Below are 69,821 nucleotides of genomic sequence, written 5' to 3'. Positions count from 1 at the left end.
GTATTTTTGAGATTCATTCATGTTGCACTGTGCTATTTTTAGCTTGTTCATTCTGCTTGTGGTATAGAATCTCACACCCAGATATATTGATTTTGTTTATTCCTTCAGCTGTTGATAGACACCAGGCTTCTTTCGAGTTTTTGGCTATTGCAAATAATGCTGCTGTAATACTCTGGTGCATATCTTTTGGTGAGCATACATGCATTTTCTTACAAGAATTAGCCTAGGAGTAGAATTGCTGGGTCATACGGTATGCCTATATGGTATGCCTATGCTCAGCTTAATTGTTGTCAAAAATATTTCCAAAGTGATTGTACCAATTTACACCCCTATCAGAAGTATATGAGTATTCTAACCGCTCCCAGTTCTCACCTTCCCTCTTCTGCCCTCCCCATTTCCTTTCTATTTTAGTTATTCCAATGGGAGTGTAATAGTATCACATCATGCTTTTTAATCTGTGTTTCCCTGATGAAGAATGAAATTGAACACTTTTTGTAAGTCTGTTGACCATTTACTATTCTCTTTTGTAAAGTGCATGTCAGCCTTTTATCCATTTTTTCGAGTTGTTCTTCCTTTCCTGGTTGATTTGTAGAAACCCCTTCAGTGTTGCAGAGGTAAGACTTTGTCAGATGTATGTACTGCCAATTATTTTCTCTCACCACGTGGCTTGACTTTTTAATCCCTCAACGGTGTTTTTTTAGTGAGCAAAATTTTTCCTTCTTAATGTCATCCAATTTTCCATTTTTTCTCATTTTTTATTTCATTCATTTATTGATTCATTCATCTATTTTATTCATTTTGTACTTTTCCTTCTATGAACTTTTGGGTCCTGTTTAAAAGTGTTGCCTATCTGAAGTTCATGAAGTTCTCGAATAGCTATTATTTAACTCTTGATATTCAGATCTATAATCCCTGTGAAATTGCTCTTCGTCCATGGTGTTCAAGTACGGGTCAGAATATTGTATTCTACATGGGTATACAACTGACCCAGCCCCATTTATTGAAAAAACAATTCCTAAAACTGCAGTGACACCTTTGTCATAAATTGTTACACAGTTAACGTTTGGGTCTTTTTCTGGACTCTATTCAGCTCTTTGGGCAGTTTATTCTTATACCAATACTGCACTGGCTTAATTACTGTCCTTTTAGGAAAAAACAATGATACACAAAAATGTAAGACATTCAGTGTTGCCCCACAAGATTATCTTGACGAATGCTGGTCCTTTGCATTTCCACATACGTTTTAAGAAGAGTTTGGCAATTTTCTGAAAATATTTTCTGAGATTTTGATTGAGATTTCATTAGATAGATCAATTTTAAGATAATTTATATCTTTAAATTATTTGTCTCCCAAATCATGAATATAGTATGTATCTCCATTTATTTAGATAGTCAGTTTTTCTCAGGGATGGTCTGTTGTTTTAACTGTCGGTGTCTTGCACAATTTTATTAGATGCATTTCTAAATATTTAATGCGATTTGATACTACTGTAAGTTGCATTGTGTTTTTACTTTCACTTTCTATTTGCTTGCTCCTGATACTTAGAAATGAGGTTGGTTTTTGTATAATGACCTCATATTCAGCAACCGTAGTTTCAATGTTGATAAAGTCACTTGTAAATTTTAGCAATTTGTAGATTCATTTAGATTTTCTATATACTTGACCATTTTTCTTTCTTAAGACATAGCCTTATGCCTTTTATTTCTTGTCTTGACGTACTGCACTAGGATGGACCTCCAGCATCCAATTTTGAGAGTTTTGTTAATTTTCTCACCCATATTTATTTTCTACGTAATTGATCTGTTGTTTTGCTTTTACATATATTACTTCCTTTCTAGTATGGTACTTTGGTTTGATTCACTATTTCGTTTCTAGTTTCTTGGGATGGAAGCTTAGATCTTCGGTTTTCAGCATCCAAGATTGTTTAACACCACCAGCGTTACTCATTTATATTACCTTCTTCATCTCCAACAGCACTTGGCTTTACAATCCTTTAAATGGCCCTTAGTTTGTCTAAGATCAGTGTGACACATTTATAAGTTAATAGGAGGTAAAAGAGCAAAGATTCAAATCCATCCTGTCTTACTCCCAAGTCCATCATCTTCCTTCTCATATAGAGTTGATTCTATAATCCTTTAGATAGAAGAAAGAGATCACAGGGAAGCAGAGATAGAAGAAAGGAACAGTGTTCGAGGCATCCTTCCTGCGAAACACAAAGCAGCTTCGGGAGGAGACAGGAGGTGAGGGGTCCAGCAGAGCTGCGTGCAGGCGCGTCCTAAGTCTGTGACCTCCGAGGAGTCTTTCTGCCTCTGCGGCCACTGTGTCCTCATCTGTAACACAGGAAGCAAGGACTCGCCATTCCTCAGGCTGCTTTCCATTCTAACAGCAGAGTCTCAAAGAGGAAACAATGATCAATAATACTAAATGTTACAGAACAGTTAAAAAAATACAGTGTACAAATGGGCAATGCACTTTTTTAAATCAAGTAATCATTGTATTGCTGAAAATAGGAGCCAAATTACAACCATTTTTAAATCAGATGGTTTTTATGTCTTTATCAAGTGGATGGAGAACTCTGTGCAGAAACACATGTTGCATGGCATAGCACAGTTAAGAAAAGTCACAGCAGGGGTCAGAAGCATAGACCTCGTCAGCCTGAGAGCCACACTGGGTTTCCTGGGTCCCCTTTTTCACTGCTCGAGAGCCACAGATGTAAGACAGGGTCGATCAAGAAAGATTACAACAAAAAGTGAAAACTTAAGTTCATTAATCTGGTTTCCAACATCAAAAGAGTACCTGGAAAGAATCTGTATTAAAAAAGTCTAAGATAAGCCACATCTTATCCAGACAAGACAAACTTCAATATGACAAGTCGTCACACAAAGATGATTCATCAGACAGTTGTGACAAAACCCCCTCAGTGACCTGGGCTTTTCATCTATGACATTTTAGGGGCAAATACAAATTAAACGTAAGCGTTTACTGCTCCCTGTTGAAAGTAAGGGAAAAGGCTTCCCTCCCCTCCTTCTTCTTAAAGCATTTACCTTGGAAAATTTTTCATGTTAAGTGCATTCTCCTCTCTTTGAAACATGTCTACACATCCTTTCGAAAACAAGATAGATCTTCTGTCAGTTTCATGAGCAGGACTCTCTCTCAGGCACCTTATCTTTGACAGGTAGCATCAAGGCATGCAGCTCCCCAATCTCCCAGTTTCCGTGGGAGGGTAGAAACCCAGCTGCAGTGAATACCTTGCTCCAGATTCAAAACTACCTCTTTTTGGGGAGTGGATATAGCTTGGTGGTAGAGTGCATGCTTAGCATGCATGAGGTCCAGGGTTCAATCCCCAGCACTTGCATTAAAAAGCACTAAAGCTACATACATCCTGCCATAAAGAGAGTAGACATGGGTTTTTCCTCTGGAGAAAGTTAATCAGCCAACCTAGATGGTGACTCCATTATCACGGTAAACTCACAGTGAACTCTGTGTGACTGCCGAGTGCGCAGACTTGAGGACTAGTTGTGCCTTTCTTTGAATCTGAAAGACAAGCCCGTGGTGGGTTGTGTCTGTCTGGCTGTATCAGGAGATGAGGCTTCTTTGTCTCACAATTTCTTGGCAGATGGTCTGTGACACACATCACATTCTTATTCAATAATGCTTATTCAACAATAGAAGTGTTTCCTCTCTCTGCTACCTTTGTGGAGAGGGTTTCTGGGTCTGAAGATAGTTTTGTTTTGATTTATATTTGCCAGATGCATTTCAGGGTTGAATCTAAAACTCAACCATCTAAGACTTGAGAGCATATTCCAAGACACAGAACCTCCCTGCCAGCCTAGACTCTTTCGACATCTGTTTCCAACAAGTTAAGAGGATCACTGGCTGGATGTGGATTGTCCTGGGAGGAGCGAGACAGTGCTCACAAGACCCAAACTCCCCAGAGGCTTTCAGGGGAAGGATCTCAAAGACAGGGTGAGGGAGGGGCTGTGGGGCGTGTGACCAGCTCATGGCCGTTCTACTGACGGCTGGGTGGGGAGGTCATCAGGAGGCAGCACCATCAACCTTTTGGTTCCAACCGGTCTGGGGTCTCTGCGCTGGTGGCCAGCATGAGGTTAACTCCTTCCACCCCATGCGGGTCCTCGTATCTGCGAAACAGCTCAAAAGACATGACTCAGAATCCTACCTACAGCCCTGAGGAGGCTCTAAAGGCCCTGGACTTAGTTTGATGGCTAAACTATCATTGTTTTGTCTTGTTTCACTGTTTTCCTTCTCTCTGCACTGTCTCCCTTCTGATTAGATGTTTTCTTTGGAAGCCTAGGAGACTAAAGTTTTTCTGAGGACAAGAAGCAGGCGAAGGACATGGAGCGGGGAGGTCTGTTCTGGGAGGGCCCCGTGGGGTCCTGAGAGGAGTGGATGGCTGCAGGGAGCTCTTTCATCCCACACAGGGGACCACTGGAGCCCAGTCATGGTTCTCCTATAAGATCACAGCTGATGGCGAATTATCATCTGATCTGGAGGCTGAATCACATTTCTGGAGTTCCGTGCCTGGGTAGTACCTGGAACAGCAACTTTAGAATTCTCTTTTTCACTTCACCTGACTTCGCTGGAGTGGCCTTTGTCTCCTGAAGGGGTGATGAGAGCGCGGGGGTGGAGGCGGTAACAGCGCTGCCCCTGTCAGTACTGCAGGCAAGTGATCATCACAGCCCGCGGACGGCTCCTCAGCCCACGTCATAAAGCAACATGTCTTAAAAGTCTTTAACAACAAAGTCAACTAGTATGAACAGGACCAGAGGTAGCTCTTCCGTTTTCCCGGCAGGTGCTGTCACCTGTTTTACATGACGTGGCCAGCGCTGATCTGACGGACAGAAGGCCTTCAAGTACTGTGTTCAGCGCTGTGCTTCCCCTGCACTAACCGGTGAGCGGTGAGGTGCATCTCCCCCCGGCACAAAGACGATTTTTATGCAGTGAAAAAAGAAACTGATATCTGGGAACTTGCTAAATTTGGGGGGAAAATCATTTATTTTAGCACTTCCAAATATAAAAGAAAATATAAATACTTAAAGAAAATGCCCAAAGCCTGATGTACATAAAGTACATTTTGAACCTTGTGTCATGCACAACGCTGACCACCTAAGAGAGAGCAAAATAGGGCCCTTACATAATGATCCACGTTGACTCCAGCCTGGGAGGCTGAGTTTAAATTTCATGGGATCAGACCCTCAGTTTAGCCAAAACAAACAAACAAACAAAAACGGTTCACAAAACTTAACACAAAATGATTTGGAATATGTATTTTCCTAAATAACCTTAATTTCAAGATTTTGGCTTTTTTATACTCAAACTTGCAATATGAAAATGCAAGCAGGTAGTTTAAAAAAAACAACTAGAAAACAGCAAAAACAAACTTATGAGATACTCACTTCTATTTGTAAGTGAGGATTAATAAATGAGGTTCTGAGGTTTGAACTAGGTGTCCTGAAGTTGTAATAGTCCTGGTTCATTTGAAGCATTTAACACTTTTCCATCTAATACAGCATTTATGACATAAAGGGGTTTAAAAAGCGCTGCTGCTGACGTTATAGTTAAAGCGGCCGTGTCTGGTTTATACAAGATAACTTGTTCATTGATGAGCTCCAGTGATTGCTCTGTATTTTGAGATTGACATTCTTTTGTTTATTACTCCTAACTTTATTATAATTAAATTAATTTTCCCTTTTGGACAAAGAGGTACTCTTCAGGCAGTATGACTGAGTGAGTAGGTGTGAGTTTGACTAATTTCATACTCAAGATCTGTAACAATTATCTTCAAAAGTTCCAGAAAGTTTGAAGCAAAAGCTTTTGACTCTCCGAATTATTGTGGAGTTTCCTTAAGTAGATGGACTATGTACTTGACATATTCATTGTTCAATAAAAGACAAGCATTGGGTGCACTTACGTCCTCGACAGCGGATCGGGCCAGGATTTCTCAGGTTTGCACCATCAGCATTGCGCTTGGATAACTGTTGTGAGGGCCGGTCCTGAGCATGGGCCCACGTTCGACAGCGTTCCCGGCTTCTTCCCACTAGAAGCCAGGAAGACTTCCCCGTTGTAACAACCAGGAGTGTCTCCAGGGAGTGTCAGCTGTCCTGGGGGGAGGGTAGGGGTGGGAGGGTAAATTTGCCCCCAGTTGATAGCCCTGTATCGGGCATTAGGAATTTTAAAAAGTAAACGAGACACAGTAGTGCAGGGCACTCGCTGCCACCTGGCACTGGTTCACAGCTGCTTTCAGTTCACGTAGGACTTTTTTTTTTTAATTGGAGTACACTCAGTTACAACGTGTCAGGCATGCATATACATACACATATTTGTTTTCATATTCTTTTTCATTAAAGGTTATTACAATATACTGACTATAGTTTCCTGTGCTATATAGAAGAAATTTTTTATCTATTTTTATATATAGTGACTAACATTTGCAAATCTCAAACTCCCAGATTTATCCCTTCCCATCCGCTTTCACCAGTAACCATAAGATTGTTTACTATGACAGCCAGTCTATTTGTTTTGTAGATGAGTTCATTAGTGTCCTCTTTTTTTCCTTTTCCTTTTTTTTTTTAGATTCCACATATGAGTGATATCATATAGTATTTTTCTTTCTCTTTCTGGTTTACTTCACTTAGAATGATGATCTCTAGGTTCATCCATGTTGCTGTAAATAGCATTATTTCATTCTTTTTTGTGGCTGAGTAGTATTCCGTTGTATAAATACACAGCAGCTTCTTTATCCAGACATCTGTCGATGGACACTTAGGTTGCTTCCATGTCTTGGCTACTGAGTACTATGAACATTGGGGTGCACGTATCTTTTTGAATTAGGGTTCCCTCTGGATATATGCCCCAGCGTGTGGAGAAAAGGGAGCCCTCCTACACTGCTGGTGGGAACGCAGTTTGGTGCAGCCATTATGGAAAACAGCACGGGGATTCCTCAAAAAACTAAAAGCTTTACCATATGACCCAGCCATCACGTAGGTCTTGATGGCAGTCTTCCCCTTCTGCTTCTGCAGCTCTGAAGCACAGTCCTGAGGGAGGTGGGGAAGGATGCTGCGTCACCAGGGCAGAGCGGATGGAGGGCTGCACACGTGTGCACAAAACAGGCACACGAATGGTCCCTGGACTGCTCTCGGGTCCATGGAAAATCTCCATCTCTGACGCACATGACAGCTGAAATTGGTATCTTTTCAAGGGAGAAAGAATAGGCTTTGTGTCCTCCAAAGTGACTCTCAGCGAGGCAGGGCATTTACATGGGTCCCCGCTGCTCTCCGGCTGCGGGAGCCCGGCGCGGGGGCTGCTCTGGGCGGCTGCGCCCCGCCCGGCGCCCCCCGGAAGACGCCCCCCAGCGCGGGCACCGGGCAGGGGCGCTCCTGCGGGGCTGCTGGCCTGCAGCCGCAGGTGCAGCCGTGAGTTTACAGCCTCATGGCATGTTTGTAACTTAGTCCCTCGCAGACCTGAGCTCCTCGCGCCCGCCCGCCGCCCGCAGCCCCGGCGGAGGCGTCTCCCGCCCAGAGCCCAGTGCGGTCGGAGAAGCAGTGAGCGGGAGGCACAGCCTGTGCCTGGGAGACAGGCCTTCCCTCCGAAGGGCCGCTCCGGGCGCTGCTCTGCGCTTGCGGGCGGAGCCCAGGTCCCCGCAGGCCCTGCCCGCCCCGCAGCAGGCGGCCTCCTGCCCCGCGGGCCGGGCCCTCCGAGCCGCTCGCTTTCCTCCTGGGTTTTGACAGCGGAGATTTAGCTACCCCTGAAAAAGGAAAGCGCTCCGGGAGTTAGCCTTTCCCGCAGAACTCTCCCGGTGCTGAGGCCTTGCGGGCAGACGTCGCTCCCGCCGACCGGGCCCTCCCGCCGTTCCCCGCTCCGGCGGCTGCCTCGCTGCGGGGGCGCCCTCCCTGGGCGGGGGGCGTGCGGGGCAGCGCCCGGCCCGCACCCTCCAGACCCGGCGGCGACCCCCGCCCCAGGGTGACAGCCGAGACTGCCCCAGACGCTGCCGCGTGTCCCCTGGGGTGACAGTGACACTGCCCCTGGCTAGAGCCGCTGGCTTAGCGTCGCACGGGCAAGTGTCTGTCGTTCCGTTGTGCGCTGTCGCTGTAGGGATGCTGTACATTCACCGCCGGAAACAACAGTGGCCTCAAAAATCAGATGGCTTCTCTTTTCCCCAAAAGAAACCCCCTCCTTTTAACTTTCAGATTTAGATTCCACTGATTATCCGTATTTCAAAGGCCAGGGTCACTGATTTTATTTTCCCAAGGAAAGGGAAACTCTTGGAGACTTAATTTCTCAGTTTGGCCGAATGTCTTGATGGAGAAGAAATGGAGAGGAACGCACTCCGCAGGAAGCAGTGGCGTTTCATTTTTCGTGAGTGGTTTAAGCCACAAGCGGATGTCTTTCAAAGCCGTGAGGAGCACGCCAGTTCTCTCTGGCAGCTACACCCCCTCACGCCTGATCCTCGCGTGTTTCCCGACCAGGTCCGCAACCTCTGCGTCGCTGCGTGTCCAGGCGAAAGCCGGGCTGTGAGATGAGGCTGTCAATCATTCATTCGTGACTGAATAACAGGGAACCAAGTGCCTTAGGATTTTAGTAAGGAAATACTGCCAGATCAACCACCGACAAATTAGACCACGTAGGACTCCTCAAAATTCAGCCGGTTAGTGTGGTCTTTATACCACTAGTACATTAGGTTCATTTGAAATAATACTTTTCAATATTTTCACTGCGTCACGCCGCAGTGAACTCAAGGCGAGCGGTCGGTAAGCGACACTATGTCTAAGTGAAGCAAATGGGATTTTAATTCTTTGAAAACCTTGCCCTTAAAGCACGTGATATCTTAAAAAAAAAAAAGGATTTTTAACCAAGTGCATTTTGATTTTATACAACCTGTAGGGGGACAGTGGTAGAGCGTGTGTTTAGCATGCACGGGGTCCTGGGTTCAGTCCCCAGTACCCCCATTCAAAAAAAAAATCAAAACAAAACTGTAGAAATTCATGTGTATTCAGTACAAATGAATACTTTCTGATTTAATTCAAGTAAGGATCTAAAATAGAGCCTACTTATTGCACTTTATAAGCATTATCTTTGACACATAATGTTTAAATAAGGGCCATTTGCTGTAATCCATAAGAAGCACCACGGCAGAAAGCAGAGGGGTTAATACGTCACAAGTAGAATCATCACAAAAATGGACAAATAAAAAAATCAAAGGAAACAGTTACACTTAAAAATGCAGTGATACTTGGGATTTGCAGATACTAACCACTGTATATAAAATAGATGAACAACCAGGACCTACTGTAGAGCACAGGGGACTTTAGTCAATACCTTGTAGTCAGCTAGAATGAAAAAGAATAGGAAAGGGAGCATATGTATGTATAACTGAATCACTACGCTGTACAGCAGAAACTAACCCAACATTGTAAATCCTCTATCCTTCCACTAAAAAATAAAATGATATTTTTACATTGATAGTTTTGTACTTCAGAGGACACCTTTTCCTGGCATTCTTTTTTTTTATTGAAGTATATAGTCAGTTTACAATGCTGTGTAGAGGACACTTTTGTTAATACACAATGGAGCATTTTTATTTTTTTAAGTTAAATAGTAAGATCCCAGTGAACAACAAGCAGATAGTTTTAAATTATTGTTACTGTTATCAGGAGCAGGGTGGGTAGAGAATATGAATTTTGACACGTGGTGGGCGAAGCAAAGTCAGACAGGGGTTTCTGAGTAGCGCTGGAAAGGTTCTTCAGAGCAGTGCAGAAGTAAATGTTTGTCTCTGGAAAACCTCTCATACTGTGCAGATTCCGAGAGGAGAGCAAGCTCGCGTCCAGGCATCGTATAACTGGCCCCTGTAATGGAGGGACTGTATTGCCTCTGGGGTGCCAAACGTGGACAGAAACAGCCGACCCGTGACAGCGGAGTTCAAGGCTCATGAACACACGGTGCTTTAACCAACTGTCTTTGGAGTAACCGTGGAGGGGCAAGGGCTCATCTCTAATTGGGGTGTCAGTCCTGAGGCAGAGTGCCATCCATGTGAATGCTTTTGACTTAGCTTGGGATCTGGACCAGAGTACGTCACAAAGGATGTGGAGAGAGGTGTCAAAAGAAGAAACTCACCCGAAGGACCAGGAGCAAGAAAACTGCATGAATTGCTTCTGACTACAATTCGCATTAATAATCAGGTAAGAATAAATGGAAACTGGTACAGAAAAACGTTGTTGTTAAATTTTTGGACTACGGGTGGAGAGCAGACATGTGTTTATGCTTGGATTAAACTGCTTCACAAGCTAGATGTGTATTCCACAGGAAAGGCTCCCTGCCTCTAGTAATTTTTTTTAGCATTATGTGGTTGAATGCTCAAAGAGTTGTTTGAAGCATCATTTTCAGATGGTAAAATGGTGGGTCCAACTACTAATACTTTCAGACAAAATACTGACGCTTCAAGTAGGAAAATTCTGTAAAACAACGTAATTGGAAATAGCTTATTAGTTAGATACGTTGTTTTCATATACATTATCTCAGTACTAACGTGGCTTGTCAGTCGATGCTGTCCTGTCTCACGGCTCTAAGCAAAGAGCGACATCATCCGATTTACAATTTTCTAATCTCCTCTAACTGCTCTGCAGATAGTGTGTCACAGAGAATCCAGAATGGAAGTGAGGGAATCGAGTTGGATGCCGTTGCCATGGTAACATGGGAAATGATGGCTGGAAATGAGGACAGGAAGACTGAGGCTGAGGGAAATGGACAGGCTGCAAATATAGTTTTGATGGAGGATTGACAGGACATGACGTCACCGTTTCCAACATGGTGGTGAGGATGAGGTGGGGTGAGATTTGAAAGCTGACAGGTTCAAAATTGGAAGGCTCTTTGTACTAAACCCAGAAGTCCATTTCTAGGTACTGTAATACTGGCACCAAAGGAAACGTCAAAACTAGAAGGACTTGTTGGTAAATTGGGTGACATAAATTTTTGAATTAAAGGAGAGTTTTGATACTGAAACTGGGTAATAGGGTGAATTCCAAGGCTGAACAAAAATAAACTGGTTTTGAATCATTTCACAGCAGCTAGGAGGCCTCTCTAATGGTGGTTCCCTAACTCCTCTCCCTTTCCACCCACCCCCTCAACCAACTTTGGAAAAATACCACCCACGACCAATTTTGAAACAATCAGACGCTTCCTTTTTTCAGCCCCTCCTTGTAGACCAGGGTTGCAAGGTGGACTTGTAATTTCCAACAAGAGGCGAGTGGAAACATGCTTCTGCCACACGGGCTTCCAGAAAGGGTGCTCCTTACCTGATAGGAGAAAGTCAGAGGGTGAGAGGAGCTCGCGCTCCCGCCCTCTTCTTTCCCTCCCTCTTCCTTAAATGCCCCTTTGCTTTCTCCCCAAGCCCTTGATGTGGGAGCTGGGAACCGTCTGGGCTAGCGATGTGTTTAGCTGTCTCTCCTCAAGCTGTTGCTCTGCCGTTCTCCTTGCTTGGATGGACAGAATGCGAGTGGACGTGAGGCGTCATATCTGGGTGGCGGCATTAACAAGTCCTGCAGAGTTACAAAATACCAACCCCAAAATTTGAGAAATCAACTCCAGACTTCTTGTTATGAAAGCAACAAGTATCTTCATACTTGAAACGACAGTTAGTAGTGTGTTCTGTTATAAATTAATCCTTGCTGATAGGTGGTACATCCAAGTGACAGTTTCAGTAAAAAAAAATATATATATATATAAATGGAGAGCAGATAAGCCATGCATAGTGTTGTATGGGTCCAACATAACAGAAACTTTAATTGATAGTGTATGATGGGATAAACTAGATTTTTTTTCAGTTATTCTTCACTTAGAATCTCTTTTCAGTAAACAAAGGAACTTAGTGTCATGGATTTGGGTTTGCCAAGCAGACAAACTTAATCCCCAAATCTGCTCCTCTCTGTTTTAGCTTTGTGACTATTGGCAAAGCTGCCTGACCTTTCTGTGGTTACCTAAAGTTGTGAGCACTGAATGAGACAGTCCATGTACACTACGCAGTGCACGGGCTTGGGATGTGGTGAGCAGGTGGTAAAGTCTCTGAGCATCAGATCCCTTATGATAAATCCACAGGCCTCCTATGAGAATCAGACGATATAATACATATCGAATGTCTAGCAGAGAGAATAGTCTTAATAAATGTCCAACACTTCACCTCTAGAGCAATAACCGTGGCTAATTTATGATGAGACCATTAATAGACGCTTAGCCAGAACTGTTTTCATATGTAATATCTGGTGGAAATAAAGTATAGAGTCCAGTAAAGTGTTCATTTTTATTAAATGGTGAAATAACTTGAAACAAGAATCTACTTGGTTTGAAGTTCTTTGAGTTCAGGAATTGAGCCCAAAAATAAGGGGGCTATAAAGAACTAGACATTTTGTGTCCAGGGGAATAAACATGTGAGTCAATATCAGATGGAAGAGGAAAACTTTTAGGTGTCCAGGCCAGGTGCTCTGAGAGGCCCTGCGATCTGCCTGCTTAATCTGTGTTGTTACAGCTCAGCAGTTTGCCCTATCCCAGCCAAGTCTCCCTTTGGGTTCTCCCTCTTTAAAATGCTTTCCTGACCCGTGTTCCTGGCCTTGGATCATTAAACCTGTAGCTCTTATAGCCCCAGTTATTGGCAGCTGTGTTTCTAACTACAGTGCACTAACCCAGCCATGGACCTTGAGAACCACCATTTGGTTTAACGATGTGGTTTTGTTGTTCTCTACTCAAGCCTGAAAAGTTCCACAATCATACTTGCTTGGCCCAATAAAGTGTGAGTGCAGGTAATGTGTAACTTCTGGGCGGCGACGTTAAAATCCAGGGTATGTATGATTCACTTAGTTTCTGCCTTTCGCAGGCAGAACCACGGCTGATCTCTGAGTGACTGCAGTGGGCAGGGAGAGAAAAAGCCCTGCCAACCTGCGTAGTGTGTAGTATGAGCAAGAAACACAACTTGGCTCTGCTAAGTTTCTGAGATGCTGAGGCTGTTGGCTCCCACTCCATAACCTACTCTATCCAGACAAAAAACCCCATTTTTTATTTTATTTTTTTTGAAGTGTAGTTGATTTACCATGTTAGTTTCAGGCGGAGAGCAAGGTGATTCAGTTATACACACACATACATATATACGTTTTCTTCTCAGGTTCTTTTCCATTATATGTTATACAAGAAATTGAATATAGTTCCCTATGCTATACAGTAGGTCCTTGTTGTTTGTCTATTTTATGTATAGTGGTGTATATCTGTTAATCTCACATTCGTAATTTATCCCTCCCTCCACCCCACCCCACTCCCAATGAAAGAACTCAGATACCCAGATCAGGACCAACCATCTTGGGAGTGCTCAATAAAATGCCCTACTTGACTCAAGATGTCCAATAACAGAGTATGTTTTTGAAGGTTCAATTGGAGCAGCCATGTTTTAGCCTCATTATTTGATTGATTATGTTCAAGGACAAAACGGAGCTAGCTAGGATTAGCTAGGATTAACTAGTGGAGTAGCTGGGATTCTCCAGAGAAAGACAGACAACCAACAGGGGGTGGGGGGAACTGGCTTACACAGTTACAGAGGCTGAGGAGTCCCTTGACATTTCCACGTGCATCACAAACTTAACATGATTTGATTCTCCCCAACAGCCCTTTTCTCTCCATCATTAACCATGTTAGAAAATTAGACCATTATTTTGGCCAAAAACTTGAGAATACATCTTTACCCCTTCTTTTTCAAATACCCACATTCAATCTGTCAAATCTTATCAGCATCTCCTTTAAAATATTCTGGAACTGAATCATTTGCTTCCACCTCCAGTGTTAACTACCCTTGTCCAAACTGGATTCCACTCTTGACACTTTACAATCAATTTTCTGCAGAGCACCTAATATTATCCTTTAAAATACTAAGTCTCTTATTTTAAACACATCTTTACTAAAAATCCTACAGTAGTTTTCATCACCCTTAGAATGAAATGCAAAGTCCTTCCTTCGTATGAATCTCCTGTTACCTGAGCACCTGGCTCTCTCTCCAGGCTCACCTTCTCAGTCCTATCAGCTGGCTGGAGCCACACTGACCTCCACATGTTCTTTGATGAGCCAGTTAAGTTCCCACCATTGTTCTTAAATTTTCTTATCTCTCTGCCTCAATTGTTCTTCCTTAAGATAGCCTCATGGCTCACCCTTCAGTTCCTTTGGTGTTTCTTCAAACTAATCGCTCCTAGAGGGTCCTGAGAAACCTGTCCGAATCTACACTCTATTCTACTGTGATTTCTATCCCCTACCCTGCTCTGGGTTTCTTCACAGTTACAAAAAAAAATGAGACAAAATAGATGAAGCAATGATCTTCAAGGTGTTGGACATCAGGCAACGAAGAAGAGAAATTCCTGAAAGACTGAAGACAGAGGAAGCCCTACGATTGCCTCAGCCCCTTACTTGAATGAGACTCCAATGGATGAGTCAGGACAGAGCATCTCAGGGGGAGCCTCGAAAGCTTCCTGTGTTGAGGAGATGGAACCAAGAATTTGGGGAGCCCAGCACAACTAAAAATGCATTGTAGAAGAATGTTTATTCAAACTTCTTTTTGCTTGTTGCTTTCAAGATTCTTTGTCTTTGATTTTTGACAGTTTTAGCATAATGTGTCTTAGAGAAGATCTCTTTGAGTTTAGTCTGTGGACCCGTGAGCTTCGTGAGTTTGTATTCCAAGTTTCTCCCTACTTTTGGAAGTTCTCAGCCATTGTTTCTTTTAAGAAGCGTTCCACCTCTTTCTCTCACCCTTATTGCTGGGGCAATTCAAGAATGTGTAGATTATTTCTTTTAATGGTATCCCGTAAGTCACATAGGTTTTCTTCCTTTTTTATTTATTTTTTCCCTCCTGGATAATTTCAAAGGATCTGTCTTCAGGTTTCACTAGTTCTTTCTTCTGCTTGGTCCAGTCTGGTGCCAAAGCCATCTACTGAATACTTTGGTTCAGTCATTGTATTCTTCAGCGCCCAAATTTCTACTTGCTTCCTTTTTTGTCTCCCCATCCCCTTAAGGGACTTCTCATTTTGTTCTTGTATTGTTTTCTTGATTCTCTTAAATTATTTATCTGTGTTTGCTTTTTGCTCTCTGAGCAACCTCAGAACAATTGTTTTGATCTTTTTTATCAGGAAAATCATGTATCTCTATTTGGGGGGGAGGATCGGGTTACGAAGGTTTGTGTGTTTCTGTGTTAGTGTCACACTTCCCCCGATGCTCTGTGATCCCTGTAGCCCTGTGTAGGTGTCTGCACACTTGAGGAAGCCGTCATCTCTTCCAGTCTTTAGGGACTGGCTTCAGTAAGGAAAGACCTTCATCTGTGGGTGGGGGATTCACTACAGCATGCTGGGACCCTGGGTCTAATGCTGCAGGGCAAGAAGTGCAAGGGCACATGGTGATTCTGCATCTGGGGTTCGTGATGTCTCAATTGCTCAGGTTGCTGGAGTCCATAACGTCGACAGTTGCATGGTCCTTAGTGAGCACTGCAGGAGACTTCTGAGGTTTCAGAGGCTGTTGGGTTCTTAGGAGCATCTCCAGGTCCACCAGCCAGGGACCAGGGCAGACAGCAGGGGCAGCTTGAATGGTGGTAGACACATATTCAGCTGCAGGTTGGCTGCAGGGGCCTGTGTAGTGACAAGGACTGGTTGCAGACACATATTCTGTTGAAGGCCAGGGCCAGTAGCAATGGCCATGGTCAACTGCAGGGCACCCGGTCAGCTGTGGGGCTTCACTGTCAGTGTGTACTCCCGTGGCTGCTGGAGCCCACACAGTGTAAACCAGTAACAGGAGCAGGGGCAGGGCCATGCAAATGCACAGATGGGTGGGTTAGCTGCGAGTAAGCCAAGCAGTGCATGTCAGTGTCAAGAGACAGGACTGGATCTGGGCCCACAAGCAGCTGAGGGGCCCTGGCTGTCAGTGTGTGCTACTGCGGCTGCAGGGTCTCATAATAGGTACACGATGGCATGGAGGCCTGTGATGGGAGTCAGGCCAGTGGCATGCAGGTGAAGTGGAGGGTGAGCCCACAGCATGCACACAACAGTGATGGTCAGCTGCCGTGGTCTGGATGGTGTCTGGCACCTGCGCAGCTGCAGAGGTCAGGGATGGCTGCCAGTGTGGATCCTGGGCTCCCATGGGGGCTGGAGTGTAGCGAGGGGAAGTGGAGAGATTTTCAAGCTGCTGGCATCTGCACAGATGAAACTATAGCAAGAAAACTTCAGTGCTGGAGTCTACAGGCAGTCCACGGTGGCTGTGCGGGCCTTTGGCTTCTTCGGCCGCAAAACCTGCTGGGATTCCCTGCAGAGTCTGACGCTGGGAGCCATGGCCCCTCCCACCATGTGCTAGTACTGTTGCCACTGCCCTTTTCCTTGTGCCAAGCTGTCTCTAGTCATCTCAGCTCTGCTGGTCTCTGGGTAGGGTGAATGCAAAGCGGGTTCTTCATTCATTCCCAACCCTAAAAGGCTTGGGAAGCTGACTTGCCACCCGTTTCTTCCTCTCCTGGCAAGGGGAACTCTTTTGAGTTGGGGAGTTCCCTCTTAGCTCTGAGCAGTTTCGGCCTGGGGGATGGGGGAACACAAGCAAAATGAAGCGGCTCTTCCTTCCCTTTTTGTATGGCTATTCTGAGACTTTTTTGTTTCACTGTGTTCCCAGTTTCTTAAGTGGACTCTTGAGCTATCCCAGGGTTATTTTTGTGATGGACAGCTGCCTAATTGTTGATTTTTGTTGAGGAACAGAGGCTGGGGTCTCCTACTCTGTCATTTTGGTGACATCACTACCTAATATGCATTTAATTGGAGTCCCCAGAGAGGAGTGAGCAGACAAAAAATTTAAGGGAACAATGGATGAAAAATTTTCAAGCTTGATGAAAACTATAAACCCACATGGATACAAGAAGTTCCAAAAAACCCTCAAAACATGAGAAGTATAGCAGGAACATCATAATCAGGTTTCTCAAAACTAGTAGTAAAGAGAAAGTATTGAAAACATCAAGAAAAAAAGTAATGTACATACAGAAAACCAGTGATAAGGATGACAACAAATTTCCCACTGAAAACAATAAAGGTGAGAAAAAGCACATTTGAAATGCTGAAATTTAAAAAAGAAAACTGTCTAGAATTCTATATGCAGTAAAAATATCTTTCAAAATTAAAAGTAAAAGACTTTTTCAGAAATTTAAAAGCTGATGAATTCATCAGCAACAGATCTTTTTACTGAAAAAAAGTTAGAGGAAGTACTTCAGCAGAAAGAAAATATTAATGCATGAAAATATTAATCTACAAAAAGGAACGAAGACCACCAACAATGGTAACTAGGTAGGTAAATGTATAAAATTTTTCCTTATTATTTATTTAAATTTATCTAGAAGATAAGTAACTATTTGAACAAAATTAACAAAGTACTGTTGGATTTTTGACATACGTAAAAGTAAAATGTATGTAACAAAACCACACAGGGCAGGAGAGGGTAAGTAAAAATATACTATTGTAAAGCTCTGACACTACACATAAAGTGATAATCATTTGAAAGTAAACTAATGAACTAAATAGGTACACTACCAACCCTAAGTAATTACAAATCAAAGTGTGACAGCTAATAAATCAACAAAGATACAACAAAAACAAAACAAAAATGCTCAAAGAAAGACCAAAAAAGGGAACAAAGAACAAATGAGACAAATAGAAAGCAAATAGCAAAATGATAGATTTCAGTCTAACTAAATTAACAACCACATTAAATGTAAATGGTTCAAACAAACCACTTAAAAGGCAAAGATTCATATTGGATATAAAAATAAGACATGATTATATATTACCTATAAGAAATGATGTGTAAGTAGAAATAGTTTTAAAATGGAATGGAAGAAAGTAGATCAGAATAAGAAATATTATTGGAGGTAAAAATGATTAACTTATTATACTGAAGGGGTGAATTATTAAAGAGAATATAACAATCCTAAATATCTATGCACTTGATCACAGAGCCTCAAAATGCATACAACAGAAACTGATGGAATCACAACAAGAAACAAATATACAACTATAGTTAAATGTTTCAATACTCCTCTGTCAATAAGTGATAGAACAAGCAGGCAAACTATTATTAAGTATTTAGAATACTTGTGCAATACTATCAAGCAAACTGACCTAACTGATACTCCATCTAACAATAGCAGGTTATGCGCATGAGACACTTATCAAAACAAATCTCAATAAATTTAAAAGATTCAAGTCTTATAAAATGTTTTCTGACAACAATGAAATTAAATTAGAATCAATAACAGAAATATCTTTGGAAAATCCCTAGATATTTGGAAACTAAGTAATACACTTATGAATAATTTATAATTCAAAAAAGGAAATAGGAAAATTATAAAGTATTTTGAAATTAAAATGGATTATGATGCATTTGAATAAAAATTAAAACCAGTATATTAAAAATTTGGGGATTCCTCAAAAGCAATATGTAGGTGAATTTGTATTACCAAACACATATTTTTTTAAAAAATTTCTTCATACCTAAACTTTAGGAAACTTAAAAAAGAACAGCAATTGAAACTCAAAGTAGGCAGAAGAACTTTTAAAAGATTAGAGCTGAAATTACTGAAATAGGAAACAGACAAAATAATAGAGAAAATCAATGAAACCAAGAACTCATTCTTTGAGAAGATCAATAAAATTAATAAAGCACAAAATTTCAATATCATAAATGAAAGAGTTGACATCACTACAGAATTTATGGGTATTAAGAATATAATAAGGAGATACTATGCAAAGCTTTATGCCTATAAATTAGAAAATTTCAGAAAGATGGACAAATTCTTTGAAAGACACAAATAATCAACTTAAGAAAATATAATCAGAATAGCCCAATATCTATTAAAGAAATCAAATTTGAAGTTAATATTTTTCCTATAAAGGAAAATTCCAGGTCCAGATGTCTTTACTGATGAATTCTACCAAGTATTTTAGAAAGAAATTATACCAATTCTACAAAAACCATTCCAGACAGCTGAAGACGGACTGCTTCTCAACATTTTGTGTTAGGTTAGCAATATCCTAATACTAAATACAGGCAAAGATTTTACACAAAAAGAACTACAGACCAATATTCTTCATGAACATAGGATGCAAAAATAATAGACAAAATTTTAGCCAGCTGAATCTATGCTGAGTTAAATCCCAGAAATACGAGATTGGCTTAATATTTAAAAATCAATCACTCCAGAGACAAGGTGATGAAGATCATGGAATAGGAAGACCCTAAATTCTCCTCCTCCCATGGACACACCAAAATTAGAACAACTTATAGAGCCATCTGTTGGAACAACCTGAAGACTAGCAGGAAAGCTTTTCCACAGTTAAAGACATAAAGAGGGAAACACAATGACCTGCAGTATAGTCGGGATGCCACACGCCCAGGGCAGCAGCAAGCAGGGGGACAACCCTAACTGCAGACGTTCTCCCCAAGGAGCAAGGGATCCAGGTCCCACACTGGGTTCCCAGTCTGAAGCTCCTGCACCAGGAAGACAAGCCCTCAGACCATCTGGCTTTGAAAACCAGCAGGTGTTACTTTGGGAGAGCCAGATAGCTATAGGGAACAGAGACTCCACGTTTAAAGGGCGCTCACGAGATCTCACATGGCCAAGTCCCAGGGCAGAGGCAGCAGATTGACAGGAGTCTGCATCAGACACATTTGCTGATCTGGAGAGCCTTCTGGAGAGTCAGGAAGCAAGTAAGACTCTTCCTGGGGGAAGGGGACAGTGGTGGCAGGCACTCCGGGGAGCTCAGTCTGTGGCGATAACACCAGCGCTGGCAAGCACCATCTGGAGTCTCACTCCAGCCTACTGGTGTTGAAGGCCCAGTCCCACCCTCGCGCAGGTGCACAGCACCCTGTGTCCCCGGGACCATGCGGTCAACCGTGGGGGAAGCCTACCCTGTCTTCCAGCACGCTCACAGCCAACATATGAGGCAGGGCCTGCCAGTCAGCAGGGCCGGGGGCCAGCCCCACCCACCCACAGTGGCCCCACAGTGGCCCCACAGTAGTTGGTCCCAGAACAACAGAAGGGTGCAGGCAGCCCCCATATGAAGTGAGCGTATTGTACACCTGAGACATATGAGATTGTACATCAGCTATATTTCAATGAAAAAAAAAGATCTTCTCCATTGATGCTGAAAATGAACTTGACAAAATTCAACATCTTTTCTGATGAAAATTATCTACAACAGTTGAGAAAGAAAGGAACTTCCTTAACCTAAGAAAAGGCATCAGTGGAAATCCTGCAGCCAGCAAGTTCTTAATGGTGAAAAATAAACACTTTCCCCCTGAGATCAGAAATGAGATTGGATGTCCACGCCCACCACCCCCTTTCATCGTATGAAGGACTCCAAGCACTAAGCACGGAGCAGCCAGACCAAGGCCACCCCGAGCACTAAGAGAGAAGCACGGTTGTCTTCATTGAAGACAACGTGAGCATCTTCATAAAAAACGTGATGGACAGTACACCACTGGGGGAAAAGTTAATTTAGACACGGTGCAGAAGAAGATCAAAATTGCATTTCTGTATAATAGCAGTGAACAATCAGAATCGAAATGCTTAAAAATACTATTTACAATAGCATTTAAAAAATCAATTACTTTGAGATGAATCTGACAAAAGATAGGTATGCTCTATAAACTGAAAGCTGTGAAACATGGCTGAAAGAAATCAAAGGGAATTTAAGCAAATAGGGAGAGGTTCTTGGCTTTTGGTCAGAAAATAAGATTTTTTTTTAATATTGATTTTTCTCAAATTGTTCCATAGATTCAATGTAGTCCCGATCAAAATCCCTGGACTTTTCTGTACAAATTGATAATCTGGTTCTAAAAGTTGCATGGAAATTCAAGGGACCTGGAAAAGCCAGAACAATTTTGAAAAAGAAGAGCAAAGGAGGATTCATTTTACCTGATTTCAAGACTAGAGAATTAAGGAAAGGGTGGCATTGGTATAAAGATGGACAAAAATCAATGGAACAAAGTGTCCAGAAACAGGCCCAAACGTAGGTGGACAACTGATTTTTGGCAAAGATGGAAAGACAATTCTGTGGTGGAAAGACTGTCTTTTTGGCAAATGGCACACAGACAAGTGGATAATTATATTTGAGATGTATACTTTGAGTCACACTTCACACCACATACAAAAATTGAGTAAAAAGGGATTCTACACCTAAATGCTAAACCAAAAACTCTAATGTTTCTGGGGGGAAAAAGAGAATCTTTGTTATCTTGTGTTAGGCAAAGATTTCTATTGATATAACACCAAAAATATATCAATAAAGGAAAAAAATTGAATAACTGAATTTCATTAAAGTTTAAAATTCTCATCTTCCAAAACTACTATTAAGATAACGAAACGACTGTTAAAATGATGAAAAGTCAGACTGGGAGAATGTTTTCAAATGATAAATGAAATAAGAAACTTGTATTCAAAATATACAGAACTCCCAAAACTCAATAATAAGGAGAAAAAAGCCCAATTTTTAAAATAAAAACATTTTTTGAAGAGCCATTTCAACAAAGAGTTTATGTGGATAAGAAGAGAACCACATGAATGGATACTCAGTTTAATTAGTCATTGGGGAAATTCAAATTAAAACTGCAAGTTACCATTCCTCTTACAAGAGCGAAAATTAAAAATGCTGACCATGCTGAGTGTTGGCAGGAATGCGGAGCAAATGTGATTCTCATACATCCAGGGTGGAAGTAGAAAATGGTGCAGCCACTTGGCAAAACTGGCATCTTTTTAAAGAAATTAAATGTATGTGTATTATATATTCTAACCAATCCTCTTCATACTGAGACTCATACAAAAGTGTTCCTAGCAGTTTTCTTTGTGATGGCCCCAAATGGCAAGAAGCCAAGTGCCATCACAGGGGAACAGACAAGCAAGCGCAAGCCTGTCCACACGATGGAGCACTGCCCAGGAAGGGCGGCACCGTCTGACACTAACACTCAGCAAGGTGGATCTCAGAGCAAGTAAGCGGGGTGAATGAAGCCAGGTGAAAATGAGTACCTGCTGTGGGATTCTATTAATATAAAGCCAAAGGATACAACCTGCTTTATAGTAACAGAAGGCAGATCGGTGCTTGCCTCTGGGCAGAGCTGGGTGGGGAGACCCGGGACAGAAGGATCCGCTGGGCACCCTGGAAACTTTCGGCGGTGTTGTATCTGTTTACAGCCTTGAATATGGTGATGGTTTCACAGATACGTACATGTGTCAAAACATTAAATTGTACACTTTAAATATGTGCACTTTATTGTATGGCAATTATGCCTCAATAAAATCTGTCTTTAGAGGAGAAGTGAATGGGATTCAGGTTGCAGCTAGAGACGGTGTAGCCACCGTCTTGATGGTGATAGTTCATGAGTCTCTTAAGAGGAGTTCAATGACTCTGCTAGCGATGTGTGCAGAACTTGAGCGCTACCATGTATTTATAGTCGGACTGCTGGGCTCTGAATCCCACCCGAGTGAACTTGGCAGGGGTAGCTCTTTGGCAAGATGGCTCCTCCAGCCTCACGAGGGAACTGTCGGGAGCATTTAGCTGATCCCATCGCAAGTGCTCAGTGAATGTTCGCTGTTATATTTTTATGTTAAAATTTGGGTGGTTACGAGGAGTGGGTTTCACAGCTTTGATCAGCTGCTAGTGGAGCCCCAGGACTCAGAAAGTCAACAGTTCCTCTGATAATTGAAGCTGTGGAAGGAAATGAAAGAGGTCGGAGCCGTGGGGGAGCATCTGAGCGCAATGACGAGAAGAGGAGGAACCAGATGAGACAACTGAGAAGTGACACGGAGGAAACCAGGAAATGACAGGGTCCCAGAAACTAAAAGAGGAAATATTTTCAAGAAAAAAAAATGTTATTAAATCATGCAGCCCTGTGATAGAAGCTCAAATAGAAGAAAGATCTGTTGGATTTGACAACACATGTTGTGCTGCCTTTTTTGAGATTTAATTGACATCTAACATTATATTAGTTTCAGGTGTACAACATAATGATATGATATTTGTATATATTGTAAAATAATCAGCACCGTAAGTCTAGTTAACATTGACCCTTGACAGAGTAGTCCCACCAGAGAGGCGGGAAGCAGGCACGTGGTCGGGTCCTGCGAATAAATGTTCAGGAAGTGTAGCTATTTTTAGAGACCTTTTCAAGAAATTTAGAAATGAATGGGAAAAAGAAGAAGGAGGAGGCTATAGCTGTAGGTGTTAGCAGGGCAAAGAGAGTATTTCCCACGGTAAGGAACACCTGAGCATGTTTTCAGGACAAAGGGAAGAGGCCAGGAAAGAACAGGTGATTGGAAACGGAAAAAACAAAACAAAACAAAGTGAATTCTTTCAAAGACAGGTAGGGCACACATGGAAGTCCTAGAAAATACCCCAAATCTTACATTTTATGGAAGCTGGAGAGAAAAAAAAAAAAGGAATAGTGAGGACCAGAGGCATCTGAGCTGGACACTGTATTGTACAGCTGCGCCTTCATCATCATAGTGGTTACCAAAGTCATGATCAGAGAGAGCAGAGAGCCCAGCTGATGTCGCCAGCACCAGAACGGTAAGGCAAACCAGCCTGAATTGTCAGGAGTTTGCCCACAGACATAGAAAACACACGTACGGTCACCAGGGGAGTGGGAAGGGCTAATCTGGGAGTTCAAGATTTGCAGATATTAACTACTATATGTAAATTAGATAAACAAGTTCATACTGCACAGCACAGGGAACTATATTTAAAATCTTGTAGTAACTTACGGTGAAAAAGAATATGAAGACAAATACGTGTATGTACATGTATGACTGAAACATGATGCTGTGCACCAGAAAGTGACACAACATTGTAAACTGACTAGACTTCAATTTTAAAAAAAGTTATCCCCCACAAAAAGAGTTTGATGTTACCACATAGGTGATGTACTGTATGTGTATCTGTTGAAGAATTTAGAGATAAAGAGTACTGCAGTCTCATACACCTGACCCAGATATAATGAACCTAATAAAATGTTAGATGGCCATTATATCTCAGCTAGCCCTTGGTTCTGGTTCTGCTTCTGTCCCGTGGCCTTGGATGAGATGCTTTGCCTTGGTGAAACACAGGGTCCACTATAAACTTTGATTCAGGTCAAATTAAATATTTTTATTTCAATTCCAGAGATGAAAAAAAAATCCTTTGTTTAATGTGGCTTGCCAAGTTTCTTTTTTTTTAAAATTCAATCGATGAGAATAAATACATCAGAAAGCATAAAGTTAACTGGCAAGCCCTGTACCTGTGAGTTCAAGCCAGCTGCAGCTCCTGCAGTCACTTTAATTTTATCATACGAAGCTAGAAGCGGCCGTCTGTCCGGCCACATCCTCCCCCACCACAGAGGCAGCCACTGCAAATACAATGTGGAGTTTTATTTTAGGAATAAAATTGTAGACAGTTTATCTTCATGATACTTTCCAGGAACTTGACCACACATAGCGGAAAGGGGTCCTTTACTTGAGAAAGACTGGAGCTGAATAGTTACATGTATGAAGGCTCAGGAACCACAATCCTGGAATTTGAACTCTGGCCCCACTGCCTACTAATTCCAGGTGGGCCCCTCCAAGCTTCCTTCTCGCCATCAGGAAGACAGCTCTGGCGAACATTTTAATGGTAACAGTTAACAAGGAATAACTTCACTATTCTTAACAGTAATACATTGCATCTTTCCATCTGGTCCTGTTGACACCTTATGGACAGAGCCAGAGATTCCTGGCAAAGTCAAGGGCCCCCGGCTCTAACAGAGGTCAGTAGCAGAGACTACGAAATTCTGGATTCAATCACACATGGGCCATTAAACACTGACTTTATAAAATATAAATAAATAAAACCACAAATCTGTTGGCTGAGTTTTGCCAGTCCATCTAGAACTGAACCGCCCCAGTCTGCTCTAACCAAGGCTGTAAACTGCCTATGATTAAATTGTTTTTTCCTGTGGGAAGGAAACAAAGATACATTGAAGCCAGGCAGGTAACAGCATCCTTCTCCAGACTTTACGGAGCCAAATGTCATATTGCCAATCAATACAGAGCCACAGGGTTGTTTTTTAAATATCTTGCCACAGGAGTTGGCTTGCAGCCACGGGAGCAGAGCCGTGTAAAGGAAGCCGATATGCGAGGAAGGAGCGAATGTGTTTTGCCTCCCTGAAGTCTGCGTACTGCTATATGTTACTATACAATCAGTATTTTCAAAGAAAGTTGTAAATTTAGATCCCCCAGGTCAGAACTCCTGGAGTATGATTTTAGTCTAGGGAGGAAAATTCTGATATGACACTCTTATTTGAAATTTTTTTTTAATTGAAGTACAGTTAATTTGCAATGTTGTGTTAATTTCTGGTGTATAGCATAGTGACTCATTTATATATATATTCCTTTTCATATTGAGATCTTGAATCACCTCATGTGCCCATCCTAATCATAAAGGGTTAGAGATCTAAATAGTGATATATTAAATTTTGCATATTTGGTTGAGTGATTTTAATTTTCATTATATTCTACACGTTTGGAGTTCTCTATCCACTTATAAGTTTGTGCTGCGTGCAGTGTCTCCCTCCAAGAGGGATCCAGTTTTCAGATGTCAAAATCCAAGAAAACAAAAGATAATTAAAACTGAGGTGGGGGGTGGTATTATAGCTCAATGGCAGACCAGGTGGTTAGCATGCACGAGGTCCTGGGTTCAATCCCCGGGACCTCCATTAAACACACACACACACACACACACACACAAAATCAAGGTGAATACCAAAGGAAGTTCAGGTGTGTAGTTTCTGAGCTCTGCTTTTACAGCTCAGTTTCTTCCCACGTATATGTATTTTCTGACCTCACAAGAAGGCAGTATTCTTGCTACTTTATAATGATTTTCCAGCCAATAAATCAAAACAGGTCATCTGGATTTTTTTTCTTTTTGGTGATAGAAGAAAACATTTTTCATAAAGGCCATTTTGAGCTGCACTAGGAAGTAGAGAATTTAGGTTTGATTATTGTATTTGGAGATAATGTTGTAAAGCAGAAAGCCAGATTTTTGAGAATTCTATCCCCCATAAATAACCTGCCATGAATAAGAGAATATTTCCTGTTATTTGCTGCTATATGAAATGGAAACCCTTCAGCAATACAATCAAGATAGGCATTGATATTTCTCAGATTGTGCTTTTTATCCTTTATTGTAACTCAGGCCTCTGAAAGGTTGAACAGGTGTATCTAGGGGTCAAGTAACATGAAACTTTGTCTTCTCCACTTACTTTTTCTCATTCCAGACATATAAGCATTTATTAATTTTTGTCTCTCTAGGGAACAACATTATATCCTCCAAATATGCACAATAAATGTCACGGTTGCCCACAGGAGGGACATTTGTTTGTTCAGATGAGGGAGCAGTGGGGTGTGGTTATATATCTGGGGGAGTCAGGAAGGGTTTCAAAATGTCTTAAAATCATGTCCAGATGTTATAAATCTCTGATAACCCTTGGAGCTCAGATACTGCTTAGCAAATTCGTGTTGGGAATACATGCCACTTAAGTGAGCTGGTGCACTTCATTTCACTCACTGATATACAAATAGCAACACCGTCAAGTCCTGCCTCCAACCCACAAGCGGGAGAGACTGTGTGGGGCAGCACCCTGTTCCTCAAACTGGGTTTATGCATCCCTCTGCAGACACGGATGGGAGGCAGGAGGGTCTGGGAAGAAAGCCACAGGATGAATCTGAAGCCTTTTGTGCAGTGGCCATTTTACTTAAGGGAGAGGGAGAGTCAAATAATTTAGGAAAGTCTAATTCGAAAGGACACATGGACCCCAGTGATCACAGCAGCACTATTTACAACAGCCAAGACATGGAAGAACCTAAATGTCCATGGACAGATGACTGGATAAAAAAGATATGGTATATACACAATGGAATACTACTCAGCCATAAAAAGAGTAAAATAAGGCCATTAACAGTGACATCAAGGGAACTGGAGATCATCATACTGAGTGAAGTAAGCCAGAAAGAGAAAGAAAAATATCATATGATATCTGTTATATGTGGACTCTTATAAAAAGACACAAATGAACTTATTTACAAAGCAGAAACAGATTCACAGACATAGAAAACAAACTTATGGTTACCACGGGGGAAAGAGGGTGAGAAGGGATAAGCTGGGAGTTTGAGATTTGCAGTTAGTAACTACTATATATAAAACAGATAAACAGCAAGGTCCTACTGTAGAGCACAGGGGTCTACATTCAATACCCTGTAATAGCCTATCATGAAAAGGAGATTTATATATATACATAACTGAATCACTATGCTATCCACCAGAAATTAATACATTATAAATCAACTATACCTCAATTAAAAAACATAAAAATAAAATAAATTAAATTGGTACATTACTTAAAAAAATAATATTGAAGCAAACATGTAATGGAGGAGCACACTAAAGTTATACAAATTTTAAGGTAATTTTAAGATAAACAAGATTCCGATACTCCACTGAAATGCCAGGTTGGGCAGGACATGCTTGGCTGCGTGCAGCATCCTGTCCCCTCCTGGGCTGACAATTTCTTCTGCTGCTAAGACTCCTTGGTGGGAAAGGGGAGGAAGTAAAGTAAAGCTCGGGTCACACCGAGCTTCTGGCTCCTCCACTGCGAGCGATGTGAACCTGGTCAAGACCTGCTCAAAGGAGATACAAAATGGCCAAAATGCTGCCGCCAACCCATATCACACAAATCTGTAAAAAGACTCAAACAGGATGGTATACGGAAAAGCCCTTTGGGAACTGGAAAAGAAAGGTAGATTTTTTTTCCATCTATTTATTCTTTTATTTGGCAGACGTTGAGCATTTACTATGTGACGAAACTCCAGTAGGTAAGTTCTTGTCCTCAAGGAGCGTCCGGGCTGTAAGAAAAGGAAACAAATGAGTCGGTCGCTTCAACTCAGTTCTGGAGGCCAGGGATAGAGGTTTCTCCGAGTTTAGTGCTGACATACAAGGGAAGACCTGATGGTCGAGGCATAAGCCACAGAAGACAGCCCAGCAAAGTGCCCTCTGGGCAGAGGGGACGCTCGGAGGCCCAGAGCAGGAGCATGTGTTGTTCATCAGAGGGACGCCTGGCCAAGGAATAGCATTTGGAGAAGTCAGTGCAGTTGCATGTTTCTCTCCAGCAGTATTTCATGTGAAGTGGACACAATAAAATCGATTTATTTTTGAGGTTCAGTGTTTTACCAGGTGATCCCAAAAGGGGATTTGAATGCATAAACAAAGAAGTGATGGAACAGAAGAGCAGGGGGTGGTTGGAGAGAACACATGATAAAGTCGGCGTGAGTTGGAGAATTCCCCAGGAGAGATGCTCAAGCAGCCAGAACACATGAGGATTCGTCACATTAAAACGGAACTCAAAGGGGAAACGCAGGTTACAAAGCCACCTGTAGAGCATCCTGTCCTTTTTATAAACCTTAAATACTTGGGAGGATACACAACAAAATGCTAGTGGTTACTGCGGGGGCAGAATTATGAGCCAGCTTCATTGTCCCTGTCTTCCACATTTTCCAAGTTTTCTTCATCGAATATATATTGCTTTTGTAATTGAGAGAAAATAAAAAAACAGATGTGGTAGCGCAGAAAGAGGGGAGTGAAACCGAGCAGGTAATTAAAAAGAACCATTCCCAGACCCGAAGAAACGAAGGGTGACACTGGGCACCCAGGCGGGCTCTGAAGTGGGCGGACGTGCCTCGTTTACTGCGCGCCCTTCGCGCCTCCGCCCCGCCCCGCCCCCGCCTCTCTCACCCGGAAACGCGCATGAAATCTCACACGCGGTGAGAAACTCACACACACACACACGCACACACACTCTCGCTCCTGCACTTCCTCCTTCTCGACAGGAAGCCTGAAATACTGTGAACGCAGGCGACCCCACCCAGGGCATCTCAGTGCACCTCTGCGCACCTCTGCGCATCTCTGCGCGGCGGTGGCTGGTTTCGTGGGGCCCTTGGGTCACGTGGGGGGCTTTGGCACGGGTTCATGCAGCGGCGAGGCTGGCTTAAGTCAAGTAAATGTAAAAGCAAAGCAGCTTCCCCTCCTGCTTCCACCTTTCCACCCCCTTCTTCCCTCCCGGTAAAACACGACAAGAGGGATAAACGCAGGTCCTTTTCCAGGCCTGGCGGGGAGCCGTGACAGACAACTGGCCAGTGCATCCTCCCCCCACATTCCGGAGATGCTGCTCTGAGTAACTCGTTGCTGCCACTATCCAGGCAGTGAGCAACTTCTTTCCAAAAGGTCGTCCTCCTGCAACCCAGAGACTGCTCTCCCTACACCCCGGGCAGCCCCTGTCACCTGTGGCCCCGGATCCATGTCCGCTGCGATGCAGCACGTGCGCCTGGCCACTGAAACGTTTTTATCTTCAGTTCAGGGAAGGGGTGACCGGTGCAAACCGGGCTCAGATCGCTCTCCTTCGTGAACCCCTGTTGGTCATGCCCTTCCACCTGGAGCCCCGCTCTCTGACTCCCATTCCTTTGGGGCTAGCCTATCCCTCCTCCTCCAAGGGCTGCGTTTTAATTGACCCCCACGTCGGCCCTCGGGAAGCAGGACTGCTTTGTTGAGGGAGTAGGTCTCGGTCTAGTTTCAGGTGGACAGGAGGGACCCTACACTCAGCCGGGTGGGGGTTTGTAGATTGTGGCACAAATGTTTCGATTTTCTTTCCCAAACCCTTCTGCTGTCATTCTGTGGGGACTTGCCTTACTCATTCTAGGAAACGCAGTACACGTGCCTTCAGAAGGACTTGAGAGCTTAAAGGAAACCAAGGCAGTGTGCACAAGGCGTCCTGTTAGCTGAGGAGCGGCCCCATCTGCGTGGACAGCAATGACCCCAGCCCTGACGCAGATAGACTGCGTCCAGATTCCTCCAGGGCCACTTTTAGCTGTGTGACTTTTAGAAAATGAAGGATGTGAACACCAATTTCCTTAACTAAAAATGGGGCTCCAGTCACCTACCACCGTTGCTTTGACATTTCCAGGAGCTGAGAGACCACACAGCTCCCAGCGCAGTGACTGACGAGAGTGCAGAGTCATTCTGTCCCCTCCGCCTGTGCCTTCATTGGGGAGTGACTGTCCTTTCCTCTGTCAGAGGTCAGCTGTAATATCTGCACATCTTTAACCTAAGTAAACAGGGACACACCCCAAGACCAAACTTTTTTGGGTCCTGCCTAAGGATCCAGATGAGGATTGTCAAGGGGTGGTCCACCTGTCCAGAACTTCTTGGAAATAATCTAAGGCCAACTTGAGGGCAGATTCAAACACTCAGTTGGTTCTAGAATCAATCCGATTTTCTTGGGTAGCAAAGAACCTCCTTCAGGCCCTTTATAAGCCAAGCCCACCCCGAACTCCTCGGATCCGGCCCAGCCTACAACTGAAGCCCGAAGGAGGAGGAGGCGGCGGCACAGGAGGAAACGCAGGAGACATAAACAAGAAAAAAGAATTAGCTGAATTCCTTGGAGGAGAGACCGAAAAAAAAGAATCACTCTGTTAAGGTTCACTTTCTGGAAGCCTGCGATCCTGTATTACACCATTAGCCTGGAGACACAAATCTCTGCCAAAATAAATGCTTTCTACTACTTCAGTGAGGTGTCAAAGTTTCTTTCAAAGTTACCGAACTTAACATTTTCTAATTGAGCTCAAAAAATCAGAAACTGCCTTAGATCGTATTTTGTTTAATGTAGCCTCTCTCTCTCCTCTATCTGAGAACATTTCTTTCTCCAACTCTTCTTTTCCCCAAAGTAAGAAAGGAAAGATACTCTCCAGATGCCAGAGCAGATACTCCCAGAAACAGCCCTCCAGATAGACTCACATGAATGGAAAAATCAAGGCGGGTATAAGATTAAACCAAGAGCGCGAGCAGCTTGCCTGGGGTCGGCCACTTTTTCTGACTCGCTCGCTTAGAGGCTGCCTCGGTTTCTTTTCGGACGTGGCTTTTGAACTGGCGCGCCCTGAATTTTCCAAACTGTGTGGTGAGGGGTGTCACATGCTTCCGTTTGTCTCCTTGTCCTCAAGATCACAGTAAAGAGAAGGGACACAAAAGACAGTCAAAAGAAACTGAGGCCCATCCCGGCAACAGCCCCAGCAGCGGCAGAGGAACCAGGGCTGTGGAGGCGACACCATCGATGATGCGTGTGCCACGGTCAAGGCGCCTGCTTTCCTTTCGTTAAATGCTTAGCTTCCCTTAATAAATCCAGATTCAGAAAAGCCACAGCAGATTGCAGGAAGGGCCGAGGTAAATTTTTCTGAGTGTTTCTCTGCCGGACCAAATACTGGTAATCTCAGGCAGAACGGTCTGGAAGCTCTTTGGAGTCAGGCAGGCTCTTCAACACTGGAAGCTTCGAGGGAAGGGAGATTTTGAAAGCACAGACCCAAATCCCCAATTTGATTCGAATCCTCCAAGTAGCAGATTACCGGTGCACAGGGCACCTGCGTTCCCACAATTCTGCGTTCGATCGAGGCCTCCGGGTCCCTAAGGGCAGCCCCGGCACTGGCCTCCTGGGAGACAGGGCGTCATGGGCGGTGGTTTTACCTAAAGCCTTTGTATCTCACAGTGATGACGCCGACCTGGTTCCCCATGATAGTCTTAGCACCCGGAATAGTGCCCATACGTAGCAGCAAATGCTCGCTCTCAGTGAATCTGGGAAAGTAGGGCTTCCATCACGATAGACCCTTCGCTACTTTTTGTGCGTCATTGCACTTAAATTACAAGCTCGCCGTCACCCTGCAGGCATTAGGTCTCACTGTCCCCATTTTACAGTTAAGAAGATACACCACAGAAAGATTGAGCAACTTGTCCAACCTAGGAAAAAAAGCTGTTTGAGTCCAAAAGTCCTGTAACGAGGCACCATCCTCTCACTCATCCTCAGTCTTAAAATCACGGGTGAATGAAGAGCTATTTGGTCGTGGTCCTAATGGCAACAAAATAATTACCTCAAGTGATCTAAAACGTCCATTCAAAAAAATCGAATGTTCCTGTGTTTCCTCATGCGTTCAGGCAACAGATATTTAAGTGCCTGCTGCTCTGTCCCAAGGACATCGCCAGGTTCTGGGGAAGCGGACAAAGAAGACTCGAGTCCCTGACCTTGGAGAGCTGGAGAGACCCACAGGACGGTGGGAAATCGTCACCCAGAGGACGGAGCACCGCGTGAGAGAGAAGCACGGGGTGCCTGGTGTGCGGGGGGAGACCCTGGGCCCCTTCCTCCAAAACTATCAGACGGATGGGGAGGATTAAGAAGCGGAGGCTGGAAGCACCATGGTGGGGTCTCAGCAGGATTCGACCGAGACGATCCCATGACCACGCCTGAATTCACGTGGGAGACTCCCTGCTTCATTGTCTCGTTGGTCGTTGCCAGCCACAGAGGACTCTCTCGAGCTCCAAGTGGTTTTCACAAGCTCTCCACAACCTCCCTGAACCCCGTCCTACATGCGTGGCCTCTCACATCCCCCGTGGTAAGGTGCTTCTTTGGCCAACGGGAGGTGGCATCCTTGGAGCCAAAGTTGCAGGCCTGGGAGCGTCCCAGGCAGGACGCAGAAGGCGGACGTGGGGACAGGACCTGCTCCAGGGAAAAGGCTGCGCCAGCCACCCCTTTCTCTAGGTCTGCTCCTCGTCACTTTCTCCCTGACACCTCTCCTTCCTTCTGCTGGGGTTTCCTGAACATTCCGCATGGTCACCAAAGGGTGGTCCCGTGGGTGTTCCTTCCTTCCCTCTCCCATGTACCCGTAATGGGGGAAGCAGGGTAAAGGAGTGTGTAAGGCAGTCCTAGAAGACACGGAGCCTCGTCAAAGGGCGGCCTGGGGCGAGGGCGGGAGGAAAGAGGAACGCCACCCCCTCTTTGCCTCCCTGGCGGGCGTTTCTAGCGCAGAGGTCAGGGGCAGTGGCGTGTAGTCTCAGTTCTCTATAAAGCACGCTGGGAAACACCCTCTTCTCCCCGATCTCGTGATGCCCTAAGTCCCACAAGAGCAATTTTCACCCGGCCAAGCACAGGGCCCCCAGGGGTTGCCTCACCGAGGCCTCAGCGAGGTTCCAGCCCAGGGGGGCTCAGTCCCACTTCATCTCAAGGAGTCAGCTCGGCATCTTCATCTTCCAGCCCAAGCTTACTTGCTGCTTTCCTCCTTTTTAATGAAGGTAACAAATGGCACAGGGAAGGACAGCCCAGTGGCTGTCAACGATGGACGTCTACCAAAACACTAGGGCGCTTCCAGCCCACTCCCGGCTACGTCGTGCCGCATATAAGCAATCCAGTCCACGTGCAGAATACCCAGTCTTTCCCAAGCAAATCCACAGGTGTTTGATTGTTAAACCTCCTCAGAGGAAGACAGAATATTAAGTAGAGAGAACATTAAAAGCCAGAGTAGGTGTCAAATCCTGGTCCTACCTTGACATTTTAGGAGCCCGATAACTAGGACAACTCACCTGACTTCCCTGCATCTCAGTTTCTTCATCCCTAAAATGGGCACGGTTGCACTTCCCCCGCCGACCTCATGGTGTCCTCGCGAGAGCCAAGTGAGGCCACACACGCGAAAGCGCTCAGCAGAGTGTCCAGGGCTACGTGTGTATTCTTGTCGGGTCAAAGGCCGCATCACGTTATTAACATCACCCGAGCGTGCGTCCCGCCCTGCTCTGCGGTGGGGGCCGCTGCGGTTGCCAGTGGCATCATGCAATGTATGGAGTGTAAGTCGATTAATTTCTATCACAAAATGTACTGTGGAGGGTTATTGACTTTCCAGAACCTGTAACGTCTAGGCGTATCTAAAATACGTCCAATAAAAGAGCCTTTTCTGTCATGCATGTGCCTTTGATGAGAGCTTTTCCTAGAAGACCCAGGGTGGAGTCTCACCCTAAGTCTACTGTGTTGACACTAAAATCTAACTCTGAGTGACTTGGTCCCCCCATTACCCTGTTCCATCCTCACAAAACCAGGCACATCTAATGGCATATGTTATGGTTACAGATTGACAATAAAACAGAGGTCAGCAAACATTCCAGGCACTCAGGGCTGTTTCCCAGTTTGTCCAACTCACCCCATTCACCACTGGGCATCTGACAGTTGTCCAAAAGCCAGAAAACCTGGGATACCCACATACTCTTTCCTTTTGTTGTTTTCTTTCGGTTTATGTCAGTGGTTTTCAAACTTTGGGACTCATGGAATTACTACACACAGTTTTTTTTTCTTTTTGATAAGCCAATTCAATTAAGCCAAACTTTACAGGTTTTCAATTGTATCTCAACATGGCAAATCATGGACTTCAGGACTTAAAATGGCTTTTTAAGCTGCAAATCGACCCCAAGACGGCCAGTACGGCTGCCTACTGCTGACACTGCAGTCTCCTTCACTCGGGCACCCCAGCAACCAGCAGCCACCGTGTATCTGAGCTGTCTGTGTGCCACCATCACGGCAGGCGTCTTTAGCTGAGCATCTCTGATTCTCACAAAAACAGGAAAAGACGGGTATAACAACAGCCATTTACAGAAGAAAAGCCAGAAAGCAGCCCTTTGGAGGTCACCTGGCTGAAAAACAGTATAAAAACCAAGCCCAACCGACAGGATCCAGCGTGCGGCTCCTTCCACCAGGATGTCCCACAGTGATGGCCTGAGAGGGGACTGCCCGGTTCAGGAGTCCACTAGACAGGGTCACCGCCACAGCCAAGGCCGTGTGGAGGCAGGCCACTTCCACGCTGCTTTTGGTACGATCTCTGCTTTGTCCACAGCCCACAATGGCAGCGGCGCTCTCGGGCGCTGCCTCCACCACGGGCAGGTCTCACGTTTGGTCCAGCGTCACCTCGTGCTTTACCTGTGACGCAGGCGCTGTTTCATCCGCGGCGTCTCATGGCGAGGCCGCACAGCACGCCCAGGATGACCAGCCTCACCGGGGGCAGAGACTTGGCCCAGTCTCTTGGTCTTCGGGCGCATTACTCTACACCCGAACAAGCCAGGGTCGAGCCGCCAGGGGTTCAGCCTTCGGGGCAAAGGTGGCTGAAATACAAATGCCTCAGGACCCTCCAGTGTCTCTTGTCCAAGGGTAGTGACGTTGGGCTGCAGATTTGTTGAAAGGGATTCTGAGACAAAACGCATGATGCACATCCTTGAGTGAAGGATTCCAATAAAAATCTGCCCTTTCAGTTGGGATGCGTTCTGAACACTGAGGACCAGAAAATGTCTTTAATGAAAGTGTCTTGCTTTCCTCCAGGCCCTCCATGGATTCCCGTTTAAGACCTTTCATGTTGTCTCTGAACGGTCTATCTGATAATGAGAATTCTTGCCTGATAACAGAGTTGAGCCACGTACTGTCGCTAATTCAAACCATCACATTTCGTAATTGGAAATCTATAGAGGATTTCACAGCAAAACGAGGCCAAAAGACAAGCCTTTTCACTATGTTATAATAAGTCACAAAACAAAGCATTTTTTTTTCCAGGTCACCATTCCATGAGCAATTCCTTTTAGCCAAAGAAGTTGTCTTGAGAACAAAACTTTATCTTGAAATAATAAATTTGATTTAAAAAAAAATAAGACAGGGACTGGCAGAGTGAAGGAAGTGAGTTCTCTCTCGGTGGGCAGACAGAAAACTCCGAAGGCTGCGAGCAGTGAGGCTGGCGAGGTCAGGGGACTAAATACAAGGTGTGGGATACTTGTCATTTAATTTTTTAACTTTAAAAAGCTAGCACTCACTTGTGCCAGACACTCTTCTGAGTGCTTTGTAAATGTCAGCTCATTTACTCTTCGCAACAGCCCTGTAAGGCCATGCTGCTGTGCTGGGTTTTTTCTCTCATTTCACAGCTGAAGAAAGCGGGGCCCAGCTGAGCCGGGACACAGACTCAGCTGCCTGCTCCCGAGCCCCTGCTCTTAATTCGTTCTATGTTGTTTTATTCGTGACAGTGCATAATCCCAACTAGAAAGTGAGAGCGTGGAAACAGACATATTCACGTAATGACTTGATGAGCAACTGTGGACTATATGTAGCCCAGATTAAATCTAACTGAATGTCCTCCCAGAGGATAAATTATTCAGGACCAGGAGTGACGGGACGAAGCCCCAGAAGCTCCAGAGACACCCACGCGACCTTTGCGGTAGCGCAGGGGCGTTTGGGGCTGTATCTTCCATCCCTTTGAATCAAGACCCAGACCCTTCAGTGCCGGCAGCTGGCAGAGCAGGGAGTGGAGACGACCACACAACAGTCTCAGGACGGTGTCGCTCGACTAGAACCGTCCAGATTTTCCACAGACTCCACCCCGAGAAGTGACACCCGCTTCACTGAGGATGGGGAAGCCATTCCACCCCACGAAAGAAACACGAAGACCTGAAGCGACAGCACTGTACGTCGCCCATAGGAAGCGGAGTTATTTGTCGTGCTTCATCTGGAAGAAGGTCCAATGTCATAGACACACAGAGTGAGAAACGCCCTCCGACAGGTCAGTGCCGAGTCCTGTGAAGTCAGAGGTGAAACAAGGACGTGTCAGGTCCAAGAGGATCTAGGAAGCTTCATTCTTTCAAGATGACATTGGAAATGGGCTTTGAATGATTTATTTTCCAGGCAAATGAAAGCAAGATATTCCAGGCAGAAGGAAGAGTCAATAAAGGCACAAAGGAATGATTCTGGGGGGAAAGAGACCATGAGTAGTAGGTGAACGAGCTGGAGGGAGAAGAGGGTCCGAGGAGGAGGGACAGGAGCCAGGAGGACTGTGTTCCTGCCCAGCGACAGAAAAAAGGGAAGATGAACGTAGGTGGCAGATACGTGCTTCACACATCACTGCTCAGCTGTAATGAGCAAGCGATGTGAATGGTGATACTGCTCCCTGGAGAAGCACCCACACCAAGTCTTCAAGCTTTGCCTAAAAATGGCAGCTTACAGTTTTGAAATACCTAGGAGCTCCAGACTTCCAGGAAACCAGGAATTAAGCTACTTTTCACTGTGATTCAGATGCAGGGGCTAAACCAACACGGGCAGAAGGATTGTAAGATCAGCTGAAATCGGCAGAGGAGACGGCAGGATGGACAGTAAGAGGAAGTCTGAGCAGAAACGAAACTTCAAACAAGAGAAACCAAAAAAAAAAAAAAAAAAAAAACAGGCTGAACACTTGCTACATTTATAATGATAGCTATTCAGAACTCTCAATGTCATTTGTTTTCCCAAGTTAAGTACAAGCAAAACGAAGAGGCATGTCACTGTAACGTTCAACATTCAACAGGGAAACATGTCCAAGGGGCGCAGGTTTTGTTTTTAAGGTTTTGCCGATTTTAGTAACGTTTTTGCATTTTACACTAATAAAAACGAAATATGAACGTATTTTAAAAAGAGAATCAAAGAGCAAAGACCTAAAAACACCCTATTCTGGTTCTCGCACTTCCTTTTCACAAAGGCCCTGCGAGTGACATGTCTATTTCTCTACCTCGTCTGAAAAATCCCTTCTACGCTTCAAAATTTTTATAAAAATATGTAACATAAATACTCAGTTTATATTGAAAACAGTGATAAATAAGAATAAAATAATATCATATAATATATGAAATAATACAAATAGTAAGTAATTATATCAGTAAATTGTGTTTCTTACATGGTTACCCTTAGAAACCATCAACATTAACATCAAAACCAAAGAACAATTTATACCCCTCAAATTAAAGAAGACTGTATTATTTGTTTTAATCTCTAGGTATAAAAGAAAAAGATAAAATGGAATAGAAGAAGCAGTAAAACCAGAGCAAATGGTCCCAAATGAAAAGAGTAAGAAGTCGGGTTGCTTGAAACAAGCATTTCTGAGGAGGAACCTTCGCTAACTCGGAGACCGGAGTTCAGCCAAGTCTCTGTTTTGCTATTTGTGTTTTCAATTGTTTGAGCCCCTGGCGTTTTATTTGGTCCATATTTTAATAGTGATTTATACAGAGGAAGATGTCAACTGATACTCCTTGTTTTCTGTTCATCTTTTTCAACAAGAAAAAAGAACCGTGGGAGGAAGGAGGGAGGCAGGCTTGCGCAGGAGGGAGACGGCCGACCTGGAGTCCTCCCGCTGGGGTCCCTGGCCCTGGGCCTGTCACGCAGGTTTTCTGAGCCACCGTGTCCGACATCAGTCATATCACTTCAGTCTCTCTGCTGATGAAACCCGCGTGGCACGTGACACCAGCACCCATTTCCAGGGCCGCGCTGGGAATCAGACGGGTTCAGGCAGGGAAGTGTGCCTCATCACTGGGACGTGGTCGGCTCGGCTTTGTTGGTGTTTTGTTACCGACAGGAAAAGAAATGCTTGTGCATGAAGGGCCCGACAACACAAGATCTGTGAAGACCAGGCTCAAAATCTGGGTTATTGACAGACACAAGGTTTCGAGTGCGATGAGCTTGAAAATCTTACATTTTATAAATGAAAAGTTGCATGAGGAGTTAGCTTTGATTTCAAAGGGGACTAACTCAGTTACAGTCAGTAACCCACTAGTGTGATAAGAACAGTCCCTTCCATTTATAATAAAGTTCAGGCCCCCCCTCCAGGCCGCCGGCCCCCGCCCCACGCTGCCCCCTCCGCCGGCCTCACTGTCTCACTAGACCTGCAGTTCAGACCGCGCGCTCCGGTCCGGCGTGCTTTCATGTCCACAGAAGACCCTGCGCGGTCCTCTCCAGCCCACGCAAGCATAGCCCTGTGGTTACTTCTCTTCTCCCAGAGCCCAGGCTGAGATGAGATCTCTCCCTGCTTACAGGCGGGTTTTTCTGTCTCTCCTCCTCACTGGGAGGGTGGTCCTTCGAGGGTCAGGGGAGGACAGAACTGTTCTGACCCCCTACTCTGAGTTATGCTCAAAGCCCCCTTTCTCCTGTGTGAGTGGACACCCCCCCCCCGACGTCCCACTGGGCATCTTGTTGGCAGGAAGGATGGCACAATGCCCTATGGGTATTTTTGGTCCAGGAACAGACTCCTCTGTTAATTAAATGAAGAGAAGGAAAACTTCTGTGATAAAATGAAAAACTATGTGTGAGATCTTAAAGGAAACACGATGACAGTTTTCCGTCATTGACGTGTTCGCTGCAAGTTACAGGCATTTAGAAAGCGACCCACAATAGAACTGTGTTAGCAACAACTAGCAATGGTGATCCCTCTGTTCTGACTGGACATCCAGGTTATTTGAAAGTTGTCATTACTGCTCTCAGAGTTTGCATCCAGGATCCTGACCAGGGTTCGAGAACTGCGCAGAGCGAAATTCAGCCGGGGCGGGGCTCTGTGTGGCTCGCACAGCTCGCCCCAAGGGGGTCACTCACGTGCGTCCCTTGTGGTGGTGGTGGAAAGTGGTCTTTTGTATTTCACGTAACACACATTTTCTGTTTTAAGTAAATGTCTGCAAGTATAATGCCCTCTAAGTTGGCTTAAAACACATGCACATTAGTAGTATATTATTCTGGCAGATTTGAATTTAAAAAACGCAGCAGCCAGGAAAGGAGTCTTAGGGTTAGGCAGGGAGGCGCTTACTGTGGACTCAGGAAGCCTTCGCTGGTGACAATGTGATCACGCAACCTGTTCGAACTCTCACAGAGTCACCCCGTCTCTTCAGACTTTTAGGAGACGGTGTATTTATTAACGCCAGTCTGAGGAATCAGCCTTCTTACCCAGATCCTCCCCAGTGATCTCCCTGCAGGATTATCCCTTCTCTGTGTCTCAAGATCCAGTTCCCTGAACTGGCCTCATCCAGGGGGATGCACTCAGGAGAAAGTCAGTAGACACTGCTGGTATCAGATTAAAGCAAGTTGCTTGTAACGACCTCCACTGAACGTTCACAGAAGTCGCTGGCGGTCCCCACTCGGTAAAAAGTCCGCCGACGCCGATGCCAGGCCCCGCCAGAGGCTGGCGAGCCAGTCGCCGGTTTGACTTCACACTTCTGCTCTGACAGGTGAAATGCACGTTTACGAAGAGCTGTGTTTGTTCACAGACCTGTTTATTCCGGATGTACCAAGGATGGTAATTATGCAATAACAGTTCAGTTTTATAAACTAATTAAATATGAACACAAAGAGAAGGAAAGGTGCTCCTGTGAAAAAGGGCTTTTGTGTGTGCGTGTGTGGAAAGATCTGTGCACGTGATGAAGCCGGAGCGTGGCATTGTGATGCAGGTATCACAGCAAGATCTCTTTAAACTGTTAGGGGAGAATTATCATTAACCCCTTACGGACTTAACGCGCAGAATGCTTCCCATTACTCTCTAACTTTGTGCACCTATTTAAAGAAATTGCACCTGGTATGTAATGATGAGGCAACAGAGGTGCAGCTGGTGGAAGTCATCGTAAGTGACAGTCCTATCTGCCAATTATGTCAGAGAAAAAAGCCTCGGCCGTATGTCAAAAGACTAGCTTTTCACTTCAAACAAAACTTTCAATTCATGTAAGCGATATTTTGTATCTCTCCACTGTCCCCGCCGTTTTGATTTGTCAGTCACTAGCGGGTTGAATCCACTCGAATAAGGTGGATTTTACTGGACTCTCTTACTAGGACGTCCCCCAGGGCAAGCCCAGAGTAACACAACACGCATGTTTAGATGATTTTAAGCGAACCTCAAAACCTACAGTCCCATTTCCTCTAATGCTGATTTAATCAGCACGCGGCAGGCTTCCTGGAACCCTAGCGCGCAGCATTGCTACAGCGCCTTGCGACACCCCGAGAAGCCTCTTCATTCCTGTCACCCGAGGCCTGGGGAAGAACAGTAAACGCCTTGCCTACCTTCTGTGCACAAAGCCAGGAGATCTCCTTCCTCGCAAAAGGCTGATACACTTGTCCCAAGCAGATAATTGACTCATTGGAAACTAAAGAAAAAGACCTCAAACTAGAACCACAAGGACAAAGAACACAGAAAGGCCTTGTAACTTGAAAGAAAAAGTCAGCAAAAACGTCAAGGTTCTTTGGAAGAAGAGAGAAGTTAACCTCCCGCAGAGATCTTACTCCTTTCTTTGTAAGCAGACTCAACACCCCCTGAAACTCTCTTGATTGCATATAAAAGACCTGAAGCTGGCAGAAGTGAGCTCTCAGCTTCCTTGACTTGACTTGTTCTTCTGGATTCCACCCTTGGGCTCTCCTTGGAGCCCCGCTCCCCCACCTGATCAGGCCGCTTGGGAGCCAACAGCTGTGCTGAGTGCTCACTGCTGACACAACAGTGTGAGCTCTGTGGTGATTTCCATCCCTTCCCAGATTCTCAGAAGCCACCTGACTTGGAGCCGGCCACCACGGCCAGCCAGTCCCAGGGGATCCACCAGCTCCTCCAGGCAGAGAAAAGGGCCAAGGACAAGCTCGAGGAAGCCAAAAGGAGTAAGCCCCCTCCTGTCTGCCCTGTGAGGGACTGGTCACAAAACGGATGAGGGGCGTGCAGGAGGAGGAGCGCGGACCTCTCGAACAGGTTACTCCCTGGTTCCGCCACGCTCTCGGGGAGACCGTGGCCAGCTCACTAAAGCTTCCCAGTTGCATGTCTCCCATCACTAGAGTGGGGATGAATTTCCCCAGCTCAGATCTTTTGGCCACATCGCGCTCCGTGGGAAATGATGATGGACGCTGAAGTTGCAGAGACTCGGGCTTGAGCTTTGCCTCCAACTTCCCTAAAGCCGCCACGCCTCGGTGTCTCAATGTTGCAGAATGGTTAAGAAAGGACAGGCCACTTCCAGACCGAAGTGACGGACTAGTGAGCGAGCTTGGGCAAGTGTCTTAGCCTCTGTAGGCATCGGTTTCTGTTCTGCACATTGTGACAAAGTTACATTTGTTCTCCCTTTCTTGATGGTTTTTAATGTCCAACCTTTAAAAATATTTCCATTTTATTCTCACTTTCTGATTTCTTGTTATTTGGTCATTCATCTACGTGCTTACCCAGAGAATGTTTCTTTGACATTCACAGCAACCACACGGATTAGGCATAATAACTACATTTCCATTTCACTTATGCAGAAATTGAGAGTCTATAGTTTGCCGACAGCCATATTTTAAAAAGCAGAAAATAGGGTGCCAGGCCCATGCTCATCTTGTTTACTTACTTACTCCTTATCTTATTTACTCTTCACACCAACCCTCTTTGCAAAAAGGGGAAAGTGAGCTTAGAGAAATGATGCAACTTGCTCAAGATCACACAGAGGTTAATGGTAGAGACAGGGTTTGGTGGGGTCTGATCCCCCAGCCACAATCTAAACAAGGCACTGTACAAAATGTACGTGATTTTCATAACGAATAAACGAATGTCACAGATCTACACCCCAAATTCTGGTCCCTGGGGGCCAAGACCTCTGTTTCCCCCACTGTCCCATTTCACTCACATCCTTACTTAATCTCCAACATGGTGTGTCATTTACCTTCCTAATTACATGTCCTGTCTCTGCAATTAGATTCCAAGCCCTGCCAGACAGGGATCACGTCTTAAAGCGTTGCTTGTGTAAGACTTTGGCTGCGTGAAGAGATCAGAACAGAGTCGGTATTGACAGAAGCTTGTTTCAATGCATTGAATGTAACGTGGGCACAGGACGTGATAGTGTAAGAAAGGAAGGCAAGGCAGACACTCACTACTCAGTCCCCTGGGGTTTTCAATCACATATAAAGTCATTTTCCTTTCTTAAGATCAGTTGATTTCCTGAACACTCAGCAATGTGGGCACCAAAGCACAAAAGAAAAAGAGTCCACGTGGAGGTGCTGGAAGGGAAAGGGAAGGCTCAAGCTAACGAAGGCAAACTTGACCAACTTCTCCATTTTTTTTTTCGCTACAACAAACCATGCAAATGATGGCCAAATGGGATGAACACAGAGTAACTGTTGAGAAAACAAAGCAGCCCAGGACCTGCTGGTTGAAACACTGTAGAAAACTCCCTTATCTTTTATTCAAATTTCTTTTCTATATTTAAAATGTCCAGAACAGAAGATCAGTTTATTTTAAGATGTGGTCATTATGTTACCATTCCTTCCTCAAGATGGAAGAAACAAAATGACAATATTGAGCACATAGTCAATATTGTCATTTGATCCAAATGATACTTACCACCTATCTCTCATTTTTCTTTAATATTTGAGGGGGAGGGAGGTAATTAGATGTATTTACTTATTTATTTTTTTAATGGAGGGACTGGGGATTGAACCCAGGACCTACTGCATGCTAAGCACCTGCTCTACCACTGAGCTATACCCCACCCTTCCCCCTTATCTCTCATTCCTCAGTCATTAGAGAGGCACTGGGAATCAGGCAAGTCATTTGGAGGTGGGAACCTCTCAGAACAATCTAACCTCAGCTTTCACAGGAAAGGTAGAAGACAGGCTATTTTTCCCTCCCCTTGGTCAGTATGCTGTGTTCGGGCAATCTCTCCTCGGAAGTCAGTACCGGAAGGTCCATACTGTATTATTTGTATACACAATGTTCATTTTGTTGACCAGTCACTTAAAATACTTATGTACTTTTTTTTCTTGGTCTTTGTTCATAAATCTTTGAACAAATATCAACCAGTAATAGTAAATACCCTGGCCTTAAAAATATTTTGGAAAATATCTTTCCAACTGTTGTTTCAACCAGTGAGCTCTGCGCTCACTTTCTCAGAGGAAGCCCGTCCTCGGCCTCGGGGAGCACGGGCTCGGGGGCCGTTTTCACCGGACAGACGGGGGCCGTTCCCTGCCCAGACGCCACACGCAGGGGCGGCTAGGTGACAGCTCCGGGGCCCGTGCCCGTCACTCGCTTCTTCAGCTCGCCGCGGCCAAGTGCAGTGCTGCCTTGTGTACCTGCTATTTCGTAGCTTTTCTGCTATTTCACTATTTTTTTTAATTTTATTTATGTGTTTAATTCAGTAAGTACTTGTTGGGTGCCAGTGATTTTCAGGCTGCTCTGGTATATTCACTGATGAGAAGACCTTCCTCAGAAGACTCCCCCACGAGACAGATGTGGAAATGCCATGCGAGGTACAGAGAGCCGTCATCTTTGTAAACCCATAGATTTACTCGCCTTTTTTCCAAAAAGAGATTCATTTGAAAATCTGACACAGAGGCAGAACAGAGACTCAGAACGGCAACTAATCGATCACAGCAGCGACACACTTGCAGGCTTAGCTTCACCATCTTCTTCCTAAATCCGTTTATTTACAAGACTTTCAGAACTTACCCTGCTAGAGCAAGGCTTGTGAGTGTATTTGTAAAATTTAATTAATTAATCAAATTTTTTTTGGCAGGGGGAGGTAATTAGGTTTATTTATTCATTTATTTATTTCTTAATGGCACTACTGGGGATGGAACCCAGGACCTGTTGCGCGCTAAGCATGCACTCTGCTGCTGAACTAGACCCTTCCCCCTGTGAAATATATTTTAAAAAGGGAGAAATGGAGGGAGGGAGAGAAAGACAGAGAGAGAAAAAATAGTAAGTCACATGTTAATCATTTTAGAAAAACACAAGGTTAACATAGTGCTAGTATGTACATATGATGTTGCAAAACTATGAACATATTCCATTCAGGAGGACGGCCTCAGATCCCAGGGAAGTTACTCCACAGTCCTGTACGTGTGTAAATGCTTTGCCTTTCGGGACACAGACAAGGGTGTTAGGGGCTCTCCTGAAGGCTGTTAGAGCCGTGGAAATGCAATCACAGGTCCCTGCTCTCAAGACTCCAGCTGCAGAGAGGTGGGACTGGCAGGCTGGTTTGCTGTTGGGGGGGCGTGGTACGGAAGTGCGGATATCCAACAGACTCGCAAAGCTGGGCTGTGAGGCAGCAGAGTAGAAAGAGCACCGGCTTTTTCCTTTTATTTCTTTGTTTAAGTTACTGAGCATCTCTGAGCTTCCATCTTTGCTTTTTTTAAAAAAGAAAACAGAAATATACAGAAGAATAAAATATTATATGTAATATTTAATATGTGTGACCAAAATGCTTTAAGGATCAGAAAAATGGTACCTAAGGTGGTAGAGTAAAAACTAATGAGTTAGTCTTCTTTTTAATTTATACAGTATGTATACTTGTATGTGACTGTAGGTAAAAGCAACAGAAGACTGGAGTAGGAAACCAGAAACAACAGTCTCGTTTCATCCTTTTTTACAGCGGCTGCAAGTTCTCGGCCAACTTTTCTGTTTTCTGTTGGGGGTGGGGGGGCTCAACTTTTCTTCCAGTGAGGAGACCAGCGCTGCTTCTAGTAAAATGAGTGAAAGAACTCAGACGTTCGCCTCTATTCACTGAGTGTGGATTGAATGGTATTTACTAGTTAAGACACTCACCCAAATTTTTATGTGTAAAACTGTTTGAATTTAGGTGGAATTGCAGTAGGTTGGCATTATTTTTTATTATTTTTGTTTACCTCTTGCTATGGCATTATTTTAATTTATCTCACTTGAAGTTAACACCTTTTGCTTAAAATTGTGCATCCTTCAAAACATAAAAGTGAGTGTATTGGTTGACGCAAGTTACACTTTCACAACAGAGCATCGGACCTGCCCTGGAGCTCCAGCTTTGGGGAAATTACCTGCATCTTTGATCAGAATTAGAATAGGAAGTCAGGGCCCCCTCATCCATGTCTTCTCTGAAACACGTGATTTTTTTTTTTTTTTTTACTTTAAGTTACACCTTTTAAGAGCACAGTGTCTATTTCATTTACACCCACTGCAAACCTGGGAGGCTCTACCGTTCGGCCCTAATGCTGTCATTTGAATTGTTCCACGTCACATAAAGAATCCATATTCCTGACATATTTCCAAATATGCACCATGGCCTCCCCCACAAATTAACACTCCACCTGTCTACTCTGGCAGCTGCGGTAAATAACGTTTGTGTTTAACCCAAAATTACAATTTGCATTATGGGATACAGATCAAAAGATGCGGTAAACATAAATGTTCAAATCTGGGCATGAGAAACACTGAACAAGCAGGTATAAGAAAGAGGTTCTGAAAGCTCTGGGCAGTCTTAATAAAAGCGAGGGTCGCGACCCTGGGGTGTCCGACCCAGACAGCGCAGACCCCCCTCGCCCCCAGGAGCAAGCGGCGGCTCCGGCTACAAGCCCAGCTTTCGCCTCCGACTGGCCGGGCGACGTGGGGCCGGCTATCCCTGAGCCCCCTGGTCTTTCCCCTCCTGAGCCTCACGGCAGAGGTGGCCCCGTCGCCCTCAGGGAGTCGTCCTCACGGTTAGCTGAGCTAACGCTTATCAAGGACTTAAAACACGCCTTGGTCCCCAGCAGGGGCTGCACCCGTGTCAGCTGGGAAAATTCCTCCACCGCTTAGTGAAAAGGGTTCTGTGCCGGGTCCAGGGCAATCGCAGGGCCCCCTCTGATGAATCCAGCACGACCTTCTACTGAATTCTACTGCAGTGCAAATAAAACAAACAAATAAAATAATTTAAATATTTCTGTGCATTAGGTTGTACTTCAGTGCAAACTAAAGCCTTGAAATAGTTCTGCTTTCTCCCTGGATAACTCATCAGCAAACACAGTGAGGCATGTTCACTTCTGTGGGTCTCGAGGAGGCCTCCCGCTGATTTTTTTAATCACAATTTGAATTGCTGATTTATTTCCAAATATACAGAGATTCCAAATTATTTCACCAAGCACCTTGGTTTAATAAACGCTTCACTGTGCCAGGGAGTGTTTTGATTCGTGAAGACATAACTTCTAATAAACGAATAAAATGAAAATTGTTATAGGAGAAATTCACGACCCTGCTCTGTATGTTTTGTAGGCCTGTAAATCCTTCCTTCTTCTTACAGTCCACAGACTAATGGGTATTCATGGCTACGCTGGCCTTTCATTTCTTCGAGTGGGTCATATTAAAATAATAACCACAGGACATTTTCATTTATTAATGATGTTTGGTTATATTCAATCCAGGATCTACACAAAACTACTTAAGTTTTATTTTTTTAATAAGGATGTACAAGAAAAAGGAATAACAAAGGATTCACAAAGAAGTCAGAGGTATGAAAGGAGAGATGTGGTTCAGCAGAGAAGCATGGGAACACTCAAGGTGCCAAAAGAGAGGTGGCTCCTTTGTTTCCTGGTAACGGACCACTGTTCCGAAGTTTGTAGGGCGAGCAGAATAAGAACGCTCTTTGAATGAGGTTGTTTGTGTCATCATATTAACCACCCCCAAAGCCAAGAAGGCCTTTTCTTCTTCTATTTGGTAGAGCAGAGTAAAACTGTGCAATTAGTAACACATAGAAATCTTCAGACATTCCCAGAGTGCCCTTTGTGTTCAGACCACATCAAGGTGGCCTCTGCTCTGTCTGTGCATTTTTTTTTTCAGGCGGTGCGTTCATTTGGAAACATACTCCTAGTACCACACTCAAGCACGTGACTTTGCATCTGGTGCTCAACTGACCTTGTGTGTCTGTGTCTCTGAGCCACTGTGTTAGCTTCCTAGGGCTGCTAAACAAATCACCACAAACAGGATGGCTCCCAACCACAGGCGTATATTAGCCTCCAGTTCTGGGAGCCAGAAGTCCAAACACGAGCTGGTGGTTCCTTCCTCCAGAAGGAACTGAGGAAGGATGTGTCCACGTCTCTCTCCCAGCTTCTGATGGCCGGCAGCCCTTGGCTTTCCTTGGCTTAGAGCTGCATCATTCAAGTCTCTGCCCCTGCCATCACATGGCCTCCTCCCCGCATGTCTGCTCTGTGCTGCTCTGTCTCTGTGTCCAAAGCTCCCTCTCTTTATAAGGACACCAGTTATCAGATGTAGGACCCATCTTAATCTAGTAGGACCTCGTCCTAACTTGACGACATCTCCCAAGACCCTATTTCCAAGTAAGGTCACGTCCATTACGATATAAACACACCTTGAAGGACACAGTTCAACCCACAACATCCTCTTGACAAACCCACTTGACCATCTTGAGTCCTTATCTTCTTTGTCTGTTTTTGTAACTGAAAACTTCTCAAAGAAGTTGCCTAGATTCCCTGTGTCTGCATTTTTAAATTCCATTCTCTCCAAAACCCACTCTAATCAGGCTTCAGTCCCTCCAACTCCACCAAAGCTTCTCTTGCGAAGACCAGCAGTGTTGCTAACCCCGGTGAATCAGCTTTCTCTGTCACAACGGGGTCCGTCTCTCATCTTTGAAGCTCTCCCTTCACTGGCCTGCGTGACCCCGCCCTCCTGCTCGGCCTTCCTCTACCTCCCCCCCTCCCTCCAGAGTCCAGCCCCCACTTGGACTTGTTCTGTCCTGCATCCGCAGACACTTCCCAGGTGATCACACCTAATCCTACGACTTCAAATCCCGGCTCTAGGCTGATGTTCCCCAAACTTCAGTATTTCCAGCCTGACTTGCTTCCCTGATCTTCAAATTCACATTAACATCCGCTTTCTCACCATCCCCACCAGATATTTAACGGGCGTCTCAAACTGCATTCTTGACCCCCCCACCAAAATAAAATGTCGGAGCCGTCATTGATTTGTCTGTCTCTCCTGCTTCTCCATCAACTCTGCCTTCAACGTCTGTGTCACTTCGCAGCAACTGCACGGCCACTTCACCAATGCCAGGCATCACTAACATTTGTCTGAACTAGTGCAGTAGATTTCAAACCACTCTCCCTGCATCTTCCTTGCTCTTACAGTCTCTTTCGCCACACCAGCCAAAGAACTCCTTTTAGATCATAAAGAACATTATGCCACCCATTGGTAAAAACCCTTCATGGATTTAGCGTCTCAAGGACCGAGATCCTCGCCCTCCCCAGGAGAGCTCTGTGACCTGGCCCTACTGCCACCTCTGTGATAGTCCTCCTGACATTCAACCATTCTGCTCTTTGACCTTTGACCCAGCCATGATGATGTTTTTACTGTTCCTTGAGCGTGTCAAATGCCCTTCGACCTCAGGGTCTTTGCCCTGCTGTTCCGTCTGCCTGGAACGCCCTTCCCTGTCAGGCGTTTGCATGGCTAGCTGTCTTACCCCTTGGGGTCTCTGCTCGCATGGCACATCCTCTGAGAGGCTTGCCTGATCTCAGTTAGCTTCCAGCCACCTCTCTGTCCCGATGGCTCCTTTATTCCTCCGCCCAGGACTCATCACCCCGTTGCACTGTGTCCTCCTGTCAGTTTTCCATTTCTACCTCTCCCTGCGACAGTCGGGACGCCACGAGAGCAGAAAGTGTGTCTGCCTGTGGTTTTCACTGCTGTATCGGGACCTAGAAGAGTGTGCGACGTGGCAGACCCCCAGGAATGATGGCTGACTGAGGACGGCCCATTCACATCCAGTCCGTGTAGCATCTGTTGGCCACCTCCTCTCTGGGCTGTTCTCTATTCTGGTTCCCCTCCGACTCCGGTGACTGCTCTCGGCTTTTCCTGACGCTGTTCTTCCTGTTCTCATCCTCCCAACGTCGGCGCCCCCCGCCCCCGCCTCGGCTGAGACCTTAGCCCTCTTTCCTGCTCATTCTGTGCAGACCCCTTGACTTTGTCCCAAACCCACTGCGCCGCCTCGAGCACGCCAGACCCAGATGACGCCAAAGCAGAGCTCGTCTCCGTTTCACACCTTTCTCCTGGATTCCAGACTTGCCCGTCCGGTTGCCCTCTGGGCATCTCCCTGTGGGTGACCTCAGGGAAGCCCGCAGGGGCTTTTTTGGGTGACAGCCCGGAGCTCTCTCCTCAACCCCCGCCTTCCTCACTGCCTTCCTTCTTAGCAAACGGCCCCGGGAATCGGTCTTTCTTTCCTAATAATGATAGGAAATTGTTGAACATTCTTCATCAAGCACTATGTATGTGTTGCAAATCCTTCCGATGACTCTGCAGTACAGCATTAAATCTGTTTTACAGGTGAGAAAGCTCAGGTTCGGAAACTACCTTGCTCGAGGTTACAAAGCTTCTAACGTTTTACTGTAGTGGTGCCCAGGGTACAGTTCTGATTTCTTTCTGAAACGATCAATGAAGCCTCTCTTCCCTTCAGAAAAGGGATCCAGAAGCAGGTTAGCAATCCCAGCATGGAGCGGTGCTCATAAGCATCTTGGGGCCCTCAGCCCCTCGGCTTTTTCTCACCAAGAAGCCGAGCGGAACCCGGCGCACAGCCCTGCCCACTCCCCCAGCCCCGGGAACAGAGCTCAGTTCTAACCTGCCCTAAATTGATTTTTTAATCCTTTCCCCACAATCACCTGGAAATCAGTCCAAACACCTTCCTTTCCTACTTTTCCTCCCACAGAACACCCTATGGAATGTATCTCAGCAACGGCTCGTTGAAAGCAGGGTGTAGCAGACCGAACGTCTAAAAGCGAATGATTTAAAGGGGAACTATTTATAAAGAGTTCCCAGAAACAGAAGGGGTCGTCTTGCCATTTTTTTTTTTTCTGATGCCAAAATACACTGTCCACTCCCATGTCTGTCCTGGCTAATGAGTCTCTTCAGTGTAACAGTTTTCTCCTCAGACACCTTCCCTGATCCCCCCTGGCGGCTCCTCTGAGCCCCCACCCTGCACAGGTGGGTCTGTTTGTTCGTCTTCTTTACTAACTCTGCTACCACAAGACATGACATGACCACCGGGGTGCGGGCAAGCACCGATTCTCAAGAATTTTAGTAGGAGAGGTTTCCATAAATGTAGTTTTTCGCTGTCACAAAACACACTGAACCAAGACTTACATTCCATTGTCTTCATAGTTGGTTTTGTGCCTTCTTGACAATCTTATGCATTTTCTAATTCTCCTCATGGACGCTGGAGCAGCATGTACGTATTTCCAAAATACACTGCATGCATGTCAGCTAGAAGCAAAAACCGTATCGCACGTTTGGTTCTGGCCCTCTGTGTAATATGCAGCAAGTACTCAATAAATACTGAATGAATAATGGATGGATAAAGGGAAGCCAGCCTTTCCCACACCACTCGGCAGCACCTGCTCGGGAGTATTTTTAATCACGATGAGGGAGCACGGGGTGGGGGGGTGTGGCTCAGTGGTAGAGAGCGCGCTTAGCTTACACGAGGTCCTGCCTTCAGTCCCCAGTACCTCCGCTAAAAAAACAAACAAACAAAAAACCTTCTAAAGTAATAAAATCATGACGCACGAGTTGTCTCATTTTCTAAACCAAAAATCAGGACATTTGGCCTCGTGTGACCTTATAGGAAATTGGGGACCAATATGTGACTGTTCTATTTAAAATCTGGACTGTCCCAAAAGGTCACCCCTGTGTTTGAGAGAGAAAGTATTGAGAAATAGGAACGTGATCTCATTTGGGTTCCCAGCAGCCACGCTTTTAATGCTTAAAGAAGGAAGAGGTGCAACTGTAAAATCTGGAAGGTTCCCATGCAGACGCAGAAGCCAGCAGCGGTCAGGCCATGCGGGCTGGCTGGTGCCCTGCGCCTCCCCACCGCGGGCCGCCCGAGGTCCCCGTGGCTCCCCTGTTTAACTGAATGAGAACCAGCAGGTGACCGGCGCCACACCGGGGAAGCAGGCGCACTCGGAGCTCACGCAGCCTCCGAAGAGGGGCGCCAGCTTCTGCGCAGGGGCCGGGCACGCAGCGCTTTTCCTATTATTAGTTGTTGTTGTTTTTTTTAATGTGCTCGAGTTGCAACTTGGAAACAAGTACTTTTACACAATATGCAATTAAGATGGAAAGTAATGATGTTTTATGGGGTTTTTTGCTCAATCAGATAGTGTCCAACCACTCGTTACATAACCCACAGCACGTTACGACTAAGAAATCTTCTCGCCTCTTACATATATTTTTGTCCTCATGTTAGTGACAAGCAGGGATAAGAAAGTGAGCTGGGGGCTAGGAATGGTTTTCCTTGCCAACATTTCGCCTGTTTGTCCTGTGAACGGCGTGTGTGTGGTTGCCAGGAAGTGGTCAGAGCTCCAGAGAGGAAGAAAAGTGTACATACAAGATGGTAACGAGCATGAATTGAGGAGGAAAAAGGAAAGCGTTACTGGTAACGTTCCATTAAGGCTCAGTCATTGGAAGAACACTCATTTTCACTAGACCTTGGATTCTAAGGACAATTAAGACAGAGCTAAATATGCATTGTGAATGACGTCTGCTCAGTCCCGCTCAAGGGTAAGAGGTACTAAAAGAGACACATTTCAGTGTGTAACACAGTGACTGTCTCTTGTCCACACATATACAGCGACTCGCAAAGCAACTTCTGTGCAGCAGGAAGAGAAATTTAGGACTCATCTCTGCTCAAATGCAACAAAGTTACACAAAAACAAAGCCATGTAAACCTGTGTATCTAGATGCCAGATAAGGTTTATGTTAAGATTTTCTTTCATGCTACTTAATGAAAACACATTTAGTTCCAAGTCTACATAGTGCAACAAACCATTGACAAAAATTATAAACCAAAGCTTAAGAGATCTTACCAGAAGAAAAAAATGATGTTAAACGGGCAAATGAATCAAAGCATTTAACTAAAATAGAAAGACAATAGATTCTGAAGAAAATTAGTTTCAATACAGTTCAGAGATTTTTTAAAGTTTTAATGATCACAGAGCGTTAGTACCTAGCTTCCCCGAAGGTGGTGGGTGGTAAGGGCTGAGCAGTGATTAACATGACTCTGTCACTCCCCCCCAATACTTCCTCTGGTTGTCAAAAAAGTCATGTGCTTACCTAATGATCTCCACAGTTTTTCACATTTTTCTGAAACTTTCATCTACCGTGCTATCTGCTGGCTTAAGGCTTACACCTTTGCTCTTAATAAAAGAAAAGAGAGCTACTTAACTAAATCTCCTAACCATTAAAACCGTTGGTTTTACAACCACTTTCAAGTCCCCCTCAGAGAAAGCGACTACAAAAAATGTCTACTTTGATGTGCTTTGGGGCTTAATCAGACATTCTAGAGTCAACACACGGTAAGGAAAACACCCCAATAAAATGCTTTAAAAAACTGTAAGTTGGTTTGAGAGAGTCTGAGCCACATGTTTGTAGTGCCGGTTGGAGGTCTGCCAGCGTTAAACAGATTCATTTGGTGTGGACTGAAGGATTCCTGGCAGCAAATCAGGACAGCAGATCTGACCAAATAATGTCTTTCTGAGTAAGTGACAGCTCAGATCTGCTCTCTGGCTGTTACTCCTGTGATAGTAAACGGGAAGATATTTCATTTAAACATGTGAGTGTAAAAGAAAGTTGTCATTTCCGTGTTCGAAAGAATCCAGTTGAAAAAACAAGGAATTTTTCAGTATTGCTTGTTTCTAAACAAAGGGCATCATTTGAGGCGGGGGGGGGGGTGGAGCATCTGAAAATCATGTAGACCTCACCTGTATTTCTAAAAAGCAAGTTTGAAATTCTGTATGCTGAAGAGAAATCTGTCCTTTCTGTGCCACTGTTAATTTTCAGGAAAAGCCAAGCCAAAATGATCAAAGTCGGTATTGTTGCAAATTGCTGCAAAGGCTTCTGGTATTCCGTTACGATTTCCTTTTCAACTGGATGGCTCCCTTCAACCAGTCTTTAATGAAAATGTAAAGAAATGCTTTCTCATACAGGCCAAGGAGGAAGCGATGGCAGAGACTGACCAGTACAGGATGCAGAGAGATCAGGCATTCCGGCTGAAACACGCTAAGGTGAGCGAGACGGCTGGCACCGATTTCCAAGCAGCTTAGATGGTAAGACACTAACATCCATGAACAGTGATGAGATCTTCATCTTCATAAGGTCCGACGCAGGATATCAGGGGAGAACAGATCGGATGGAGCAAATAGACTTCACCATGGCTGAACCGCAAATCAAATCAGAAACATCCCAGAATCACCGATTTGACGTTTTCACATTCGTCATAGAGACTGTCAATCCATAGTTCTTATCTAATACATCGTATGTGTTAAAAATCATATTCTCAGATATACAAGTTGATGGAATTGGTTAGTTTTATTCCTACTACAGATGATTGACTAACACATTTTAGTAAGAAAAAAATACAGAGAACTTTTTTTTTGTCTATTAATGTTTACTAGTAGAATCAATAAAAAGTGTTGAACAATGTTCTACAGTGAGCTTGTTAGGCCAAATTTCCTTTGGTTAATTCAAGATTTATAAATGATCAAAGTCGATATTGTTGCAAATTGCTGCAAAGGCTTCTGGTATTCCGTTACGATTTCCTTTTCAACTGGCTGGCTCCCTTCAACCAATCTTTAATGAAAATGTAAAGAAATGCTTTTTCATACATTAGCGTTTAAAAAATATCTGCAGTTTACAGTAAAATACATAAGTGCAGGAATTTTTCAGAGCTGATTTGCAACATGAACTAAAAGGAATTATTAAATTCCATGTGCCATAACTAAAGTTGATGTATTTTCTCTTTGGCAAAAACACAAATAAAGGTCTGTGCAGAAGCCTGACACGGCAAGATGAACTGCAAGCAGTTTGTAAATCTCTCCGTTTACAGCTTTGATTTTAGTGGGAGTCAATGCAGAGCTTGCGTTAGATCAGGTGAATGAGATCCCACGATAGGAAAAACTTTTCCAACGGGCTGTTTCTTGAAACAAAAGGGCCTTAGAATAAAGTGGACCACTCAGCAAAAATAAATTCTTCTTATCGATATTTGGAAAAAGGAATCATAGACTCCCCAGTCCACACAAACACATACGCCCCTCACAACTGCCCTTCGGCTCTCTCTCTGACCTGTGGGCTCTGAGTGTCATGCACTTGCCTTTGAAAGTGCAGATATTTTTTAAATGCTAGTGTAGGGAACAGCATGTCTTTATATTTTGTATGAAAGGTTTATTGAGTGGAGCCAGCTAGTTGAAAAGAAAATCATAAGGAAATACCAGAAGACTTGTCAGCAATTGGCAACAATGTCTACTTTGGTCATTTGTAACATATTCTACTCCCTTTGTCTCTACTTGTTCTATTCTAGCCACATGTGTCTCCCTGCTCTTCCCCAGGTGAACTGAAGAGGCCACTGCCACAGGGCCTTTGCATATGCTGTAGCCACTCCCAGGAATCCTCTTCTTTCACAGACATTCATTGCTCTTTGATCTCTGTTCAGTTAGTTGTTGGCTCTTGTTCTCGATCACCTTATCTAAGATTGTGTCTCTCATAAAAAAAGAAAGTACTAATTATAGTCATAGCATTTATCACTACAGGATATACTATACATTCACATTTTTTGCTTATTGATTATCTTTCCTTCTGGACTGTAAGCACCAAAATGGCAGGTTCTTTATTTTGTTCCCTGTTGCTTTCCTAGACGTTACTGCCCCATTGTAAATACACAGTAAGTATTCATTGAAAGAATGAGTAACTCAACATTTCTTCTATGCTTTTATCTTTCCTATTGAGTCCTGTCATAACCATGACTTATTAGGATCCAAAAAATAATCACCCTTAACGCCAATCAGCTTTTCTGATCCTGCAGAAGATATTTCTAACATATGAATTATTCTTCTTCTTTAATTAATATACTTTTTAATATTTTATTTTATTTATTTTTTGTTTTTGTTTTGGGGAGAAGTAATTAGGTTTATTTATTTACTTACTTATTTTAATGGAAATACTGGGGGTTGAACCCAGGACCTTGTGCACGCTAAGCATGTGTTCTACCACTGAGCTACACTTTCTCCCCATATTATTATTTTTTTTAAATAATTACAAAACTGACCACAATTTTAGAAAGTGGTTGGGTTTAATCTCTTGAAATATTACGTCTCATGAAGAATCTCATAAGATGTAAGTCTGGCTCATGGTATTTATTCTCTGAGCTGGAGAATAATTAAAACTCCTCACCGCTCTCAGAATGAGAGCTCTAAGCCAATTTAACAGCTAGTTGATCAAAATCTCACATAGGAAGGTCAACGCATTCGGGCCTCTGCGGCTTCAAGCATATTGTGAAGCGTGAGCCCAGCGCCTTCCCGCCACGGCCCGCGGGGGCCACACGCCGCTGTCCCGCGCGGAGCTCGTGGGCGCTCACCCGGGGCTCGGAGGAGCTCCCGGAGGAGCCCCGGGAAACCAGTTTCCCACCTGCTGTGGCTGCTGCCCCGCAATGCTACTCTTTTGGGTGCTTCTTAGCTCTTGCTAATGTATGTTTTTTCCACACCCCCTGACTCATTTTCCACCCCCCTCCTTTATCAGTAGAAGTGAGTATCCCAAGGTGGGCTGTATATCAAGGAATATTTTTATAACAAAGATTTACTTTGCTATCTCCTGCTGTACACTTATCCCTTATTTCACTTTGTCTCTTGCTAAACTGCAGCACCACTCAGCAATAAGAAGGATCAAACGAATGATACACGTGACAGCTGGGGTGATTCTAAGAAGAAGCTCTGCTGAGGGAAGAAGGCGGCCGTTCACACTGCAGGGCTCCGTTTCTGTGATTCTCTCAGAAAGACAAAACCGCGGTGATGGAGCTCCTGCGGCCATCCTGCAGGACCTCGGAAAGTCCTGCAAAATAACATCCTCTACTGGAGAAAACAGTACTTGGCCGAAAAGAGATCTGGACTGCAGTGGGAAGTTGTATCTACTGTTAATGCAAGTAAAAGTTAGACGGACCACGAATCTGAACAAAAGATCTAAAAAATGTCTTTTTTCTTTCTTTCTAAATTCCTATCATGAAAGCATTTTTGTTTCCTTGAAGCAACCACAAGTTGAGAATGCAAGACTGTGTGAGACCTGACCCTCTGGTTTCCCTTAAATTGGAACATTTGAACAACTTACAAGGAAACTTATTGAACGCTGAAAGATTTCGCCAACACCATCAGTCATTACTCTGCAAAGCTGCACACAGCGGCCGCAGCACTGAAGGGTGGGAAATTTGCCTGGAGAAGTCCTCAAACGGCACCCTTCGGCCAAACATACCAAGTTCCATGTCACATAATTATCGACTTCTAATTTATATAGTGTCCCAAATACTCAGGCAGCAGGCTTCGGCCGACGAGAGCAGTAGAACACAGGTAATCAGTTCTCCCTGATGCCTGGTGAGCAGCTCATTCTATTCTGTTCAACAGGGATGCACTGAGCACCTACTATGTGCCAAGCAGTGTTCGAGGCACTTATCTTTTTTTTTTAATTATTTAGTTAGTTAGTTAGGGTTTTTTGTGGAGGGGATAATTAGGTTATTTACTTAGTTTTTTTTTTTTAACAGAGGTACTGGGGTTGGAACCCAGGACCTTGTGCATGCTAAGAACATGCTCTACCATTAAGCTATATCCTCCATCTTTTTCTTTTCTTTTTTAATACTATAGAAAAATTTACGTCACTTATATGGGTCATTGGTGGCTCATATTACAATTCTATTGGGCAGCACCACTCTGCATACTTTGCACACATGACTCTGGTTGACTTTTTACAGCAGTCCCATCAAATGGGTGATGTTCTGATGTTATCCGTATTTAAAAAATAAAGAACATAAGGTTGAGATGAACTTTTCCAAAGTCCTTCAGGATAGCTGCAGTAATCTAGCCTAAAAATAACCATTTTTAACACTGCTCCTAAGAAAAATAGATAATCGTTTCGTAACAGTTTGTCTTTTAAATTTTTCACCACTTAAGACATTGTATTTAGGAAAAGTAATTTTATTTTTGAGTTTGGTAGAATCTCACTTAAGATATTGGATTTAGAGGAAAAATCTGATTTTGGTAGAACTATTTTGGTAAGTAGTTCTCTATTTTCAAACTTCCTTGTAGCAAGGGAAATTTTATCCAAATGTCTGTTGTTCCTGCATGCATACTTACCAAAATGTAATTTTATGAAAGCTATTTGATGTCTTAGAAGCTGTATCTCCTCAAAATGATTTTCTTTGAACTAGGAAGCCCCTCTTGCCCAGACTGTAAACAGGAAAGAACCGGAACCGGACAGCCTCAACTGCTTTCTATTTCAAATTCAGGGCCCAGAAAGATCCTGTGGATTCTAGGATTTAGAACAGTCTAACAACCTGGCAGTAAAAATCAGTCATTAGTGGAGTCCTCTTGGATTAAATTAAATGCATACCTTCCCTAAACACTCACAGGAGAGAAAAACAAACAAACAAAAACCAGCTGTGTCACCTAATGATGCCCTGTTCAAGAAAGGCTGAGTTTACGAAGGAGATAAATTAGGAGCTGGCTGTTGGCTTCAGCAGTGGATAATTTCACAGAGGGTTTCACTGAAGAATCCTTTTAAATTGGTAACTCTCCTGGTAAAATTGCATTTCAATCTTGTCATTCCTTGACAGGGAGGCTAAGAGACAGAGGATGAAGTAGGAAAGACCAGAATCACTGCCAATGACAGAACAACCAGAAAGATGAGTTACGCTGAGTCTAGAATCATCATGGAACCAAGTGGACAAGTACAGCTCTTCCTTGACCACGATGGGGTTACGTCCTGACAAACCCACTGTAAACTAAAAATAGCAAAGTCGAAAATGCATTGATGACATCTAATCCATCGATAACACAGCCCAGCCCAGCCTACCCTAAACGTGATCAGAATACTGTCATCAGCCTGCAATTAGGCAAACTCATCCCACACGGCGTATCTTATAATGAAGTCTTGAATAACTCATGGAATTGATTGAATGCAGTACAGAAAGTGAAACAGAGAATGGTTGTCTGGTGCAGAATGGTTGTGTGAGTGAGTTGTTGACGTTCGTGGCTCCTGGGCTGGCTGGGAGCTGGGGCTCACCACTGTCGAGCATCGCCGGAGAGCGTCCCACTGGACATCACTGGCCTGGGGAGAAGCTCCAGAGGCAAGTTACGGTCCCTGCAGAATACACTATCACTTTCTCACCATCAAAAAATTCTGAGTCACAGCATCAAAATTGGGGACCAAATGTCTGTATATCTCAGTTTGAAAGAAATCCAGTTTATACCAAAATTTTCAAGATTATATCCATTGCCTAAAAAGATATTTATCTGTGCATGTAGAAGCATCTCACTGGGCATACTGCGGCTGTATCTTTCTGAGAAACAAGATTTAATCAGTTCAGATAAAGTATTTTAAAAATTGACAAGCCAGTTATTTGCTCTTTAAAAACCAGCAAAAATGGATTGAAGTCTTTCAACTTTATTGTCCAGACTTTTAATTCAGAAAGCAGTAGGGCAGATACGGGGACTCAATTACAAAACCATGAAGAAACTTCTGCGTGTGGTGTAATGGCTGTGAACTTTTTATTTGATTTCTACTGTGCAAAGGTCACCTTGAAGCAGAGCTCACATGCCGTGGCCAGCTTCCATTTGCTTTTTTTAATTGAAGTACAGTTGATTAATAATATTTCATTAGTTTCAGGTGTATAGTATAGTGGTTTATTTTTGTTTGTTTTGTCTTGTTTTTTTTTTCCAATTATATTTTTTAGAAAAGTTTATCCATCCTCCTCATAGCATTGCTGATCTTGTCCGTTCTCTGAGAGAATTCTGGAAAAATAACACATACACCAGAGAACAATCACCCATAAACAGGTGAAGACAAGTTTAACTTGCAAAACAATGAGACTCTAATCCGAAGCGTCATGTGGTGAACTCCGTCTGTTCTGTTCTGGTAGACGATGGGCTCCCAGAGCAATCTCTCCAGAGAGATAGAAGCACAGACACTGAGGAAGATAAAAGAGCTGGATGGGAGCCACAGCACGTCCATGGAAAGTGTCATCAACCAGCTTTTGAGCATCGTCTGTGATGTGAAACCGGAAATCCACTCGAACTACAGAGTCACCAACTACACAAGCACTCCGTTGTTCAATAAACAGTGTCTACATGCCACCTCATTGCTATGGCTCCTGTTTATAGTAAGAGATGTGACATAGATGTCTTAAATTTGCTAGGCACCTATGGGTTTTAATGTGATGTGGTCCATACATGAGGACTGTATTTAAAAGCCAACCAACAAAAAGTTGTTAAAGCTTTCCTGGTCACAGGTACGACCTTGTCGCTTAACTTGGAGCAAGTCAAGAAGGCAGGGTAACATATTTTGGGACACCTGAATGAAAAAACATGGACCCAACCATTTTCTAGTGAGTGGGTGTTGCTTTTTTAAATTTCTTCTCCTTTCTATCAATTTAGAAAATATATTCTTCATTTCAGTTGCTAAAAGATTATCTTTAAGTGTGATATCATCATTTCTCCAATAGATACACAATAAACATGTGCTCAGGGTTTTATTTAACTCATTAATCAGTGAGGAAACCAGTAAGATGTTACCACTAGTTCAAAGAAAACACTAAGAACTTCATAGAGAAATGATAGGATGGATAGACAGACAGACAGATGAGATATATAGACAGACAGATGATAGACTGATAGATAGATAGATAGATAGACAGACAGACAGATAGATAGAAAGAAATGGGTTACATAAGCATTCTCTCTGCCTAACATCAACTAACCAAATACTCTTCTTTTTCGAGTATAAATTTTTTAAAAAATTAAATGACAATTAAATGAGTTGCTAAGATATACGTTTAGGCTAAAAAAGACAAAAGTAAAAACAAAACAAAAACAACAACAAAAATCTTCCCGGGAGATATAGTAGCTTAGGTATGTGTTATGAACAGAATATGTGCGCCATCCCACCCCCAAAAAAAGCTAATGAAAGCTAATCCCCAACATCGTAGTATTTGGAGGCAGGGCCTTCAGGAGGTGATGACGCCATGAGGGTGGTGCCCTTGTGAATGGGATTAGTGCCCTAATTAAGAGGCCGGGGAGCTCTCTCACCCTCTTTGCGCCGTGAGAGGATACAAGGTGTCCTCTGTCTGTAGACTGGAAGGGGGTCCTCACCAGAGCCTGACCACCCTGGCACCCCTCATCTCAGACTTCCAGCCCCCAGACTGTGAAACATAAATTTCTGATGTTTATAAGCCTCCAGTCTGTGGTTCCTTGTTATCGGAGCCCCCCCCCACCCCCGCCTGACTAACACAGCGTGCCATTAGCTCAGTTGCCCACACGGTAAGAGCTAATTTCTTGTGGAGAACCAGGTCGTTTAAATGCAATGTATAAACTACCCTGATCCTATTGTGGGGTTAGTATTGGCAGCCCCATCTTACAAAATGGAAAACAGAGATTAAGGAACTTGCCTGGAATTGCCTGAGAGTGGCAGTACTGGGCTTCGACCTGGCACTATGACTCCAGCGTCCCCACTCTTCATTCATGACCATGCTGCCTCCCTGAAAAGTTTCTATACCTTTATCATTAAGAATCCAAGGTGCTCTGATTTTCCAATAATGTATGCAGACAAATTTTTATTCCAGTCCAAACAAAATTTAGTTAGTAAATTCTAATTGTTACTCAACTATTCACACACTCAATTCCAAATATAAACTGAAATAACTCCAACTGCTCACCAGTTCAGGCTACTAGCATCCTTGTTCCCTTAGCAGACAAAGGTAAAACTTCAGCACAGCTTTAGATCTCAGAGAGATTCAGTTTCACATTCATATTTGGTAAATGGAAGAGAAATTGAACTTCATTTTTTTTCTCTATTTTCCCAACTTTGGGAGCAAGGAAAACTAGTTTATTGGTTTTAGGTGGTAGATGTCTCCATTTGCCAGGAAGACAACTGATTTCCCAATTAATGACCAGAAAGGTATCAGCCTTGCCTGGGACACTGTTCTTCATCTTTCAGGGGGCAGCGGGGACAGGGAGACATCAGTAGAGCTGCCTCCCTAAGACGAGGGTGGCTGTCGAGGATTTCCACCTGGACACAGATGTCAGGCTCCCGTTACTCCCCTACAGAATGAGGTGTGTAAAGCCACACGTCTGAGAAGTTGCCACGTGAAAAGATACATTTGAAAAACGCAGCCTTGTGATTGCCTTTTATCTCCTGAATAGTATCTTAAATAGTGTGTCTCATGAAAACCATCAAGATGTCCATTTTATGAATAGAAAAAGGCTCAGACAGTGTCCAGAAAACCCAAGTCAGTAAACCCTTGAGCCTGCACAGGAGATGGGTGCACTTTCCAGGTGTCGAGCACTAGACAAACACACTAAAATCAGCACAGGCTTCTTCTCAGGAGACTCGGAGGGAGCTTGGGTGTGTCTGGTCCTGGCTCTGCCCCCAGAGTCTCGCTGTCCTGTTGGCAACTCAGTCTCTCTCGGCCTCGGACCCTTTTTCTTTTCTTTTTTTAATTAAAGTATAGTCAGTTTACAACATTGTGTCCATTTCTGGTGTCCAGGATCATGTTTCGGTCATACACACACATACATATATTCCTTTTCATATTCTTTTTCATTATCGGTGACTACAAGATATTGAATATAGCTCCCTGTGCTCTACAGTAGAAACTTGTTGTTCATCTATTTTCAGTGGCTTAACAGACAAAATGGCATTGAACTAAATGACCCCTACAGGCCTTGGACAGTTAATTCCAGCAACTAAATCAAAGCAATTTCAAAGAGCAGTGCTCACTACTGAAGAGCCTTCCCGTCCACGTCCACGGTGTCTGCTCGTTTTTCCATGACCCCACCTCTATTCCAAACACTGCACTGGGAAGTGTCTGTGCTAATCCTTGCATCCTAGGTTCTCTGGAACTCATGTATTTTTTACATTCAAATCTGGTTTCACGTCTTTGCTGAACTGAATGAGTCATTTTCCAGGAACTCTCAGCCTCACACAGATGGCAGAGCCGCTACGGTTCACTTTATTTACATATTTAAAAAAAAAAAGAGGTTTTCCGTATTTCAGAGATAACTCATTTATCTATGATAGCTTTCTTAGCCACAAAAAAACTTGACTTTTTGTACATGTACTTATCCTAAAATGCTTTTTCTGCTCACACAGGTCTTCACACAGAAATGGAGTACCCTAAGGATGTTCTGAACCCTGCTCATTTTTTGTTTTGATCCTTTGTAAGATGAGAAATGACTCCACCATGGTTTCACTCATCTCCCTGGCACCTTAAAATGAAGCCATGCAGCTTACAGAAATGCGGAGGAGTAAAAAGGTTTCAGATTATGCTTTCCCTAGATTAGCACACAAGCACACACAAAGTCAGGAATTGCCACCAATAAATGAAACCTATTACCTTCTGGAGGGACTGAGCTAGAATAGAGTTGGCCACATTCTGCAAAGCTGCCAGTTTTGAAATACTGCAGCCGAGGCCATCCCAGAACCAGCCAGCCCACAGCCTGGAAGAATCCAGCCTAGATCTGCAGAGCTGCGCCACCCGCACTTGACCGCCACACTTGAGTGAGGCAAAAGGAGACCGCATAAACCACCCAGGAGACCCACAGACTCAGGAGAAGCAGTAACTTGACATTTCCAGCCGCTGAGTTTGAGTGTGATGTGTTCGGAAGCAATCGCTAACTGGTACACCTACTAGGTGTCCTTCAAAAAGGAGAGCAGGGTGGTCTGTCTGGAACGCTGCTGGGAGTTCCAGTGAAAGAAGTCAGAGATGGTGACACTAGATCCAGGCAGGGGGAGGAGGAGTTCACGGAGCGAATGAGTGTGATGAGAAAGGGAGAGACACCAGCTCCCGAGAACCCTAAGCTGTAAACATCATCAGAGACACGGAGCTGCAGCTTGAGACAGACATGTACTGAACGTGTATCTTTTGTTTGGGACAGGACATGTTAGAGCATATTCATACGTCGACTGAAATTCCACTAAAGAGGAAAATATTTCCATGCAGCAGAGAAGAAAACGATTGCAGAAGCAACGTCCCTGGGGGGTCAGGAAGCACTGGCTTCTGATCACACGCAGGAGAGTTGGTCTTGGATAGAACCAGGGACTCTTGTCTGAAACGAGAAGACGGCGGTGGCACTGACTTACACGTGCGCTGGCAGACTCAGCGGTAGGAAGACGAGAAAGCTCCTGTGTGATTCACTGCCACGGTTTTAGAAGAACAGGAGGGAAATGACTGGCTGATTGAGAAATTCTGGGAGACGAATCAAGACAAGGGGTAAAACGGTCATTTTGGGAAGCGAGGAGATGGCTATGCTAGGGAAGGTGACAGGGCGGCCAGGCAGTGTTGGGGGTCCACACGAGACACATCGTCCCACTGTCAGGATGTGCTGGAGGCCACTGTGGGCCTCTCTCAGCGCTGGCGGGTTGCAGCAGCAGGCCCAGGTGGGCAGATAATCTGGTTCCCCCTCCGGACTCAGCAGCCAAGACCTGAGAGCAGAGCTCCTGCCCTGCTTCCTTCAGCTCAACACTTGCACCGGGATAATTCTCCTCCAGGTGGCTACGGTAGCCCTCGACATAGAGAAAACAAGATTCTTGGGAGAAAAGCATTAAAATTAAAGATGGGAATCTAAGCACAAAGGTCACTGAAGATGTTATGATTCTGTTTCACCAGCGGGAGGGAACGGAGCTGCTGCGGTCTCTGCCTGGTGGTCCCATTTCCCATTCTCCTCTGTCCACTCTCTCAGGGCTGGTGGACACTGACATCGTGGGGACTTAGATGCAGCGAGTTCCTTCACTCACCTCAAAGAGTGGCCTGAAGGAGCTACTTACCAATGACATGACTGGGACATCTTACACCCCGTGTGACAGTAATCAACTCATTCATTTATTCAACCAAGACTCCTGAACTCTATTAAGTCACACACTGGAGATCTGAAATACAGCAGCCACGGTTATTCTGCAGTCGACAAGTTCCGGGTCCTCACTCCCACCTCCAGTGACCAAGTTCTCACTTCCAGTCCAACACGCACTACACCTTGAGTGTGTGGGGTTCCCTGTGTCCTCAAATCAGTGACACCCCTGCTATGTGAACAGCACGCACATGAACCAGGACCATTCTTAAACACAGAGTATCGCACAGTATAAAAGATCACCATCCCTGCAAATAAATCATCTGGATTCATACCCCAAAACCATCAGTGACTAACTCGGTGACTTTGAGCGTGTTACTAACCTCTCTGTGTTTTAGCTTCCTCATCCGTAAAACAGAATAGCAACGGTGTTATCACAGAGAGTTATTGTAAGTTTTAAATAACTAGAAACCCAGAAAATACTCAGAATGTTACCCATATCACACATAATGGTTATATGTAAGAGTTTATAATAATAATGGCAATTATTACGAGTACAGTTGAAAGAGAACTGAGTCAAATAATCTGATTAAAAGATAGAATGAGAGGGGAGGGGGTGGTGAGGTAGGAATGGCAGAAAAATTACTGTAATTTACTTCTGCAGAGTTTAAATAGACCCTTATGAAATGATCTTATTTTTAAAGTAAACTATTTCTCTTCGGTTAAGTAGACTCCAACAGTGCCGAAGTTTGACGGAAACTGTTGTAGCATGCTAGCTCTCCCCTTGCAAAAGCACCCGCGAGTGTTAATTTGTCACCATTTTTATTAATGTGTAATCAATTAATAAGAACATATGTGTTCCACAGACCAACCCCAAAGATATTTAAACAGAGCTTACAGTGAACATGAGAACCTTGCCAATATTCTAAAGACCCGTTTCCTAGTGAACTCACAGTTTGTAGTCACAGTTCGGAAAGATGCTTTCCTAAGCAAAAATGTAAATATGCCCAAACATCTCAAATAAAACCACCAGCACCGAATGTTCTGTACAAAGCAGTCTACACAAGAAGCAAGAAGTTTCCCACGGTGACTGCATCGGAGTCAGCAAAGTTTGAAAGAGCCGTGATTTTGCTGATTGAAACTCGGATGGCCCACCATTCATGAACGCCCGTCCAAAACCATCCACCACCACGCAGAAGAGGTATCAGTGCTTGGCACACTGGGTTGGTTAAGGGCTAATGACCAAATTTAATGTTCACAGGAAACAACAGTTATCATCGTAACACGAGAAGAGCTTCTCATGAGCACGGCAACAGGAATTTCACAGAATTAGAACTTAAAACACTACTTAGCACGGGAACGATAGTCAATATCTTGTGACAACCACAATGGGAAAAAAGTCTGAAAAAGAATATGTCTATATGCGGGTGACTGAATCACAGTATACCTGAAACTAACAGCATGGTAAATCAACTACACTTCAATTTTTAAAAATTAAATTAAATTACATTTTTAAAGACATTACTTAGAATCTCTTACCGGCCTGCCAGAAGGACAGAGAAACCCCAAACGTGGCGCTGATTACGAGGCAGCCTGACGAACATGGGAGGGCGGGGGGTGCTACACCCGGAGAGGGGCGCGTGCACGAAGCGCGGAGATGGAGACAGCGGAAGGGCTGCACTTGGGGAGAAGAAGGCTCGCCTTGCTGTCGGCGAGGCTGGCAGGGCCGCGTGCGAAGGCCCTTTGAGGCCGTACTAAGAAGTCTGTTCTTTACCTGCAAGGGAGCAGGAGCCACCGAGCAGCTGTGAGCAAGAGTCACAACGAGAGCTGCGCACGCGCAGCTCAGGGCGCGCCAAGGGCGTTAGGCAAGGGGCCAGCCCGGAGACCGGGCACCTGGGGAGCAGCCGGCAGAAGAGTCGAGGCCCCGCGAGCAGGGGGAGGTTAGCGGAAGCAGCGCCCCGGAAGGGGCCGGGTCACGCAGGGCCCCGTCCCTGGCGGGAAATCTGGCTGTTCCCAATGACGCGGTGACCTTGGCGGGATCTGAGTAGGGGTGACGTCATCTAACGTCAGCGTTCAACGGGTCACGAGGGCGGCTGCGTTTGCCACATGTGACCCTAACCTTGCCCTTGTCTTCGTCCTTCCTTCCCTCCCTCCCTCCGTGCCTCCCTCTCCGCCCGGGCCTGGGTCGCGTCCGCAGATCCGTTACCCCGTTCGCTTCGCTTTCTCCGCTCAGTCCCACGCCCGCTGCGCGGCCTCCTCTGCGCGTGCGCGCTGGATCCCAGCCAGAGCGCGCTGCCCTGAAGGCCGCTGCGCCCGCCTCCACGAGCCGCCTTCCCCCGATGCCGCTCCCGGGGAACCGCCTATTTACCCTCCGCTGTTGTGTCTGTGTCTCTCTGCTCCCCCGCCACAAGCGGAATGCATGCTCTTTGCTTTCCTCCTCCCCGCGCGCTGTCTGCACCACCGCCCGGGAGCTCCGGCGTGCGGGTGGGTGGACGGGGCTCGCTCCAGCGTTTGCGCTCGGACCCTTTCATCCCGGAGCCCGAAGAGGGCACGGCTGCTTCCGAGTCCGCTTCAGCACAGTGAGCTCTGGGGAAGCGCGTACTTCTGCGCCGTGAAGGTTACACACCGTGTCACTTTGACAAGGGACTTGTGACGCCCGGCTCTCTACACCCAAACCACTCTTGATAGCACAGCAACACGGTGACAGTGACCTCGCTCTCTCACCCTGTCCAAGGCAGAGCCCTTCCTTTCTTACCTGCAGAGTTACTTGCAATTAATTAGCCGCTCGGTGTCTGCACCGATCCCACCCCTGGGCTGTTGCCGCCCGCGCCGCTTTCTCAAGACCCCCCCTTTCCTCCTGAAGACACCCTCCCAGGTCCCCAACACACCAAGGAGCGCAGGCGGTGGACAATTCTCTGTATTCTCAGACTTGCTCTTTTGCTGCCAAATGTCCCTCCATGTTCCTACGTGGCAGCTGATAATAGCCCTGAGTTCATGGATTTAATCAATCGTGGGGCTTCTGGAGTCTGAACGAGGAACGGGCTAGTCACACCGCCGCTGCGGTCCAGAACCGGAGCTGCTGAGAATGGCTTGGTCAGGCCTTAGAGACCCTCCGCCCGGCAGGGACGCCCACCGCCCACGGCACGCCCAGCATCCCCGGGACCTGGCTGCCCCAGGAGATAAGGGAGATGTGAACGGAGACGGGGACTCCGCAACGTGGAGTCTCCGGTATCGTCCTCATGGAAGAAGGGAAGAAGAAAGAAAGAAAAAGGAGGGAAGGCAGCAGCATAGACGTTAAAGTGCGAGCTGAGTTTTTCCCGGTTAGAAGTGATCTTCGTTGTTTCTGAGAGAGAATTTCTCTTCTAAGAAGCTCATTCTGGGGTAGGATTTCCTGGGTTTTCTGTCTCATCCCATTCATCACATTGTGGTGAATGGCGAAGATGTCAATGTGGCCCCAAAAGCAACACTGTTCAGTGACCACCATAGGTGATAACATAGTAACTTTTGATAAGCTAATCCTTCAAAAAGACTGCATATTACAAAACAAAAACTGAATTTGAAATGTTTTCTAATACTTAGCATTTAATAGTGGTAACTTTGGATTTGGCAGCAACTATTAAAGCTCAAATAAAACACTGGAGCAGGAATTTAAAGATATTAGAATTGCATAAAGTCTACACTATTTCTAGTTTGTACCACAATTTTGACAATTATTTTACATGTGCTTCTGTGGAGTTTCATCATTTCCTGTTGTTGGATAAGTGGAATTTTAGTTTTTAGTGGGGAAATATTGTGAATAAAAGCAGTATTCAAGAAAAACATCTTTAGAAATTGATTCTTAATACAGGTGGAGGAAAAAATCTTACATTCAGCTAATATTTATCTTAATAATCTCAGTATGAAAAATGGCATATCAGAACTAGGCTGAGTATTGGGGGAAACAAGAAAAGCATATTGAGGAATTTTGAATAATATTACGTAGCATTAGTCATTTTTTATATGGTTATTAGCCATGGTAGATAGAAATCAATTAAAGACCACCTGAAACCAATATAATATTGTAAATCAACTATACTTCAATTTAAAGAACAGATTTGCAGATTACCATATGGGCACCAGGAGGCGTTAACGCTGAGAAAGCTGGGGAAATATCTAAGGAGGGCTTAATAATGAAGGAAGTCGTATACTTAAATAAATATGCAAACAAACAAAAGAAATAAGTTAAAGATGACTAAAATGAAGGTTGAATAAGAAAATAATGTACTTATCAGAGAAAGGGGAATCTAAAAATAGAGCTTTTGAGAAAGATACAGTTTTATTTTACAGATACTGAGAGTGAAATCATCTCAGAACAATCAAGTGGAAATATCCAACAAGAAATTTAACAATAAGACTCAAAATTGGACCACCATCGAAAGTAACATTAATAGCACTTATTTTGCTTAGCGCTTAGCATGTCCGGGTAATGGTTTAAGTGCTCTCCAGAGGTTACCTCTATTCTAAACGTATCTACAGGCCAAGATCGGAGCATCTCAAGGTCTGATGTCAGGAGAAAATCAACAGTCACTTCAGGACACCTCGATGAACTGGTACCAATCATTTTGTCCCCATGCATCATCTACTCAAGGTTAAACATCAGAAGTTCCCCCGAGGAAAACCAAGGTCGTGTTAAGAAGTTAGAGGAATGCGTGTCAGGCATGAAAAACAACAGAGCTCACTGCTGAAGACGACCGTCCCAACAGCAACGACAGCTGAGCTTTACTGAGCACTTACTCTGCTGGACGTGCTACCTGTGGGTGGAGATTCTCACAACAAATTTCAGATGCAGCCACTTGTACTACTTCCCCGAGGCTGCATAAAAAAAATTGCCACAAATTGAGGGGCTTAAATCAACAGAAATGTGTTCTCTCAACAGTTCTGGAGCCTTGACGTCAAAATCCAGGTTTCCGCGGGGCTGGAGGCACCAGGGGAGAATCCTCCCAGCCTCGCCCAGCCCCCGGCGGCTGCCAATGTGCCCGGCCGCCTTGGCTTGTGGCCACCTTGCTCCCTGCAGCTCCTCTTCTGTTTCTTCTGTTTCTGGATGTAGAGTCCAATCCAGGATGAGCTTATCCCAAGATCCTTAATGACAGCCACCAGGATCCATTTTCCAAATAAGTTTACATTCACAGGTTCTAGAGGTGAGGATGTGGAGTTATCTTCCTGGGGACCACCATTCATCCAACGGCAGTGGTATAATCATCTTCACTCTGCAAAACTAAAGCCTGGAGACAGCAACTTGCCCATGGGCTCACAGCTCTGAAATGACGACGGAGTGACATTCAAACCCGGGTTGTCCAACTCCAGTGCCGGTGGTCTAAACTGCTACACTGTAGTGCGAGCCACCGGGCATAGGAGGTGGGATAGCCTGGAATAATAATCTGAATCAGAAATCTAAGAGGAAGTGTTTCTGCTACTATCAGGGCAGAGAACATGCCCGTTGGCCACAGCTGGCTGTGCACCGCCCCCGTTTTTTAGG

The 69,821-nt window shown here is 44.6% G+C and overlaps 1 protein-coding gene and 1 long non-coding RNA gene across 2 annotated transcripts; one reads left to right on the top strand and one right to left on the bottom strand.

The window, feature by feature from the left end:
* Nucleotides 1-9,522: 9,522 nt before the first annotated feature.
* LOC140688644 (uncharacterized) lies at nt 9,523-66,442 on the bottom strand. The gene is made up of 3 exons (XR_012063359.1): nt 65,846-66,442; nt 11,308-11,550; nt 9,523-10,467 (listed from the first exon to the last, which is right to left on the bottom strand). It is a non-coding gene; the product is annotated as an uncharacterized lncRNA (long non-coding RNA).
* On the top strand, nt 34,321-64,233 carry ATP6V1G3 (ATPase H+ transporting V1 subunit G3). Its single transcript, XM_031675878.2, has 7 exons — nt 34,321-34,387; nt 41,243-41,359; nt 42,182-42,188; nt 43,638-43,653; nt 53,402-53,497; nt 59,386-59,563; nt 64,202-64,233. The coding sequence occupies exons 1-7, from the start codon at nt 34,321-34,323 to the stop codon at nt 64,231-64,233; spliced, it is 513 nt and encodes a 170-aa protein (XP_031531738.2).
* Nucleotides 66,443-69,821: the final 3,379 nt, after the last annotated feature.

This window comes from Vicugna pacos, chromosome 23 (assembly GCF_048564905.1).
Source record: "Vicugna pacos chromosome 23, VicPac4, whole genome shotgun sequence".
Lineage (NCBI taxonomy): Eukaryota > Metazoa > Chordata > Mammalia > Artiodactyla > Camelidae > Vicugna > Vicugna pacos.
Note: the sequence above shows the minus strand (reverse complement) of the source record. Positions and strands in the feature narration are given on the sequence as shown.

What these genes read in the sequence shown, in the direction of transcription:
- ATP6V1G3 (XM_031675878.2), top strand. Translation starts at nt 34,321, where the DNA reads ATGGCAAATCATGGACTTCAGGACTTAAAATGGCTTTTTAAGCTGCAA. An exon ending in AATCGACCCCAAGACGGCCA is followed by an intron (nt 34,388 to 41,242) that starts GTACGGCTGCCT and finishes ATCCCTTCCCAG; the next exon opens with ATTCTCAGAAGCCACCTGAC. An exon ending in CAGAGTCACCAACTACACAA is followed by an intron (nt 59,564 to 64,201) that starts GCACTCCGTTGT and finishes CCACTCTCTCAG; the next exon opens with GGCTGGTGGACACTGACATC.